We start from the raw sequence: 72,089 nt of genomic DNA on the forward strand, positions 1-72,089 counted from the left end.
GGGATTCTCCTCAGGGAGATTTTATTTTGAGGTTCAGGTGAAGGACAAAACTAACTGGGATTTAGGAGTGGCCAGAGAATCTATTAACAGAAAGGGACCGATCACACTGAAGCCTCATAATGGATTCTGGACTGTGATGCTGAGGAATGAGAATGAATATTGGGCCCGTGCTGGTCCTTCTGTCTCTCTGTGTCTGAAAGTGAAAGCACAGAAGGTCGGGGTGTTTGTGGATTATGATAAGGGTTTGGTTTGTTTTTATGATGTAGAGTCCAGGTCTCATATCTACTCTTATACTGCTCAAACTTTCACTGAGAAACTCTTTCCATTTTTCAGCCCAGGTCTTAATGATAAAGGTCAAAATTCAGCTCCTCTGATCATCTAACCTGTTCATTACAACAAATTAATTTGCATCCAGAATATAAAACATTAAGTAAAAGTTTTTCTGCAAGCCTTGTCATGTTAGTTTGAGAATAAATCTCAATTTAAATGTTAATTTTAACAACTGACTCATTGATATTGCTTCAGCTTAAAATCATGACATCATTCTTATATAGGTTTCACTCTTTATATCATAAACACACAAACCAACGGATACATTGACGGATCATCATTTATTCTTCAGTGTTGACATCAGTTTATAGTAGACTAATGACAAATAATCAATGTTTAAAATCAGGTGTAAATTTATAATCCATGTATCTGATCCTTTATAAATAAACATGCAGACTCATAACATACAGTAGTTTGTGTAAAATGGAGGTGAACGTAATTCAGTATAATGTAATAACTCACGCTAACCTATCAGACATTTTCTTTCTATTTTGATAATTTTTTAACTTGTACAAAGCACAGATTTGTGGAAAATGTGTAGAAGAGATCACTAAGCTGAAGTGAAAAGACAATGAGCGGGATCAGATCTGAGTTATGTGTTGTGAGGAAGCTGCTCATGCACTTTAATAATTACAAAAAAACCAAAGACTGTAGTTAAATGTAGTTATAGAAGTAGTTAAAATTACTACAACTTATTACATATAAGAAAGCTTTTTAGCTGGGGTATTACAGGTATCTTGATTTCATGTTTGGTATTGTGGTTTTATTTAAACAATGAGGTCCAACAACAACTAAAAGTAAATCAAAAATATTTGTCATGATCTCGGTCTGATCGACCGCTTTGTTTTGGGTTTTTATTGTGTCTGTGTGTTTGTGTTTTGACAGTTTGCACGTGTGCGCCTGTCACCCGGGCGGTCATCCTCCCACTTCGTTTCTTTCACCTGCGTTCCACACCTGATGATCATTTTCTCCCCTTCGCTTTGCTATTTAGTACTCCACCTGCGTCTGTTCTTTGCGAGTTTGTTATGTTATTTGCTACGCCATTTGATTCCATTCCAGTCTTGTTTTGGTTCCTAAGTCTAGTTTTCTTTTTCGTAGTTTTATTTTTGTCATCTGTGCGCTCTGCTGTTTCTCTCTGTGTTGCCTGCACTGTAAAAAAATTCCGTAGAAATTACAATGTTATTGCAGCTGGGTTGCCGGAAATTTACAGTAGATTTACGTTTATGTTACCCACTAGCAAGAGTTTGTTCAAAGTTAAATACATTTTAAACATCAACAAGTCCCTATCTTTACAGAATAAAACCATACAATAACAGCCTCATGCAAAGCATTCTGGGAACCAGAAATCATCATCAACCTTTTTCTGTTTTTTGCTTCAGATTTTGTTTTCCAGAATGTTTTGCTTGATGCTGTTTTTTTAGTTTTACTCTGTAAAGACAAAGACCTGCAAATGTTTAATGTTCATTTAACTTTGAACAAACTCTTGCCGGTAAATAACATAAATGTAAATCTACGGTAAATTACCGTCAACCCAGCTGCAATTTATACGGAATTTTTTTACAGTGTGGAGTACTCTGTTTTCTCTGTCTTCAGGATTACTTCACCGCGGGCTTACTCTGCCTCAGACATTCTCTCCACCTGTTCAGAACTGTCACTGTCCAGCGATGTAAACTGACCCTCCTCCACTCTGTGTTACAGAACTCCACAGCCTTCATTGCTGTCTTTATCGCACCCTGTCATCATACAGTGGAATCTTCACCCTGTCTTCGTACAGCGGAAACTTCACTCTGACTTCGCACAGTGGATTCTTCACCCTGTCTAAGTACAGCGGGCACCTCTTCTAGATTCCATGCAGCAGGCATCTCACCCTGTCTTTACTCGGCAGGACTCTCTCCCTGACACCAAGCAGTGGATCGCTCACCCTGTCACCAAGCAGTGGATATCTCACCCTGTCTTTGCACAGCGGCCCTTTCACCCTGTCACCAAGCAGTGAAACTCTCACCCTGTCACCAAGCAGTGGAACTCTCACCCTGTCACCAAGCAGTTGATCTCTTCCTGTCTTCTATCAGCATTATCCTCTATTTCTCCTTATTAATTTGAATAAATCTTTTCATCTGCAATTGGATCCGTGTTTGTGTTTCTTACCCTGACAGACGAACTCGCCAGCTATGGATCCAGCGGATGTGGAATCGGTTCGCAATGCCATTGCACAACAGGGGTTTGGCTGGGACAGCAGGATACTCAACTCTCATCCACCGCTCATGAGGTTGAACGTCTCTCCGCTCGTCTCACAGAAATAAACACTCAGCTGGAGTGGATGCGCTCGGAATCCTTTGACCCTCGTCGTTTGATCAATCCTGAACCTCACATCACTAATCCTCCCACGTATGACGCGATCCCGGCCCCTGCCGCTCTTTCCTCTCACAGTGCACGTTGGTGTTTTCTCTGCAGCCACTGAGATATATGGCCGAGGATACGAGTGTGGCTTTTGTCATCACCCTACTGACCGGTAGGGCTAGAGAGTGGGCCACTGCAGTTTGGTACGCTCAAGCTTCTTTTTGTCGATCGTTTGAGGATTTCAAGGCTGAGATGATAAAGCTCTTCGATCGTTCTGTGCAGGGGGAGGCGGCTGCTGCCCGACTGGTTTGTCTGGCTCAAGGTAACCGTTCTGTCACTGATTTCTCTGTTGAGTTTCAGACACTAGCTGCAGCATGTGGATGGAACGAAGCGCTCTTTGCACACAGTTTCTGGAGGGATTAAGAGAGAATATCCAGGATGAGATTACCACACACAATCTTCCTCAACCATGGATTCATTGGTTGAGCTTGCACTCAGGATTGAGAGCCGCATGATGTTTCGTCGTCAACCCGCTCCCTACATCATCGGGTCTTTTGAGACGAGACGGTTAGTGCTCATACTCATCCTACTCCCCCCTCTCCTGCTGTTCCCAGTGAGCCCATGCAGTTGGGCAGGATGTGACTCACACCTAAGAAGAGACAGAGGAGACTGTTGATGGCCGTGTTTATACTGTGGCAAGTCTGGACATCTGGCTAAAACCTGTCCGTTAAAAGCCAACGCCCACCAGTAGTTCCGGGAGTTCTGCACCGCTCTGTGTGAAATCTCCCCTGCATCTACCACTCATTTGCCAGTGACATTGACTTTTGCGGCATTGAACACTCCTCTAAGGCTCTTGTGGACTCTGGGGCTGAGGGAAATTTCCTCAATTATAATCTTGCCCGGGAGTGGGGTATTCCTGCAGTTTCTCTTAAAGTTCCTCTGGCTGTTTGGACTCTCAATGGACAGCAGACTGCACAGGTCACCCACTGCACCCCACCCGTAAGTCTTCTTATATCAGGCAATCACCGTGAGGAGATTGTGCTTGTACCTCTTTTGCATGCCTCGTTCTCTCCTATTATTTTGGGGCATGCTTGGTTGGCACAGCACAACCCTCACGTGGATTGGCAGCGTAATGTTATTTTAACTTGGTTTCCGTCGTGTCACGTGTCTTGTCTTGGTGCTGCTGTTTAGGGCTCTTCTTCTGTTATTTTTCAGGTTCCAGCGGCTGATCTTACAGGGGTCCCGGCAGAGTATGCAGATCTCTCTAAGGTGTTCAGTAAAGCCTGGGCCACTTCTCTTCCTCCCCACCGGTCATACGATTGTGCCATCAATCTCCTCCCAGGCACTTCTCCACCTAAAGTTAGACTGTACTTTTTGTCTGCTCCAGAAAGAGAGGCTATTGATACTTATTAGGGATGGGCGAGTACAGCATTATCTGTATCTGTATCTGTATCTGTAAACCATATGAATTATCTGTATCTGTATCTGTACTCGGAGTGGGTGTGGCCTAACCCGGAAGTAGGCGGGGTTTGTCTTGAAATGGGCGGGGCTTTAGCCGGTATGTTATTTTAAGCATGCAATTAATATATGGGTTGATCAGAAATTGTTATATTTCTGTATCACTGATCATAAGAGGGAGAGAGAAAGTGTTTGTTTGTGTGTGTAGCTTAATTTGTAATATTATTTATTATTTATACCACTACTACCTTTATATTTTATGAAATACAGCAAAAAGTGTCAGAGTAAAAAAAACTGGTTAAAGCCAGCTGATGGTTAAAACGAAAAAACTTAGATGACTGGCAGAGAGAGGAAGAGAGAGGGAGAGTGTGTGTAGCTTAATTAATTTGTAATATTTATAACACTAACTTTAACTTACTACCTTTATTTTTTATGAAATACAGCAAATACGTGTCAGAGAGAAAAAACTGACAAGAGAGAGAGAGAGAGAGAGAGAGAGAGTAGCTTAAATTAATTTGTAATATTTATATTATAGCTTAATACCTTTATTTTTGTATGAAATACAGCAAATACGTGTCAGACACTCAGTGTCTGGTTACTGGTTAGAGACAGCTGAAGGTTTAAAAAAGAAAAAAATTCTCCGACAGGCAGAGACGCAATGCGAGTTGCATTCACGTCTGAACGAACCCACGTTTACCAGAACTCTGCTGGTTAGTATGTATTAACGTTACAACCCGAAGTAAAAAGCTGAAGAAACCCTAAACATTAATGGAAAAGAACCGTGATCCCGAGAGACTGAGGGAGAGAGAGACAGAAAGCTGTTCTGTGTATGAGTGTGCAGAGCGGGACACAGACAGCTCCCAGCTGAAGGTTTAAAAAAAGAAAAAAAATCTCTGACAGGCAGAGACGCGATGCTCGTCCCATTCACGTCTGAACGAACCCACGTTTACCAGAACTCTGCTGGTTAGTACGTATTTGAACGTTACAACCCGAAGTAAAAAGCTAAAGAAACCCTAAACTTTAACAGAAAAGAACCGCGAACCCGAGTGACTGAGGGAGAGAGACAGAGAGCTTTTCTGTGTGTGAATGAGCAGAGCGGAGCTGTGGGACTCACAGCAACACAATACATCTGTATTTGTGTAGGGGAGGGGCGGCGCTGTTACTACTAGCCTATCACAGAACGCTGACACAATCAGCTACCCAATGATGATTTTCATTTAATACGAGCACAGATATTGACTCGTATTACTCGTATAATACTGGTACTCGGCAGAAGTGCTTTATCCGTACCGGATACTCGTTTCAGCCGAGTATCCGGCTCATCTCTAATACTTATATTAATGATGCTCTTCGCGCCGGTCTCATCCATCCCTCTACCTCTCCTGCAGGAGTGGGATTATTTTTTTGTCAAAAAGAAGGATGTCTCCTTGCGACCTTGCATTGATTACAGAGGTTTAAATGACATTACTGTTAAAAATAGATTCCCCCTACCTTTAATGTCAACAGCCTTTGAGTTGCTGCAGGGAGTGCGTATCTTCACCAAATTAGACCTACGCAATGCTTATCACACCCCTTCTGTCTTCCAGGCTCTGGTTAATGGCGTGCTGAGAGATATGATAAATAAGTTTGTCTTTGTGTATCTAGTAAATGGACTGCATTTATATTTATATAGCGCTTTTACCAGACCTATGGCCATCCAAAGCGCTGTACATGTTGCCTCTCATTCACCCATTCACTCACCCATTGATACACCGACGGCGGTGTCAGCCATGCAAGGCGCCATCCAGCTCGTCGGGAGCAGCTGGGGTTAGGTGTCTTGCTCAAGGACACCTCGACACTTGGTCCAGTGGAGCCGGGGATCGAACCACCAACCTTCCGGTTTGTAGACAACCTACATGAACCACTGCCGCCCCCTGGATGAATCTGGATGATATTCTCATCTTTTCTCCTCTTTAGAGATACACACTCAGCACGTTTGTAGGGTATTGCGGCACCTCCTTGATAACCAGTTATTTGTTAAGGTGGAGAAGTGCGATTTTCATAAGGAGTCAGTTTCATTCTAGGGTTTTGTCATTGCCACCGGAGAGAAACGTCCTGACCCAGCCAAGATCAAAGCGGTCACAGAGTGGCCAGTCCCCGACTCTCATAAGGAATTGCAAAGCTTTCTGGGTTTTGCCAATTTTTACCGGCGTTTCATCAGAAATTTCGGTCAGATTGCTAAGCCGCTACAGCACTCATCTCCACTAAGGAGAGTTTTTTCTGGAACTGTGATGCTCAGGCCTTTGATAAATTAAAGTCCTGGTTTATCTCTGCTCCTGTTCTTTCTTTTCCAGATCCTAAAGCTCAGTTTATTGTTAAGGTGGATGCGTTTGATGTCGGGGTAGGCGCTGTTGTGTCATAGCAGTCTTCTAAGGACGGTAAAGTGCATCCTTGCGCTTTCTTCTCCCATCGGTTAAACCCAACCGAGCGCAACTACGACATAGGTAATCGGGAGTTGCTGGCAGTTAGACTGGCTTTGGGTGAGTGGTGTCACTGGTTGGAGGGTACCTCAGAATCCTTCCTGGTCTGGACGGATCACAAGAACCTTGAGTATGTCCGTTCAGCCAGGAGGTTGAACTCACAACAGGCTCGCTGGGTGATCTTCTTTGACCGTTTTAACTTTACCCTCTCCTACCGGCCTGGTGCTAAGAACATCAAACCAGATGCCCTCTCCCATTTGTCTGAGGGTCCCTGTGCTGTGAGGGCCGAAACCATCCTTCCTGCTGGGGAATTGAGAAGCGGGTGAGGAGGCCGGACGAGGGGTGAAAGTGCCAGAGGAGTGCCCGGCGGGTCTGTTGTGGGTTCCAGTTGCGCTCCATTCTGAGGTCATCCGGTGGTATCATGAGTGCAAGTTTGTCTGCCATCCCGGAGTTTCCAGTTTACATGTTTCCAGGGTCAAACCTGTTATTTTTTCCCACATTAATCCTGTTCCCTCTGTCCCCGCTCCCCCCATGCCTCAACTAGTGGATGGATCTCCAGATACACTGTGAGTAGATTACTAGATATGCGCTGTCAGGGCAGAGGTTTCCAATATCTAGTTGACTGGGAGGGTTGTGGTCCGGAGGAGAGGTGTTGGGTACCGGCCCGGGACATTCTGGACCCTGGCCTGATCGAGGATCTCCGTCGACGACAAGGTAAGTCCCCTCCTTGACCGTGAGGGGTACTGTCATGATCTCGGTCTGATCGACCGCTTTGCTTTGGGTTTTGTCATGTGTCTGTGTGTTTTGACAGCTTTCACGTGCGCGTATATCACTTGGGCGCTCCTCCTCACGCTTCATTCCATTCACCTGCGTTCCACACCTGATGCTAATTTGCTCTCCCACGTTTGCTATTTAGTTCCGTTCCTCCCTCTGTTTCCCTGCGAGTTCGTTATGTTATGTGCTTCATCGTTCAAGTCTTGTCCAGTTTTGTTTTTGTTCCTTTATCCAGTTTTATTTTTCGTAGTTTAATTTGTCACACTGTGTGCTCTGCTGTTTCGCTCTGTGATGCCTGGTGTGCTCTGAATGTTTTCTCTGCCCTCAGGATTACTTCACCACGGGCTCCCGCTGCTTCGGACATTCTCTCCGCCTCTTCAGTACTGTCGCTGTCCAGCGGTGTAAGCTGACCATCCACGGCGTGTTACAGAACTCTACAGCCTGCATAGCTGTCATCATCGCACCCTATCATCGTACAGCGGAAACATCACCTTGTCATTGTACAGTGGATTCATCACCCTGTCATCGTACAGTGGAATCATCATCCTGTCTACGTACAGTGGAGCGTCTCTCAGTCTACATTCAGCGGAGGTCACATCTTGTCATCGCATCACGGAATCTTCACTCTGTCATTGTGCAGTGGAAACTTCACCCTGTATATGTACAGTGGACATCTTGTCTAGAATCTAAGCAGCAGGTATTGCCCGGCTGTTTTCTCACCCTGTCACCTAGCAGCGGAATGCACGTTCTGTGCATTTTTAATGTGTAACGAGAACTTTTAAAATATAAAAAAAATTATGGAAATGATAATGAATTAATTCTTTTTTTTTATTTTCTTGCTATGTTTATTTTCTTTTGTCTACTTTCTTATGTTATTGTACAGCACTTTGGTCCACTCCGGTGGTTCTAAAATGTGCTATATAAATACAATTTGATTGATTGGTAAATATAAATGTAGAAAGTATTGTAATATATAATATTTTAAAAAGTATTACACAAATCTACTCTTGCAATGCATATTGTACTTTGTTAGCATAAATGTAATTTCCACCACATGATGTCTTTTCAACCTCAGAGGACAGTGTTTTAATTACTGTAATTCCTTTCATCCTCTGAAGGACGCAGCCTTCGAAATGTGACGCAGCAGCAGTCTTTGGTAACACTTTATTTTACGACCCGCAAAGTACCGTGTAATTAAACCGAATTTACAGCGTATCTATTTGTAACAACAGGGTACCTCTACAGTACGTACTTGTGGGTATAGGGGAATAGTGTTTTGGGTTTGGGGTAATGGGGGGGTAAGAATGTATGGAAAATTATAAATTATTTATACTCTGGGTGTTTTATGGCTGCAGGGTGCCTGTTGTGGTATTACGTGGTATGTATGACTTAGTCAAGTCTATGGGGAAATTATGTTTTATTTTTTATGATTTTATTGTGAATTTTTCATATTGACTACTGAATGTTGTATACAGTCGATGTCTACGAGCCAAATCGTCAAATAAATATAAGAGCACATCACTTTTGTTTTAGTAGCCTATTTTACTTGCTTTTAATAACAAAAGTCCAGCTGATTTAATGTGGTTATCTTTTTTTTAAGGTAAGTACAATAAAAATAGCAACTTATTCCCTATTTACCAGGAAACTTTTACATTTGCGGACGCTTTGCAATTTATTTACTTTTATTTCAAATGACACAATAATGGCCACAAAGCAGGACGCTATTTGTTTATTTTTAATAGGTGTGTAGCATCTGGCTGGATTGCCAGAACTGGATCATAGCTGACACTTGGATTGCAGAAAAGTTAGTAAATATGATATTATGTGCTATTCCCCATAGCCTATTTAGTTTCCCTTTATTTCTACATCAAAGAGGCTCCAACATCTCCGTGGGACATTTTATGGCACCTTTTGAAGCTCAACAGAAAACTGATAAGGAAAGTGTGAATTGCCCCAAAGAATGTCTTTAAGACCATATGACAAACTCTTAAGAGATTGTGTGTGTATTGTGTAAATACATTTACGCATGTTTGATGTATGTTGGTTCCCTCTTTTATAAACTGCTTGTTAAATAACTTGTATTCTCATGTACAATTGTGTTTCTATGACTGAGTCTAGACTACCTCTGACAAATAGAGATTGTTTGTTTGTTATTCATACATTGGGATGAATCACAACGTAATGCTTGTTTAAAACCATTCATGTAGGGTATCAAACTGATCACCTTTCAGTTTCCTCTTCATTGATAAATATTGTATGATGGTAGAACAATTCATTCTATTTGTTCAATGATCTGGACTAATATTTTTGCCAAGGAATCTGCAGGCAATAAAAGATGCAAGATTAACAGTTGAGGTGACAAACAACTCTCCCCTGCTCATCTCTGATTGGTCGATTTAAACTTGAATGGGCGTGTCCTACTTAAAGGATAAATACTGGCAAAACTTTGTAGAGTTATGCCTAGCGTACACCAAATGATTTTCACAGTCCCAGACTAAAGACCGGCAGTCTTTAGGAATCTAACTGGAGTCTCTGCGCGCTCCCGTCGTCTCGATCGTTAACTGTGAGGTGATAATCTGCAGTCGGCGACCCGATTTATGCCAGTCTTTCTTTAGTCTTTCATATCAAACATGTTTAATATTATCGCAAGTCCCAGCGTAGTCTTGTGACGTAAAACAATCAACAACCAATATATTCGTTCTCCGGAAACAGGAAGCCATCAGTCACAACAAAGAAACATGTCGACGGACGCGGAAACACAACGAGCGCGACGTAGGCGATAATGGACCGTGGATAAAGAGGAGCGCTTTGTCGAGCGGTGGGCAGAGAAACCGTGTGTTATTGATGTAAACTGCCATTCATACCACGACAGTGGAAAAAGAAAAGAAGTGGAGCGATATTGCCTGTATGTGTTAACATGCTAACTCTACCACTCTATTGAATGGCATAACGTGCTAATGTTTTCTGGTATGTGCTTACATTCTTCACACCGCAAGCGTTAACAACGCGTAAGCGGCGCGTGTTTTTTTCGGCGCCCATGTTAACAAGTTAAAGCACAAGCACGTACACCGCACGCGTGCGGTCATACATGTGACGCCATAAATGTCATAAATGTGTGTTTCAAACAGTCATGACTTTGAGCAATGTAAAAGAAAGCAATTAAATATTTAAAACACCAGAAGACTGCGCTGTCATTCACTCTCTGCCCAGCAAATGAGTCCTCATATATAGCTTAATACTGTTCAGAGAAACAGATAACGTACATCTACAAATCTAAATCTTTTGCTTAAACTGTTGACGGGAAACACGATCGACTGCTTCATGCTGTCAATCACTGAGTGATTGTTTTTATTTTATCTTAAAACTTAGAAGAAACAGATTTAAAAATGTGCCAAGGGCTTTTTATGTCTATAATTGTGTATTGTGTCTATATCTGTCATTACACGAACCAGAACAGCACGAAAACAATGTGGGTTAAACAAATCACAGTTATATAAATTACACTGACCGTCTTGAAGAGGTTTTGCTCATTAATGCATATAAAATAAAGTAATGTGAACTTGAGATTTTTATACTGTTATTACAGTTTTTCTCAGTCGCTTTGGTACATTTCTCGAAATATACTCACAATTTGCAAAACAGTAAGTGCATTTCTCAAAACAATTCGGACAAATAGCAAAACACCATGGATAACCTGCAAAAGCCACTCTCTTACTCAAAATTCATCTCTCAAATATCTGTGTCAATGAACATGTCATTGCCATCAGAATGACAAGTCAATGTGTCATATGGATAAGACAAATTGTTTAGTCACGTTGTCAATATAACAGTTTAAGTGATTTCCTGATGTAAACTATGGCTAAAGTTTTGACGACAAGTATTGTAAATTGTAATTTACACCTTAGTGTAAGTTATGTGGGAGTTTGATTGAAAGAGACTAAACAAAATTTACATTTACGCTTTTTGTCATGGTTCTGCCATCTTGTCCTTTGTTTAATCTAGTCTTGTGGCAGAATCATGAAAGACCCATGTTTTGTGTGGGTTCACGTGGTCTCAGTATTGGTTTACTAGACCACGTGTTCCCTGTGTCTTGTCTCTTTTACCCCGCTCCCTTGTTATCCTCATCTTCATTGTTTAACTCTGTCACCTGTTGCCCTCATTAGTTGTCCTCTATTTAAGATCCTTGTGTTTGTTGTCCTGTGCTGGCGCATTTGTTCCAAATACCTGTGAGTACGCTGTCATCGAAGTCTTGTCTAGTAGTGTTATATATATTAAGTGTTTTGTCAAGTTTATTGTTAAGTGTACCCTGTTTAGTGTTAAGTGTAGTTATAGTCTAGTCTTGTTTAGTGTTCACTTCCTGTGTTAGTGTCTTGTTTATATTGTTTTGCCCCCTCGTGGGTTTTGTTTTCTGTTTTTGTTTATTAATAAGGTCTTTAGTGTTCATCCCTCTATCTGCACTTGGATTCCTCATACATCCACATAACACTTTTACTGTTTGTAGGCTACTGTAATTCATTGACAAACCATGTCATTGCCATACAGAAAGGAAAAGACAGCACTGCATAGCCCAAAGAAAAAAAGTAGAAATGTGAACATTGAACAATATCTTTAGGGAAAACTGTACATGCAGTGCTGTCTTACACTGAAGTCTTCCTATACCTCCTGACCCAGCAAGCATGTTTGGCTACCAAGGCTAAATTTTGGCTGCCAGTGAAAGTCTAATAGACATCTAACCATAGCCAAAAAATAGACAATGAATATACTTTTAGATCATGTAAAAGAAATGAAAGCAAACACCTTGAACACCTGTTGGAATATCATACATCTTCAAGTTATTTTGGCAAAAATGGCATGTAACCAAATTCAAGGTTATTTAGGGTAGAAGTGGGTTACTCATAGCTGGACTATATTGGGTCTATAATTAGCCATCATTTCAACATCTCAGTTTTTGCTTGCTGGGGACGTTTCTGTCTGTTAGAGAAAGTCAAGATTCACCTGGGAGCAATTTACCAAGTCAGGACAGATTTAGAAAAAACTTCTAATAGAAATTTATAAAAAAATATGTTTGACCGGCACAATTATGAGAACTGTGAGAACTTGTTCAATAATTTTGCATGTAAAGACTTTTATACTATGAACTGATGCCTACATGTTGTGGGGGGTAAGACTATTCAACAGAGACCCATTATAATACATTTTGATCAACATGACATAAGCAATCGATAATGTAGGAAAAAGCAGAGAATTGTACATAATCATTTGCATGGATGTACCAAAGCATTTGCAACTTGTTCAAAGAACTAAGAAACTGCTTTTTTATGTGCACAAGTGACACAATGATGTGAGAAATGAACAAGTAGTTTTGAGAATTTCAATTCTGATCTGAGAATTGTACCAAGCGACTGAGAAAAACTGTAAACTGCACAGTATGCGCTGCAAACGCAGCTGGTGTGAAAGCACAATGGACACGCGCATACATTTTTGTTAAATCACTGCTGAGCATGATGATAAAAAGCTAAAATAATTTTGTTGTAGTCTTGTAAATAGTGTCACTGCAAGATTCAGTGTTTGTAAAATCTTTAGTCCGAGACTAAAAACTGTGAACCCAAGTCTTAATGCTTTGTGTACACCTAAAGACTTTGAAAAGATTTAGAAAAGACTTTATAAGATTATCAGCTCACATCTAAAGACTTGGGTTCACAGATTTTAGTCTCAGACTAAAGATTTTACAAACACTGAATCTTGTAGTGACACTATTTACAAGACTACAACAAGATTATTTTAGCTTTTTATCATCATGCTCAGCAGTGATTTAACAAAAATGTATGCGCATTCTCAGATCAGAATTGAAATTCTCAAAACTACTTGTTCATTTCTCACATCATTGTGTCAGTTGTGCACATCAAAAAAGCAGTTTCTTATTTCTTTGAACAAGTTGCAAATGCTTTGGTACATCCATGCAAATGATTATGTACAATTCTCTGCTTTTTCCTACATTATCGATTATGTCATGTTGATCAAAATGTATTATAATGGGGCTCTGTTGAATAGTCTTACCCCCCACAACATTTAGGCATCAGTTCATAGTATAAGTCTTTACATGCAAAATTATTGAACAAGTTCTCATAATACAGTTCTCATAATTGTGCCGGTCAAACATATTTTTTTAATAAATTTCTATTAGAAGTTTTTTCTAAATCTGTCCTGACTTGGTAAATTGCTCCCAGGTGAATCTTGACTTTCTCTAACAGACAGAAACGTCCCCAGCAAGCAAAAACTGAGATGTTGAAATGACGGCTAATTATAGACCCAATATAGTCCAGCTATGAGTAACCCACTTCTACCCTAAATAACCTTGAATTTGGTTACATGCCATTTTTGCCAAAATAACTTGAAGATGTATGATATTCCAACAGGTGGTCAAGGTGTTTGCTTTCATTTCTTTTACATGATCTAAAAGTATTTGCATTGTCTATTTTTTCTATTTATGGTTAGATGTCTATTAGACTTTCACTGGCAGCCCAAATTTAGCCTTGTTAGCCAAACATGCTTGCTAGGTCAGGAGGTATAGGAAGACTTCAGTGTAAGACAGCACTGCATGTACAGTTTTTCCTAAAGATATTGTTCAATGTTCACATTTCTACTTTTTTTCTTTGGGCTATGCAATGCTGTCTTTTCCTTTCTGTATGGCAATGACATGGTTTGTCAATGAATTACAGTACAAACAGTAACAGCGTAAATGTAAATTTTGTTTAGTCTCTTGAAATCAAACTCCCACATAACTTACACTAAGGTGTAAATTACAATTTACAATACTTGTCGTCAAAACTTTAGCGATAGTTTACATCAGGAAATCACTTTAGAGTAAACTGTTATATTGACAACGTGACTAAACAATTTGACTGTCTTATCCATACACAATGACACATTGACTTGTCATTCTGATGGCAATGACATGTTCATTGACACAGATATTTGAGAGATGAATTTTGAGTAAGAGACTGGCTTTTGCAGGTAATCCATGGTGTTTTGCTACTTGTCCGAATTGTTTTGAGAAATGCACTTACTGTTTTGCAAATTGTGAGTATGATTCGAGTAATGTACCAAAGCGACTGAGAAAAATTTTAATAACAGTATAAAAATCTCAAGTTCACATTACTTTATTTTATATGCATTAATGAGCAAAACCTCTTCAAGACAGTTTTTGACGGTCAGTGTAATTTATATAGTTGTGATTTGTTTAACCCACATTGTTTTCGTGCTGTTCTGGTTCGTGTAATGACAGATATAGACACAATACACAATTATAGACATAAAAAGCCCTTGGCACATTATTAAATCTGTTTCTCTTAAGTTTTAAGATAAAATAAAAAAAAATCACTCAGTGATTGACAGCATGAAGCAGTCGATCGTGTTTCCCGTCAACAGTTTAAGGATAAGATTTAAATGTACGTTATCTGTTTCTCTGAACAGTATATGAGGACTCATTTGCTGGGCAGAGAGTGAATGACAGCGCAGTCTTCTGGTGTTTTTAAATATTTCATTGCTTTCTTTTACATTGCTCAAAGTCATGACTGTTTGAAACACACATTTATGACATTTATGGCGTCACATGTATGGCCGCACGCGTGCGGTGTACGTGCTTGTGCTTTAACTTGTTAACATGGGCGCCGAAAAAAACACGCGCCGTTTACGCATTGCTCGCGGGTTGAAGAATGTAAGCACATACCAGAAAACATTAGCACGTTATGCCATTCAATAGAGTGGTAGAGTTAGCATGTTAACACACACAGGCAATATCGCTCCACTTCTTTTCTTTTTCCGCTCTGTCGTGGTGTGGGTGGCGGTTTGCATCGGGGGGACGCGGCTGCTCTGCCCGCCGCTCATCGGTGCGCTCCTCTTTGTCCGCGGTCCACTTTCGCCTGCTTCGCGCTCGTTGTGTTTCCACGTCCGTCGACATGTTTCTTTGTTGTGACTGATGGCTTCCTGTTTCCGGAGAACGAGTTTATTGGTTATTGATTGTTTTACGTCATGAGACTACGCTGGGACTTGCGATAATATCAAACATGTTTGATATGAAAAACTAAAGAAAGACTGGCATAAATCGGGTCGCCGACTCCAGATTTTCACCTCACAGTTAATGATCGAGACGACGGGAGCGCGCCGAGACTCCAGTTAGATTCCTAAAGACTGCCGGTCTTTAGTCTGGGACTGTGAAAATCCTTTGGTGTACGCTAGGCATAAGATGTGAGCTGATAATCTTATAAAGTCTTTATTAAATCTTTTCAAAGTCTTTAGGTGTACAGAAAGCATTAGTTAAGTTCAGTTGAGTCTTTTCATCATCTCTTCTACAAGTGACTCTTCCAGCCACCCCTCCCCCTTTGGGGAGAAGGGCAATTAGGCCCAGAGGTCTTTCTTTGTTCTGTGAGTTTAGGCCAAACTCATCTGAGTTTGTGACTAATGCTTTGTGTACACCTAAAGACTTTGAAAAGATTTAGAAAAGACTTTATAAGATTATCAGCTCACATCTAAAGACTTGGGTTCACAGTTTTTAGTCTCAGACTAAAGATTTTACAAACACTGAATCTTGTAGTGACACTATTTACAAGACTACAACAAGATTATTAGGGGTCAAGCCCAGAATGGGCGAGACCCCTATTGGGATGGTTAGTTTTCTTATTATTATTAGGGGTCAAGCCCCGAAGGGGCGAAGACCCCTATTGTATTTGTTAGTTTTCTTATTATTATTATAATTATTATTCTGCTTCTTCTTCTTCTTCCGCCATTGCGGTCTATGGCAGCCCATAGAACCGTACGTAGGAAAGTTATGAAATTTGGCACACTGATAAAGGACAGTCCAATGTGTCCCCATAGCAAATTTGGAGTCTGTATGTCTAACCCGCTAGCGCCACCAACAGTCCAAATTTGCACTTACGTTTTTGCTTATAACTTCTGACCCGTACGTCCTAGAAATTAAATTCTTGCTTCCTCTGATTCCTTGGCTCAAGACGATTTGACTGGACCCTATGACGTCATTTTCCGTCATGAAAATTTTTCCGCCATTTTGAATAGTTCGTAAAACCTACTTTTGCGAACTCGTCCTAGAGCTTTTGCCCGATTTCCACGAAAATCGGTATGTAGCATCTACAGACCCTCACGGCAAAAAGTTATGGAATTCATGTCAATTCGTCAATCCGTTTACGTAAACCGCGTCAACGAATTTTACGTAGAGCGCAAAAAAACGGATTTGAGGCTGTAAATTCGGCAAACTTAAGCCTATTGACACGATACTTGGTACTTGTGATGCCAGTTAGGAACTACGGGAGCATGCAGAGTTTCGTCACAGCGCCACCTAGTGGTCAGACTTATGCTTTACACGCCTATAACTTTGGCTCTGATTGACGTATTTTCACGGGACTTGTTTCTTTGGAGTTCTGAAAAGTTGCCGAGTGCAACGATACCAAACATGCCAGATTTCGCCTTACGGTTAACCCTGCGCAGCAAAATAGCGCTTAAAAAACACGCGTGAATATCTCCGCGAGCGTTATTCCGATCGTCTCGAAAACACCATAGGAAGAAACTAACCTTACCTTCTGAACAAAAAGTTCTATTGGCGTTATATTAAAATTTTCATCAGAAATGGCCGAAAATTGCAAAAAATGAAAAATTACATTCAAATTTTGTGTTTTTTACACATAAATGGTTGTAACTTCGTAACGAAAATATATTTTTCACCAGATTTGCTACGCTGATGCATGAGCACATTCTGAGGCAACACAAAAAAAATTGTGTGCTTGCACCACTAGATGGCCTTATAATTGAGCAAAACCTTTGATAACAAGCCAGCCTTATGGTCTTACAACTGTTTCTTAACTAAACTAAAGTGTATTGTCATAAAACTAGCTAGATGTAACACAATCATGACCTGATGTTGCATGCACAATTTTTTCATTGCGCCACCTACTGGTTTTGAGATAGAATATAGTATTTTTGCCTAAAACTAATGCAACAACACATCTAAAACCATGAGTCATCATGGATTATTCCTTTCATGGCTTTGACTATAATCACTGGTGGTTGCCAATTTACTCCCTAGCAACCATTGAGAATACCTTATCGACCGTTTTTGCAAAAGCTATATCTCAGCATCAAAACATCGTAGAGACACGGGGATGGTCTCTTTTGAGTTATTAAACTTGTTGTAACATGATGTGACCCATGTTTTGCCACTGCAAACACCACTCACATGTCCTTCAGTGCTCTAATGTTTCATGACTGTCAATAACAGAAGGACGATTGTAGTAGACAAGAACTTAGATTATTTTTGTTGATAACTTTTTTGTGTTTTCATCTAAAATTATTAGGTTTACTTAGGTTCTTCAATCTGCTTATCCAATCTCAATTTTACATCCTTTTGTGCCCTTTTCGGCTTGACCCCGGCATTGCTGCTTGCAGCTATATTTATTATTATTATTATCTATTATTCTTCTTCTTCCGCCATTGCGTCTATGGCAGCCCATAGAACCGTACGTAGGAAAGTTATGAAATTTGGCACACTCATAGAGGACATTCCAAATAGTCCCCACACCAAATTTGGAGTGTCTATGTCAAACCCAATAGCGCCACCAACAGTCCAAATTTTCACTTACATTTTTGGTTATAACTGCTGACCCGTACGTCATAGAAACGCAATTCTTGTTTCTTCTGATTCCTTGGCTCATCCCGATTCGATTGCACCATATGACGTCATTTCCGTTATGCTAATTATTTCGATATTTTGAATTGTTTGTAAAACCTACTTTTTCGAACTCGTCCTAGAGCTTTTGTCCAATTTGCTTAAAGAATGTGTGTGTAGGATCTATAGACACTTGTGGCAAAAAGTTATGGAATTCGTGTTGATTCACTAATCCGTTACCGTATAACGCCTCAATGAATTTTACGTAGAGCGCGAAAAAACGGATTTGAGGCTGTATCTTCACCAAAGTTAAGCGTATTCATACGAAACTTGGTAGTTTTGATGGCAGTCACGACCTGAGGGTCCATGCCCAGTTTCGTCACAGCGCCACCTAGTGTTCACGAGATTTGAAAAATGGCTATTTTTGCTTATAACTACTGCAAAGTTAGGTCTAAAATTATAAAAGTGCTGTTGTTAGATTCCTTGAGGCATGCCGAGTCAAATGATACCAATTGGTTTTCAGTCAGCCATTTTGGGTGTCGGCCATTTTGAATTTTAACTTTTTTTGTAGGAAAGTTATGAAATTTGGCACACTCAAAGAGGACATTCCAAATAGTCCCCACACCAAATTTGGAGTGTCTATGTCAAACCCGATAGCGCCACCAACAGTCCAAATTTTCACTTACATTTTTGGTTATAACTGCTGACCCACACGTCATAGAAACGCAATTCTTGTTTCTTCTGATTCCTTGGCTCATGCCAATTCGATTGCACCATATGACATCATTTCCGTCATGCTAATTATTTCGATATTTTGAATTGTTTGTAAAACCTACTTTTTCGAACTCGTCCTAGAGCTTTTGTCCAATTTGCGTAAAGAATGGGTGTGTAGCATCTAGAGACACTCATGGCAAAAAGTTATGGAATTCGTGTCGATTCGCCAATCCGTTTCCGTACACCGCGTCAACAAATTTTACGCAGAGTGGGAACAAACGGATTTGAGGCAGTATCTTCGCCAAAGTTAAACATATTCACATGGGATTTGGTAGTTTTGATGGCAGTCATGACCTGAGGGTGCGTGCACAGTTTCGGTACAGCGCCACCTAGTTTGAGCATGTTGATGAGCATGCCGCAATGGATTTGCGGCTATATCTTCGTAAAAGTTTTGCACATTGGCAGTGGTTCAGTGGTTCAGGGGTTAGTGGTGGTTGTCTACAAATCGGAAGGTTTGTGGTTCAAACCCCAGCTCCACCTGACCAAGTGTCAAGATGTCCATGAGTTATATGTCATAACAGTCATTGAAAAGTGTTTTTTTTTTGCTTATAACTACAGCAAAATTGAGTCTAAGTTCATGAAAGTGCTATTGTGAGATTCCTTGAGGCATGCCGAGTCAAATGATATCAAAACGTTTTCTGTCTGCCATTTTCAATAACAAAGCATACCAACTTTTTCAAAACTCCTCCTACAGCGTTTGTTTGATTGGCTTGGATTTGGTACACACAATCTAGACTCTAGAGAAAAAGTTTTTGTCAGTTATTGTATAGCACATCAACAAATATAATGGCGAGCACGAAAATGGATTTGAGGCTATATCTTCGCAAAGGTTTTGCACATTGATGTGTGTATTGGCAGTGGTTCAGTGGTTAGTGTAGGTTGTCCACAAATCGGAAGGTTGGTGGTTCAAACCCCAGCTCCACCTGACCAAGTGATGAGGTGTCCATGAGTGAGACATCTAAGCCCAAATGCTCCCAATGAGCTGGATGGCTCTTGTGTGGTTGACACTGTATGAATAGGTGAATGTTTCACAACTTGTAAATGTCATGAACTGAGGGTGTATGGAATGTTTTGTTACAGCACCACCTAGTTCATCAGTGACATTTTTTGAAAGCCCTTGTAAACTTTTCAGTGCCCCTACTGGTTAAGAGTTTTGAGGCTTTATCTCCAGATCACTTTATCATATGTACACCAAATTTGGATTTGTCATCACAATCATGACCTGAGGCACCATATTGTTTCGGTGCAGTGCCCCCAGTGGTCAAGTCATTTGAGGCTATATTTCAACATTGCATAATCATATGTATATCAAATTTTGTGGGTGTCATCACAATCATGATCCAAGGCATCATCTATTGTTTCGGTGCAGTGCCACCTAGTGGTCAAGTCATTTGAGGCCATATCTCCACATTGCTTAATCATATGTACACCAAATTTGGTGGATGTCATCACAATCATGACCTGAGGAACCATCTATTGTTTCCATGCAGTGCCCCCTAGTGGTCAAGTCATTTGAGGCTATATCTCCACATTGCTTAATCGTATGTACACCAAATTTGGTGGGTGTCTTCACAATCGTGACCTGAGGCACCATCTATTGTTTTAGTGCAGTGCCCCCTAGTGGTCAAGTCATTTGAGGCTATATCTCAACATTGCTTAATCATATGTATATTAAATTTGGTGGGTGTCATCACAAACATGACCTGAGGCAAAACCCATTGTTTCTACACAGCACTCAAGATTTGAAAAATGGCTATATTTGCCTTAATCTACTGAAAACTTCTTAAATCTTAAATCATGACGGTCATTAACCAATACTTCATTCTGTGCCCTTTTCGGCTTGACCCCGGCATCGCTGCTTGCAGCTATATTTTTAGCTTTTTATCATCATGCTCAGCAGTGATTTAACAAAAATGTATGCGTGTGTCCATTGTGCTTTCACACCAGCTGCGTTTGCAGCGCATACTGTGCAGTTTACAGTTTTTCTCAGTCGCTTGGTACATTTCTCAGATCAGAATTGAAATTCTCAAAACTGCTTGTTCATTTCTCACATCATTGTGTCACTTGTGCACATCAAAAAAGCAGTTTCTTATTTCTTTGAACAAGTTACACTGAAGTCTTCCTATACCTCCTGACCCAGCAAGCGTGTTTGGCTAACAAGGCTAAATTTGGGCTGCCAGCGAAAGTCTAATATTATTAGATATTAGTTATATTGACAACGTGACTAAACAATTTGACTGTCTTATCCATACACAATGACACATTGAATTGTCATTCTGATGGCAATGACATGTTCATTGACACAGATATTTGAGAGATGAATTTTGAGTAAGAGAGTGGCTTTTGCAGGCATGGCATGGTGTTTTGCTGTTTGTCCGAATTGTTTTGAGAAATGCACTTACTGTTTTGCAAATTGTGAGTATGATTCGAGAAATGTACCAAGCGACTGAGAAAAACTGTAATAACAGTATAAAAATCTCAAGTTCACATTACTTTATTTTATATGCATTAATGAGCAAAACCTCTTCAAGACGGTTTTTGACGGTCAGTGTAATTTATATAACTGTGATTTGTTTAACCCACATTGTTTTCGTGCTGTTCTGGTTCGTGTAATGACAGATATAGACACAATACACAACTATAGACATAAAAAGCCCTTGGCACATTATTAAATCTGTTTCTCTTAAGTTTTAAGATAAAATAAAAAATCACTCAGTGATTGACAGCATGAAGCAGTCGATCGTGTTTCCCGTCAACAGTTTAAGCATAAGATTTAGATTTATAGATGTACGTTATCTGTTTCTCAGAACAGTATTAAGCTATATGAGGACTCATTTGCTGGGCAAAGAGTGAATGACAGCGCAGACTTCTGGTGTTTTTAAATATTTAATTGCTTTCTTTTACATTGCTCAAAGTCATGACTGTTTGAAACACACACTTATGACATTTATGGCGTCACATGTATGACCGCACGCGTGCGGTGTACGTGCTTGTGCTTTAACTTGTTAACATGGGCGCCTAAAAAAACACGCGCCGTTTACGCGTTGCTCACACTTGCGGTGTGAAGAATGTAAGCACATACCAGAAAACATTAGCACGTTATACCATTCAATAGAGTGGTAGAGTTAGCATGTTAACACATACAGGCAATATCGCTCCACTTCTTTTCTTTTTTCACTCTGTCGTGGTATGAATGGCAGTTTACATCAAAAAGACACGGCTGCTCTGCCCACCGCTCATCAATGCGCTCCTCTTTATCCACGGTCCATTTTCGCCTACTTCGCGCTCGTTGTGTTTCCACGTCCGTCAACATGTTTCTTTGTTGTGACTGATGGCTTCCTGTTTCCGGAGAACGAATTTATTGGTTGTTGATTGTTTTACGTCATGAGACTACGCTGGGACTTGCGATAATATCAAGCATGTTTGATATGAAAGACTAAAGAAAGACTGGCATAAATCGGGTCGCCGACTGCAGATTATCACCTCACAGTTAACGATCGAGACGACGGGAGCGCGCCGAGACTCCAGTTAGATTCCTAAAGACTGCCGGTCTTTAGTCTGGGACTGTAAAAATCCTTTGGTGTACGCTAGGCATAAGAATGGATTTTCAACAATAAAAAAAAAACAACAACTCACTTCTAAACCTTTGGGAACAACTCTTCAAATGGATTGGACACTCGGTTCGCACACCGACAACCTGGTGTGTTCTTCCAGCATAAAAATGCTGCAACTGGACCTGCAAGCCATCTTCATCCACCTGAACCTAAGACTTTTAAATGCCTTCAACTGCACAGACATGCAAGTACCCTATATCTTAGAATATAGCTGCGTTTAAGTCGGTGAAGTAAGATGAATGTGGTTTATGCAGACTCTCTCTCTCTCTCTCTCTCTCTCTCTCTCTCTCTCTCTCTCTATTTCATGTTAAATGTTCCTGTTTGTCCATCGTCTATGTCTCATGTAATCCCAGTAGAGTAGTCAAATAAATGTGCATTGTTTATCCATGGATGCCTTCTGAGTTCTGATTAAATTCAAAGGCACTTAAACTTTCGATCAATGCTACCTCACGCTCAAGGTTCTCAGAATTGATGTAGAATTTTAGATATATATTCGCTGGCGAAATAATCGATTATTGTTACGATTCATTCTGCTAAAACCTACAAAATATATATAGTTAATGACGATTAATTGTATGTATTTGCATTTGAGCTAAATCAACAATTCCCCGAATTGGAATAGTGATAAACAATAATTTCCCTTAACAGGGTGGTGGAGAAAATATCAACATTAATAATTGTAATTATTAATGAATAACTTATCATTATCAAAATGATGATTGGTTGTTTTAAACAACACTATTCCGTAACCCATCCATTTGCTACAGGTGTTATCATTGGTAGAATAAAACTTTGCAACATGTGTAAACACAAGTATTTTAGCCAAATATAATTTATGCAATGGCAAACCAGAATGAAACAACAGCAGATATCAGCTCCCGCTAAAGCATTTAACAATATTCTGTATGTTTATGGTATTTACCCTATAACATTTATAACAAGAGGTGAACAAAGCACCACTTTAGTTTACAGCCCGCAAATATGAGGGTTACCTGGTAAATACACAGAACAAGGCTACAACAAGTGCCACTTTAATTTACAGCCCGCAAAGGTAAGAGTTACCTGGCACATACACAGAACAAGCGGGAAATACGCCCCACTTTAATTTACAGCCCGCAAATATAAGAGTTACCTGGTAACTCCTGTTACATATACAGATCAAAGAGGTACAAGTTGCTATTATTTTTATTGTGCTGTTATATTTTATTTGCCGATGTGGCTTGTAGACATCAACTGTAGGCTATACAATAAACTTCATCAGGTAAGTAGCAAATATGAAAAAAAACATATTACACATAGACCATATTAACCATAGACGTAAGTCATACATACCACGTAATATTACAATAGGTACCCTGTAGTTATGAAATACTTAGAGAATCATTTTCCATATATTCTTACCCCCTTATTACCCCAAACTTAAAATATTGTTCCCTTATAACTACAAGTACGTACTGTAGAGGTACTCTGTTGTTACAAATAGGTACGCTGTAAATTCGGGTTAATTACGCGGTACTTTGCGGGTCGTAAAATAAAGTGTTACCCAGTCTTTTTATAAACGTGTTTGCCTATTTTATGATGTCATTCATTTTCATGCATACTTATAATATTGTGTTCTATCAAAGTCAAATTGTTCATGAAGCACATTTGGTGCTAATACCCCAAAAAATTACACGTAATAAAATGTACATTTCATCAATAAAGTAGGGCATATAGAGAAAGATCTCCATGAATCCAAATCATTTATTCCCAAAGATTGGGTAAAATTTTTGTAAAGAATAAAACAATCTCAGAAAGGCAATAGAGCATCAGCAACAACGGTAACTCCAGGAATCCAATCTTAAACTTTAAAGCCCCATCTATGTTTAAATCAGGTTTTAATTGTTGTTTATGTCCATGTGATGTTTTTAATATGCTTTTAGACAGGGGTGGGCAATTCCTACTGGAGGGTCACTGTACTTGAATTTGGATTTATGTATACACTGTTAGACATTTCTGTAATTTTTACAGTTATTTACTGTATATCACCCAGTATAATACTGTAAACTATTTATACAGTACATAACTGTAATTCGTGTTTCATTTTGGGAATTTTCTGTGACATCATACATCATATACAGTAATTTACTGTATTTTTGATAATTGCTGTATGCTACTGTATATTTTCTAACAGTCTTTTGGCGGCATTTTCCTTATTCACACAAATCCTTATTTTATTTTTCTCAAAATCATCATTTTTGACAATTGTATACACACAGGCGTTGACTTATTTTAGCTAAGGAACCATGTAACAGCACAGGTGTTCAGAGGACCGATTTCAGGTGTGCACATAAACTGAAGAGTTTTCAAACAAGACTTTCCCTGGGACAGCACAGCGGCGCTTTTCAGTTGAAGATACACGAGAGGAGAGAATGAAAAAAGACCAGCAAAATAAAATAATCTATATAAGTTATTTATTATCAGACCCGCGGTTGTTGTTTACCCGAACCGGACATTTTAAAACCGTTAACAGGACGCGCTGCTTAACGTATAACGGTAATATTAGTTTACCAAAGTCAGTATAAACCTAATTAATAAATCATACTATGTGTATGCAAGCCTACGAGCACGCGCGGTGCGTTAAATTACACGCTAGTGTTTTCCTTTTATAAAACTATTATGAAGAAATGCTTAACGTAGCTTAATGTATACGTCAATGATATGAAAAGACCAGATTTAGTATATAACGTTACCTGAGAGAATAATTTATTAATAAAAAGCATATTTAACAAAGTACCCTAAATTACATGAAGCTGGGAGAAAAAAACTCTTAATGTGTAAGTTGCGTTGTGTTTATATTTTCATCCGCTTGGCTTTACCTGTTACATAAATTATGCGTTATTAATAAAGTGTATAACTAAATTTTATCTTTCAAATTCGTTAAACTACGTTACGCATTTTAGAAAGTCCCATGTGAACATAATAAGAGTTTGTTAAACAGTTTTACAAACGACTTCAACGTATGAGCGTATGTTGTGTGTGTGTTGTGGCCAATCGGAAAAACATTATATTTTAAATGTGAATATGTTTAAACATAAAGGCTGAAAACTAATTTGCATAAAATAAAGTTTTAAAATGTGTTTTTGTTTTGTATTAAATTGCTTTTGAGGCCAATGTAGCTGTACAGTATTCAGCCTCGATCAGAAAGCCATGTCCCAGTGTCCTAACACACAGACCTGTGGCCATGGTGCAGTGATTCGAGTACAGTACATCTACTCTGGTTATCATTTCAAAACAGTATTTACTCAAAAATATTAGTGTTTAGCATCATGTATTAAATGTGTTAAATATGTCCTTTTTTCCCTGCATTTATTCTGCTGTCTAATTCTTTGTGAGGATAAATTAAGGAGGATGTAACAAAATACACTGCAAGAACTGGAATGAGAGACAAGTTAGGATGAAGAGGACAACAGAATATCCATCCTTTCTTCACCACCTCACAGAGTTTGAGTGAAACAACTTGTATTAGTTGAGATACTTCTCAATAAGATACAGTATGTGCTGCATATATGGGTTAGTTAGGTCTCCCGAATTAACTAACAGCTGTAACAAACAGTACTGTAAAAAACTGTGGTTCAAAATAATTATGACCATCTTTCTTTTGCTTACAGGACTCACAGGATTATTTTATAACAAGACTGATTATTTTATACCAGAAGTTTGGTATTTTTTGAAGCTACTGTATTATTTCTTATGACAATTCATTTTGATGTGCATTCAGAACTGTAAGTTGGTAAGTACATTTACTGTATTTACTGTAAGTAAAGGCTAAAGAGTATATCTCCTCTAATTCTAAGTTCTAACAACGTTCCCAAAGGTCCCAATAATGTTAAGCCAACATAAAAGTGTCCAGTTTTTAAATTGTTTAGGAATGTTTCTTGATTGTCTGAATGTTAGAGGAATATTACATTTTATTTTCAGACAATGTCATGTTTAAATGTACTCACAATGTTTAAAACACATGTTTAGTATATTTTATGAATGTTTATATGCAATATTTTAAAATAACATTAAGAAATAATGTTTTACAACAGTTTGTAAATAATAGAATGTAATGTTTTTTTATCATTATAAGCAAAAACATTCATAATGTTATTGGGAACTTTGGGAACTTTCAAGGAACGTTCTTAGGACCTTTCTCTGTGGTTGAGCATTGTGTTTGCATCATAAAACGCCATGGGTTCCAACAAGGGAATGCACATGCTGATAAAAAATTTATACTTTGCATTGCACTGTATGTTATTTGCCTTTTTCCTGTAAATGTAAAGACAAATATAAAAACAGACAATCATTGTTTCATGTTAAACCAGTTCTATTTTAAGAGAACTTAACTAGACTAAATAAAAGGGTCACAAATTTTTTTTTGTTGCTATTATGATGCTGATTTTGTGTTGTTATGGGTTTTTACAGTGGTAGTGGATCATGATCACCTCTCTAGCTTCAAAAGTACGATGCAAAATGTATAACACCAAATCATTATAGCATAACTCCATGTAACTTGACATATATTTAAAGTCGTCTAAAGTCAGACATGATTGCGTGTGAAGTCCTATGCCAAAGACTCCAAATACTGCATCTACACATTCTTCCTGATGTGTATATTTTGTTGGTATATTCTGGTTGTTGCAGACGTGACAGTAAACTTGACTTTGAGCATCCTATCCATCAGGTATAGCTGTTTACTTGCATTACTTATTTAGAGAAATGACGGGTCAAAATTGATTATATGGATTATATTTTCATCAGCCCTTTTTGTATGTCTTTGGGACACTTGAAATATATAGCACGTATAATGTGGAGCCATTTTATAATGCGGTCACAGACTACTCCCATTGTAACTGGAAAACCAAAGAAAATTATTGTTTAAATTATAAAATTATAATTTTTGGATTAACTAAACCTGTAATCAGTGTTATACGTATGTATGTTTATAATTTGTGTTATTTTAAATGTATTACTGCAAATGATTTGAATTGTGTATGTTTTAAATGTAATTTCACACAACTTCTTAAAGTATTTGTATTGTTTTAAATAAAGGTTTCAATATTTAAAATTGTCTCTTTGAATTAAATATTAGCAGTATCTGTAGGTTAAAATGTAAAAAATTTATTTTATCTAAAAATTATAGCTAATTTAAATATAATAAAAATGAATGTATAAAAAAAGAATAGCAGTATAGTATACAGTAGTATACTGTAAACCTGGGTTTTTTACGGTAGCACACTGTATTACATATTTACAGTAGCATTTAAATACTGTAAAATGGAAATACAGTTTAGAACTGTAAATCTTATTTACAGTAGCCTACTGGCAACAGTGTTGCCAGTAGGTTACTGTAAAAATCCTTGAAAATGTCTAACAGTGTAGTGCCTACATATATATCCTATGTTAGTTTAGAGCTTAACCTAAACCTACACTAGACACTTCATTTCTAGAGAGCTACAACAAAGTCTCTACACTCATTCAAAGCTAAAACGGTTGAATGATTTGTTTTCAACCAGGTGTCATCTCTCCTTTCACAGAATAGAGTCAGGAGGTTTTTGTTCACTGTTCTTTGCTGGTGAGATGATCTTCCCAATTCTATCTGGACGACCGAATCAATCACACTATTAAAAAAACTGCTGAAATCTCACCACTTCTGAGTACACTTATCTTGCAAATAACAAAATCTTTGGCTATTATTTCTTTTCTTAATCTCTAAATCATCTGTTACATTTTTACATGCCATTTAGAAACACTGAATTTAACTGATCAGGGCTGGGTTTCCCGATAACGATTGAACTTAGCACTTAAGAGCGGTTTCTACGAGCTACTTAACGAACATTCGTTGGTCCTTTACGTGCGTTTCCCAAAGATGCACGTAAAACGATCATTCGCAGCTGGGTTTTAAGTGCTACTTACGAGTCGCTATCCATTTGTCAAGTGCTGAAATGTCACCAATAGAATGACTCGAATTTGTAGCAGAAGCTTGTTTAGGCTAATGATCTTCAGCCGATGTGCACTAATATTTTTTATAATATATTTTCATAATTGTTCAATGACTTTTTAAATGTTTTAATAATTTATTAAATATTCTTTTCTGTATTTAGTTAGGACTCGTCCCACTGCGAAATGCCTTCTGCGTTTCTATTATAGTTTAGATTATTATTATTATTTGTTGTTTATTATCTATGTTTATTTATTATTATGGATTATTGCATTGTACCGTAAATATTTATTTGGTTTCTTTAATTAGATGCCATTTCCCGTCAAAACAATGTTTAGATGAATTATAGCAGCAATCGGTATGAACCATTTATCAATTTGCTACACCAACTTTTACCAAAATACAAAAAACTTTTACCAACTTGTACAAAATACGTTTTCCTTCTTTATTAATTTATGTTTAGTCATTAGAATTTTAAATATATTATATTATATATTTAATATAAAATAAACAAAGAAGAACCCAATAAATAAATAAACATTTAAAACATTACATTATCGTTATTGCAGGAGTGCAATTTGCTGGTTGTCCTGCAGGTGACCTTGTAACACTGTTGTCTTACGATGCACTTATGAATGAACGATTACTCCAGACCACTCGTAGATCTACGATGATTTTCAAGTGCAACTTAAGTTACGAAGCTTTTGGGAAACGGCCCGTAATTTTAAGATGATTCGTACGATCGTTTTTACGATCAACTTAGCCTTACGATGCTTTTGGGAAACCTGGCCCAGATCAGCTCCGTATGTAAGAGGAAATATGGGAGGAGCTTTGACATCATCACAGAGTGACAGCTTTCAGTGAAAACGAAACTAAACTGACGATCAACAATTTGGAAGCCTTTAAACTCTTTTCTCTTCAAAAAAAGAAGATTTTTGAGAGTTTTAAAGCCGGACATGAACACATCTGATACTCATTCACAGGTAACATGATGGAAATATATGAGAAATTTCTCTGAACAAGTTTCTAATGTTAGTGTTCTGATTCAGTCTTAACTATAACACATTAGACTTATACATGAGTTAAACTAGTTGAACTGTTTTAATCTAGAGTAAAATGATAATATTATTATCAAAGTGAAGTAAATCAAAGTTTAGTGCTTGCTTTTATTGAGTCACACTTTTTAAAGTGAACCAGGAAGTACTGGAGAACTGAAGAATATCATGTGTCAATGCGGATATGAACTGAAGACAGAATGAAACGTTTTCAAATGTGACTGTGATTGTTTTCTAAAAAAAGTTTTAAAGAGAAGACAAAAAATGGCAGAATCTTCACCAACCTCACCAAACCCAAGACGGACCAGAAGACAGAGTATGACTCCACCTCCATGTAAGCAAACAACCCAAAGCACATTGTCACGGCCGGGGCGGACCCGAGATAGCTAACAGGCCACGCCCCTCTCTACTTTCCACCTCGAGGAGGTTCCCAAGACCACCCCAATGACCAGACAGACGAGTATACTACAATTAAAAGGTATCTTTATTAAATATTTAAAAGGAAAGGGAAAAAGGGGAAGGGCAGCTTAAAAACAATCGTCTTTTCGCCTCCAGGGCGAGTTGGACCGGGGGACGGGGGCCAGGAGTCTCCTTCTGTGTTGTTCTTGAACTTGTGGCGCCCTCCGCTTCCTCCTGGAGGCAAAACAGGGAAAACACAATTAATATTGGTCCAGCACCGAGTCACAACTTATCTGACCGTTGTTTCTGTCTCTCTCGCCCTCAGGTCACTTCGTCTCGACTTCCCTGAGCGCGGAGGATCCACCACGAAGCGTGGCTGCAAACACAGGTAGGTTACTCACAACACTCTGAGCTTTTAGTTCACTCCAGTGCATACGTGGGGGCAGAGGTAAGGAGCTTTCACTAATAACACTGTTTGGTCCTCTTCGGGGCGCTGCTGCAAACACAGGTAAGTTACACACTGTAGAGGTAGGTTACTCACAACACTTGGGCCTTTGGTTCGCTCCAAAGCATTCGTGGAGACAGAGGTAAAGGGCTCTCACTAATGACACTGTTTGGTCCCCTTCGAGGCGTTGCTGCAAACACAGGTAAGTTACACACTACACAGGTAGGTTACTCACAATACTTGGGCCTTTAGTTCACTCTAAGGCAGACGTGGAGACAGAGGTCCAAGGTTCTCACTACTGACACTGTTTGGTCCTCTTCGAGGCGTTGCTGCAAACACAGGTAGGTTACACACTGCACAGGTAGGTTACTCACAACACTTGGGCCTTTGGTTCACTCCAGAGCATTCGTGGAGACAGAGGTAAAGGGTTCTCACTACTGACACTGTTTGGTCCTCTTCGAGGCGTTGCTGCAAACACAGGTAAGTTACACACTGCACAGATAGGTTACTCACAACACTTGGGCCTTTGGTTCACTCCAAAGCATTCGTGGAGACAGAGGTAATGGGTTCTCACGACTGACACTGTTTGGTCCTCTTCGAGGCGTTGCTACAAACACAGGTAAGTTGCTCACTGCACAGGTAGGTTACTCACAACACTTGGGCCTTTGGCTCACTCCAAAGCATTCGTGGAGACAGAGGTAATGGGTTCTCACTACTGACACTGATTGGTCCTCTGCGAGGCGTTGCTGCAAACACAGGTAGGTTACACACTGCACGGGTAGGTTACTCACAACACTTGGGCCCTTGGTTCACTCCAGAGCATTCGTGGAGACAGAGGTAAAGGATTCTCACTACTGACACTGTTTGGTCCTCTTGGAGGCGTTGCTACAAACACAGGTAAGTTACACACTGCACAGGTAGTGGTTGGTTTCTCTCCTCTGGCTCAGGCCTCAACGTGCTATTTCTTCGCACAATCTGCACGGGGCCCGGGCGGCTTCGGTTACTGTAAATACAGCACACACACAGCAAGCTTAGTGAAACACACGATAAAAGTCACAACTCACCACAGCACTCTGCACACGCACTCCACGTGAAGTTAAGACTTGGCCGCCTAGGTCTCGGCTGCTCGAGAGGCGGGTTGGGCGTTGTACACGCCAGAAAGAGAGAAAAGATTTCACAGGTGAATATGTTCACAACACCCCTTTATGTCTCCTGGTTACCTCATCGGCTCACCTACGCGTTCAGTCTCCGCAGGGCCAGTAACCTTCAACACCCTCACAAAGACACCAGTAACTCTTCTTCTAAATAGCGCATAGCATTTGCTTTGACTGTTACTCACACTTTGTTGTCCAAACGATTCCCCAATCATACATCCAACAGCGTCGTGTTCTCTTCTCCACATCCAAATCACACGATAACTTCCTTACTCCAACGTCTCCAACGTCTCCAACCTCTCGTCTTCCCTAAGGGATCAATGTGAGTCAACCCAGCCGATCTCCACCGTAGCAACGAGTGCAAGCAACGTATTCACAAAGTGCCACCAACAACCACATCTGACGTCTTCAAAGGTCTTTATATGCTCAACCTTCTCTCCTTATCGGCCTATCAGCGATCGCTGTGTTGATCGCTCTCACCTGAATGATATCGGGCTTGATTTCATGTTTGGGGAAACCCCGGGAATTCCGGTGTTTTGCATCAGTCGTCCGGGCGGAACCATTGCCGGGCGGAACCGATCTTGCACACTTTTGGTTCCGCCCCCCACAGATCGTCACTTGGTGACAACATTATTTATTATATGAAATCTTATCATTAATTTAAGACATACAGTAAATAGTGTGTAAGTGATAATGTTGATGTCTGTGTATTTCAGCTTTGTCTGAAGAGCTTCAGTGTTGTGTGTGTCTGGATGTGTTCAGTGATCCAGTCAGCACTCCATGTGGACACAACTTCTGCAGGATCTGTCTGAAACAGTGCTGGGACAACAGTCAGATCTACAGCTGTCCATACTGTAAAGAAACATTCAGTAAAAGACCAGAGCTCAACATCAACACAACACTTAGAGAGGTCACGCTGATGTTTAAAGAAATGTTCAGTCTGAGAAGATCTGAAGTCCTCTGTGACATCTGTGTTGAAAGAAAACTGAAAGCCCTGAAGTCCTGCCTAACATGTCAGACATCTTACTGTGAAACTCATCTGGACCTTCATGAGAAAATTAATTTAAAGAAACACAAATTGATGGATCCTGTGGAGAATATAAAGGACTATATATGTGAGAAACATGAGAGACCTCTGGAGCTCTTCTGTAGAGATGATCAGACACGTGTTTGTGTGTTTTGTACTGATGGAGATCACAAGAATCACAACACTGTTCCTCTAGAGGAGGAGAGTAAAGAGAAGAAGGTACGAGTTCATAACAACATTAATACATGCTTTATTCATCTGTTATACATATTCAAACAACATGATCTTTTGTCAGAAGATGATCAAATGTGTCTGTCTATAGACTCAACTGATGAAGACACAGACAGACATTCAGCAGATGATCCAGAAGAGAATCAAGAAGATTCAAGACGTCAAACACTCAGCAGAACTCAGAAAAGTGAGTTGAAGATGTGAAATATTTGATGGATGATAATGTTTTGATTTGTCTTATAAATAAAGGTAATGAATTGTAATGAAAAACTGATTTCTCAGAGAAGCAGAGAGCAGGAGAAAGCAGCGAGTGTTGAGCTCTTCAGTGATCTGATCAGATCCATTGAGAGATGTCAGACTGAGCTGCTGGAGATGATGGAGGAGGAACAGAAAGCAGAAGAGAAACAGGATGAAGATCTCATTAAAGATCTGGAGCAGGAGATCACTGACCTGAAGTGGAGAGACAGTGAGCTGGAGAAGATCACACACAGTGAAGATCATCTTCATCTCATACAGGTCAATCTCTATCGCTCTCTCTCTCTCTCTCTCTCTTTCTCTGAGTGGATGCTGGGAGTGAATGAGAGACACGTGTAGGAGAGCTCCGTTTGGTTATTTCTCGACTTGGTTTTTTCAAGGGTTCTTTTAACGTCTGTTTTTTTCTTTTTATTATTTCTTTTGTAACACTTTTTGTTATTAGGGAAAGTTTCACTCTTATATTGCGTGGTGTGAGATAATATGACGCCTACCCCTGCAGGGGAACGTCGCCTCTGGAATGGTTTCAGGTGTATACCAGAGGCAAATACGTCTATTGAGGATGTTGTCCTTGCTGTAGGAGCTAAAGTTGGCATGAGAATATTAGTTCGGCTTCAAGAATGAACAAGGCAGTAGTCTTTTTCTTGAAAATTGAAAATCAGGTGAAAAACTTGATTGAAAGCGAAATATGGATAAATAAAACGGTTGTGCCTATTACACTGCTGTTGGCACCAAGACGGAAAATACCCCACAATGACCTGATAAGACTGACACTATTAATGAGATAAGGCAAAACTCTTCTGAAAGTATTGTGGCTGATGCTGAGACACCAAGTTGTAGTGATGGTGTTAATAAGGAAGATGTTTGTGGTGATGCAGTACAGGAAAATTAGATGCATGATGGGCAAAGTGAAGATATGGATGATTTGTCAGAAATAACTGTAGATACCGGTAGTTGTAAAGATGATGATTCATTCATGTGTTGACTTTGATATGCCTAATTGTGGAAGTGATTTGTATTCGGTCGATCAGATTTATGCTTTCTTGGATGAGATAAAGGGTAAAAAATTGGCATGTTTTTTCCAGATTTTGATAAATTTGTGCTATCTGTAATAAAAGCAAGACTAGAATGCAATCTAGAAGTTTGTCTCAGCAGAAAAGGTTTCGATTGAAAAACTACTTAACAACAATGAGGCACGGAGTCAAACCAGCTAGGGCAAAACGCCAGGCAGGGAAATGTAAATTAAAATCGATGCACAATGGGTATCAGTCTTCATTTTTGTTATCTTTTCACACTACTGTTTCTTTCTATTTTTCCTTTCTATCTTGCTATGGATGTCCTAAGAGTGGGGTCTTTTAATGTAAATGGATTAGGGATGGAGATAAACGGTTTAAATTTAGGGTTAGGGTTTTAAACGGAGATAAATTGCTAAAAGAAAGTTGAGAGCTTAAACAGATCTATGTGATGTTCAAAAAACTCTTGTAAAATGTTTCTGGTCAGGACAACACTGGCTAAAGGCTGCTGTCCCCTATCTTTCTATTCATGAGGTAGGAGAAGGACTGAATTACATTTTTTTTAGGATTGCAGTTTTCCGTTTGTAAGTTGCACAGCGTCTGTTATACTATCATAAGACTGGATAAGCAATTATTTTAATGAAGGAATTTTATGAAGTTTACTCTTGTGGAAGAATGTAATGCTGGAGTTAAAGCTAATTTTTCTGAATTGCATGTATCCATAGTAAAGAAAGACTGGCAGAAATATGATAGAAAATTATTGTCTTTGGACACATCTTTTAAGTATTTTGAACAGACAAGCACTTTACAGAGTTTGTGTATAAACCATCAATTATCAACATTTAAAAACAGTAAGAGACATTAAATGGACAACAGTGTTTGAATCCCCTGGCAGTCCCTGTACAAAAGACCCATTGAAAAGAGGGTGGGTGACCTTCAGTGGAGAATTGTGGGATTTTAGCTACAAACATACACAAAGCACTCCTTAATGGTTCAGATGATAAGGGTTGTCCTTTTTGTGGCGTGTCTGAAACAGTTTTTCATATTTTTATTGAATGTCCACGTTTGCATGAAATTTTTGGTGTAATGGAAAGCTGGAGTATAAAGTGTATAGGAAATTTAAACCAAGAATTCTCTCTCTGTCCTGCTGTAGATTGACCCATCATCCCTGTACAGAGCTCCAGACATGAAGAACTGGTCTGAGATCAGTATGAAGACTCATGTGAGTGTGGAGACTCTGAGGAGAGCTCTGACTCAACTACAGGAGACTCTCAATGAGAAACTCACTCAGACTGGTAGGTGAATCAAAACTCAATCATTATTTTTATTATTTAAAAAGTTTGCTCACTCCAAAACAATAAACTGTTGATTCTTTAAGAGAACACAAAATATTAATTTATTTTTTCTTCTTTATTTTCCTCTTTTTTATATTTTCCTCATTCTACTATGCCTTCCAGAAATGTGTATGAAGTTTTAAAGAAATTACAAAAACCACAAATCTGCATGTAGGGGAGAGTGTGGGCAAAAGTAAAGTAATGTTTTAGACAGGTTTTTTGTAGAAATGTAAAACAACATAATTTCACTTTGAACATAAGTTGCACGTTTTGCACACAAAATATGTTTGCAGTTACATACACTCCTGTACAAAATCTTAAGAACAGGGAAAACATTACAAGTATTCACGTTTTACGCTGGCGGATCAATACTAGGTAGTAACAACTGCTTTAAAATCCCAAAAGAAGAAACAGGGGCAAGAGAAAAAAGTAAAGAGTAAGCAATTTAGTGACAACTGCATTTAAACTCAAACAGGCTGTTTATCAGCTGATCAAATGTTTAAGACCATAACCCAAAAATGCCCTTTAACAAAAAAAATATGTCAAAAGGGACTCAGTAGTGAGTAACCCCACCATTATTGTTGATCAATTCAAAAACTCTTTTCGGCATGCTTGATACAACTGTTTCCAGGAGGCTTGTGGGAACATTGCTCCATGAAGGGCACGTACAGTCGGGAACTGACGTCCGTTTTTGTAAACTTCACTTACCATCCATCCCCAAATGTTCTCAATGGGATTTAGATCAGGGGAACATGCAGGGGAACATGCAGGATTGTCTAAAAGAGTGAAGCTCCATCTTCCCATTGAAGGAAAAAGCACCCCAGATCATGATGGAGCCTCCTCCACTGTGCGGTGTAGAAAACATCTCCAGTGGGATCTCCTTGTCATGCCAGCTACGTTGGAAACCATCAGGACCATCCTGGTAAAAAAAATTTTCATCAGAGAATAAAACTTTCTTCCACCTTTCAATGTCCCATGTTTGGTGCTCCCTTGCAAATTCCAAACGAGTAAGTTTGTGATGTGGGAGGAGACGTGATCTTTGAAGACGCTTTTTTTTAAGCCCTTCTCTTGCAGATGCCGTCTTATCATTATTGGGCTGCAGTCAGCATCAGTAGGGGCCTTAATTTGGGTTGAGGATTGGCCTGTGTCTTCACGAACAGCCCATCGGATCCTCCGGCTCAGTGCAGGAGAATTTTTTTTGGGTCTACCAATTGACTTTTTTGTCCCGTAACTCTCAGGATCTTTTAAGAAGTTTAAATTACTGTCTTACTGCATCCATCCTCTGCAGTGATGGCACGCTGTGAGTGCCCTTGCCTGTGCAGGTCAACAATCCTGCCACGCTCAAAGTCAGACAACCTTTTTGCCTTTGCCATTGCAGTTTGACTATCTGAAGGACAATAACATTAAAGCCCCTTCAGCTCTCCAGAAAACAGCAGCGATTGGTGGAGGGAATGCAAAAAAATTACAAAAATCACAAGTTGTCTACTATCAGGAGCAATTTGAATATTTTTTGATAGCGCAAATGGTTGAAGAGTCCAATGAATAAAGCTTGGTAGAATGTGTTGGCGACAGCACTTCCAGTCTAATGGGTTAACGTGTGCATATTTAAACCTTTTAAAGCTATGGTCTTAAACTTTTGATCAGCTGATAAACAGCCTATTTGAGTTTAAATGCAGTTTTCAATAAATGGCATACTCTATACTTTTTGTCTTTTGCTCCTGTTTCTTCTTTTGAGATTTTAAAGAAAGTACTTACAACCTGATTATGATCCACTAGTGAAAAATCGAATACTTGTAATGTTTTTCTTGGTCTTAAGATTTTGTTCAGGAGTGTATTAACAAGGTCATGGTCAGGTATATTTGATTAAAAAAATAAAAATTAATTGTACTGTTGTGTAACTTTTGTTCCAGCTGATGGTGTCGAAAGTAACACAACAGTACAAGAAATTATTTTTGTGTTACACTTGTTTTTAGTAAATATACATGACTATGACCTCATTAATATGCAGTGTTGGGGAAAGTTACATTTAAAAGTAATGCATTACAATATTAAGTTACACCACCAAAAAAGTAACTAATTGCGTTACTTAGTTACTTTTCATGGAAAGTAATGCTTACGTTACTTTTAAGAAACTTTTGCGTTACTTTTTCTTACTTGGCTGAGGCTTGATCTCTTTCAGGTCTTGCAGGTGTTTTTTATGATTGCAAAAATGTCAAGCTCTGGCCTGTCATCTCCGTTTCTGACTCAAACTGTTCCCGCTCAGGCGCACAGAGTGCGTAAACCTACGTTAATATGTGCAGTTTAATTCAGTACATTATTTTATTTTTAATTGAATTAATTAAACTGAAAAGTAACTCGCATTACTTTTAAAAAAAGTAACTCAAATATTAATGTGTACATTTATAAAGTAATGCGTCACTTTTCTCGTTACTTCAGAAAAGTAATATTATTACGTAATGCGCGTTACTTGTAATGCGTTACCCCCAACACTGTTAATAAGTAACTGCAAATATATTTTGTCACTTATCTTTGCAAAAAATAATGAAATTACATTTTCATTGTAAATTTTAGTTTCTTCAAATGCAGTGAAGAAACTAAAACGATTGACAGGGAGGGGAAAGAATAAAGAGAAAATATGCCCATTTAGCTACGCTTTGCTGTCTTTAGCAAAATGACAGTCAAATAATAAAAATCAAATCTTTGGATATTATGTGACAAACCAAAGATGAGAAAGCAAACTGGGAAAATGAAGAGACAAAACAAGTCGAGAGAGCAATGAGGTACAACAGGCGGTCCAGTAAAAGGTGACATAGGGTGTATGATTGATATGGGTGACGTCACGCTGAACAGATCACGCTGAACAGGTCGTGCATCGGAGCTCCGTCGAGTTCTTCATCTAAAAACCTTTTTTTTTACTATCTTATTCCTATTTATATAATATAACTTATTAGTTTTACCTAGGAATACTTTACTGTGACGATTATTGAGCAGTACTACCACGTGAAACTATTTATCACTAATAAACACCCAGTGTTAGCATATAGCCCGCTAGCGTCAACAAACGCTGCCGACTGAAGCTAGCTTTTTCCGATCTAATGGCGGATTCATCTGATATATGCTTTTCTGACCTGTCCTCGCCTGAGCGGGAAGCTGTGGAGGAGTTGATCAGTTTGAGCAGATCCAACGCGAGCTACCGCGCCCACCTCACCCTGTCTCCGGACGTCCACACGCGACCCAGGCGTGCAGCAAACAAGCACTCCACGCGATGCAGCTTCACGGACCATGAACGAGTGAACGGAGACGCCATTGCCCAACATGAAAGCGATTGGGAAGCTGTGGAGGAGCCGCTGCCCGGGTTTCGCAGATTCAGCATGCCCCACATCACCTTGGACCCAGATGTTCGCAGGCGACTAAGGAGGCGTGTCACAACCGAACACCCCACGCGACGCAGCTCCGCGGAGCGCGCTCGGGTAAACGAAGACGCCATCGCCCAGCATGAAAGCGGTAAGACTCCGCTTGTTATTGTAACATGTACTACTTGCCACATGTATAGTTTAGCTTCTGCTGTTAGCATAGAGGGGTTTACATGCACTAAGTGTATTGAAGTATTAAGATTAACTGAGAAGGTTGCTGAACTAGAATCGCGCATCCGAACGCTAGTTGAGGATAGCAAAACCGCTAATGTTACTGTTGTAAATACTGTATCGAGCGAAAAGACTAATGGCTCGGTTCCGACATCAGATGCTAATGTAAACACTACAAATACTGTATCGAGCGCGCATATTGTTTATCAAAATACACATGGCTCGGTTCCGACATCAGAGTCAAATCGGCGGTCTAACTGGGTGACTGTCAGGCGGCATAGTCATATACGGGGTCCATCTAAGACCCATAACGTTACGGTACTTTCTAACAGATTCGATCCCCTAAGGAGTACATCAGCTGAAACACCTGTTAAAAGTGCCCTGGTCATTGGAGATTCTATACTCAGGAACACTAACATTGAGGCACCAAACACCCTAGTCGACTGTATACCGGGAGCCAGAACGTCTGACATTAGATCCAAACTTAAAGTGCTGGCTAATGCTAAGCGGAAGTTTTCTAAGATTGTTATTCACGCCGGCACAAATGACACCAGACTCCGACAGTCGGAAATCACCAAAGATACTATTAAGGAGATGTGTGAAATTGCAAAAACAATGTCAGACAATGTAATATGCTCTGGTCCCCTCCCCGCCAACCGGGGAGATGAAACACATAGTAGATTAGTGTCTCTAAATGGCTGGATGTCAAAGTGGTGCCCTCAGCATAATGTAGGGTTTATAGACAATTGGAAACATTTCTGGGGGAGACCATTCCTCCTAACCCGAGATGGCCTTCATCCGACATCAGAAGGAAGTGCTATTCTTACCAAAAATCTGATTAATAGTCTTAATTCTGATATAGTCTGACTATCCAGGGCCCAGGTCAGAAAAAAGACGGATCAGCTTAACCGTCCGTCTGTCAGCTGGCATGATATGTCAAGATCACATATATCCCAGCACTTCGAGTCGATCTCACCAGAAACTCAACACATTTCAACTGTATCTGTTCCCCGAACAAGCAAATACAGAGCACCGCTTGCCACATCACGTACAAATTTGATTAACATAAAATTAGAAAACAATACATTACCAGATGAACCTCAAATGTTAAAATTCGGCCTTCTTAACATTAGATCGCTTACCAATAAAGAACCTATTGTTAATGAAATAATTAATGACCAAAACTTAGATGCACTCTGTTTAACAGAAACCTGGCTTAAAGCAGACGACTACATTAGTTTAAACGAATCCACCCCACAAGACTATTATTATAAACACGAACCTCGATTAAAGGGGAGAGGGGGCGGTGTAGCTACAATATACAACAACATTTTTAAAGTTAACCAAAAATCTGAACTAAAATTTAATTCATTTGAACTAATGTTATTAAATATGGAAATAACTGATCGTAACAACAAACAGCTTTCTTTTGTCTTAGCTACAATCTATAGACCTCCGGGCCACCATGCAGATTTCCTTAAAGAAATAGCAAATTTCCTGTCTGAGCTTGTAGTCACTGTAGATAAAGCTCTTATCGTTGGTGATTTTAATATTCATGTGGATAACTCAAAAGATGCATTAGGACGTGCGTTTATGGATGTTCTAAATTCTCTCGGTATTAAACAAAACGTGTCAGGGCCCACGCATACTCGTAAGCACACATTAGACTTAATTCTGTCACTCGGACTCAATATTAATGACATCGAAATATCACCTCAGAGTGATGCAGTTTCTGACCATTACCTTGTGTCATACACTGTACTTCTAGATAGGATCACTCAATCCACAACATCCTACCGACTAGCCAGAACAATAATTTCCACCACTAAAGATAGCTTTATTAGCACTATTCCAGACCTGTCCCAAATGAAACATGTAGCAGATAACTGTGACGATCTAGATACTGTAATAGAAAACCTGAACAATGTCTGTTCTAACACATTGGATGCCGTTGCTCCCATTCGAAAAAAGAAAATCAAAGAAAAACCGCCAGCTCCATGGTATGACCATCACACCGCTGCTCTTAAAAAGGCAGCTAGAAAAATGGAAAGAAATTATAGAAGCACAAAGTTAGAGGTATGGCGTGCAGCATGGACAGATAGTGTTAAACACTACAGACAGGCTATAAAAACGGCCAGATCAACCTATCTCAGTACGCTTATTAAAGAAAATCATAACAACCCTCTCTTGCTCTTTAGCACAATAGCAAAACTGACAAGAAACAAAGAACAAACAGAAACCAATAGTAAACTTCAACACAATAGTAACGATTTCATGAACTTCTTTTCTAACAAAATTACGGCTATTAGGGAAAACATCGTAACTACCCAAGCAGCCATCACTCTACCCATTAGTTCACTACACACTAGATTACCATATGAACATCTTGATTCATTTAAACCTACTACAATAGATGAGCTCTCTAAACTAGTCACATCATCCAAATCATCGTCCTGTATATTAGACCCCGTTCCCACAAAACTACTTAAAGAGGTATTCCCTGTAGTGTCAACCCCGGTACTACAAATCTTTAACTCATCGCTAGAAATAGGATACGTTCCAACAGCTTTCAAGCTAGCAGTTATTAAACCGCTGATTAAAAAACCACAGCTTGATCAGGGAGAGCTTAATAACTTTAGACCAATCTCAAATCTCCCTTTTCTTTCGAAAATATTAGAAAAGGTAGTGGCAAGCCAGTTACGCACATTCTTGACAAATAATAGTACGTATGAAAAGTTCCAATCAGGATTCAGGCCCCACCATAGCACAGAGACAGCGCTGCTTAGAGTTACAAATGACCTCATGTTAACATCCGATCGTGGTGAAATCTCAATCCTTATATTACTAGACCTTAGCGCAGCCTTTGACACAATAGATCACACAATCTTACTCAATAGACTAGAAAACTATGTTGGTATCAGTGGTCAGGCGTTAGCCTGGTTTAGGTCGTATCTAACCAATCGCTATCACTTTGTTTATGTAAATGAGGAAGAGTCATATCACTCCCTGGTCAAATATGGTGTACCGCAGGGATCAGTTTTAGGTCCTATCCTGTTCTCGTTATATATGTTACCCCTAGGAGACATTATCAGGAAACATAACATAAGTTTTCACTGCTATGCGGATGATACCCAGCTTTACATCTCCTCACATCCCAGCGAAACCCACACGTTTTCTAAGCTAGCAGACTGCATTAGCGATGTTAGTGACTGGATGGCACATAACTTTCTTAAGCTCAACTCCAATAAGACAGAGATGCTTATTATTGAACCGAATCGCTACAAACATAATATGTCAGATTACAAGTTGCACATAGATGGCTGCACTGTGGTGCCATCTTCCTCGGTTAGGAACTTAGGTGTGATGTTCGACAGCAACTTATCCTTCGATAGTCATATCAGCAACGTCTGCCGCACAGCGTTCTTCCATCTTAGAAATATCTCAAAAATTCGCCACATGCTGTCTACATCTGACGCAGAGAAGCTTATCCATGCTTTTATGACCTCTAGAATAGACTATTGTAACTCGCTACTCGGGGGATGCCATGCAAATCAGGTAAACAAGCTGCAGCTAGTTCAAAACGCTTCTGCAAGACTGCTTACTCGATCTAAGAAGTATGACCACATAAGTCCAATTCTGGCATCTTTACACTGGCTACCAGTTAATTATCGCATACAATTTAAAATATCACTTATCACCTACAAAGCCTTAAATGGCCTAGCACCCTCATATCTTAGAGAATTACTATCAGAATACAATCCATCACGTGCACTGCGTTCGCAAAATTCTGGTCTCTTAGTTATCCCTAAAATATCAAAAGTGTCTAAAGGTGGAAGATCCTTTTCCTACTTAGCCCCTAAGCTCTGGAATGATTTACCAACCGTTGTCCGAGAATCAGACACAATAGATACCCTTAAATCTAGACTTAAAACTTTTCTCTTTAACAAGGCATTCACATAATTGTTTTATTAATGGTACTCATCTCACAATAGATAGCTTGAACAACCTAATAAATAAATAAACTAAATCCTCATTTTCGTCAACACTTCAAAGCATGGTAAATGCTATTAATATTCTTAAGAAAAATGTTTAATCTCTCCTTACTCGTTTACATATGTGCAGCAAACCATGAGCCGGGCATAAACTTTTAAAAACAAATGTCACGTATAAAATAGAAAAGGCTACATACAAGGAAAAGAAACGCTACTCTGTGCACATACAAACCACAATACAAGGCCAAAACTTCAAACCTACACCAATAAATCCCCGAATCGGGCCATTAATTGCCAAGCGCAGAGGAGTGATTGAAAGTTATGTATGGCATTATGTTATCACTTGCTCGGCCCTTCTCCTGAGGTTTCTGAGTCGAGTAGGGGAGTACTGTGAAGCCCAGACAGGCATCAGGGAGATGGCTGGCGCAGTCACGTCCCCGTCTCCCCTTTACTCCCTTGCTCGTCCGGATTTCAATAAAGCACGATGGGTATAGATTTGTGGTGTTAAGCCCACTAGTCGGGGGCGGGACTTCAGTCCTTAAAAGGGTGTCACTGCACCCATTTCCAAAACATTCGCCGTCCCGTGCATTTTTCTCTTTCTCCCTAAACCAAACTGTGCAGAGTCTTTCACTAGGATGACGTTGTATCTTCAATACGTATGTGTACATGTGTGTGTATGTATGTGTATGTATATATATGTATGTATGTGTATATGTATGTATATGTATATGTATGTGTATATATGTATATATGTATATGTATATGTGTATGTGTGTGTATGTATATATGTATGTATATATGTATGTATAGATATGTGTGGATATATATAGATATATATGGATATGTGTTTGTGTATATGTACATGTGTATACATATGAATGGCCCCTACGCTAATTGGGTTTTGTTTTTCTTTCTTTATGTCTCGTCCTTCTCTCCGAGGACAATGAGACAAACAGACCCAGTTCCGGTAAATGTGAAAATCGGCACACCTCTGACCCACCGGCAGACCTTCAACGTGATGCCCAGCTGATGCATGACCAACGACCACCGGCAGAACCCGCTTAACCTCCGCCTAATCTCCTTAATCGTTTCAATTATATATAAATATATCCTTAATCGTTTCAATGTATATATAAATATATCTCCCAAGGGTTTTTCCCTCCTATGACTTTTTTTTACTTCCCTGGCTGAGCCTGGGGTTTTTTTTTCTCCTAGGGGGTTTTTCAACCCGGGGAGGCAGCCCTCTTGGGCTTAACTTAGCACCCTCTTCTTTACGTTACATTAGCAATACGCACGCTTATAATGTTGATTCATAGCCGCATCAAATTTAGCTGCTTGTGCTATCGTGTATTATGTTGTGCTATCTGTCGTTTTTCTGTGCTTTCCACTGCTTCTATTAATGTAAAGCTGCTTTGAAACAATCACCAATTGTGAAAAGCGCTATATAAATAAAATTGAATTGAATTGAAAAAAAAATTGTTGGGGGTAACGAGTTACAAAGTAACGGATTACAGTAACTACATTACTTTTTTGGGTAACGAAGTAAAGTAACGCATTACACTAATAATATTGGTAACTACACTACTTTACTAGACTATAGGAACGCGCTTTCCTGCGTTACCCAAGCAGTGTTTGCCTGGGTGTAAAGTTCTGTCTATTTAAGTGATGCGTGCATGCGTGTCCCTGTACGTGTGCCGTTGCCATAGAGATTGATTTGACGGAGCTGCTGGTGCAAAGGGGAGCGGGATATGAAGACGGAGGGTTTCAGCCACTGGGGCGATATTCAAATTACTTTCAGCGTATTGCTCGAAAGGACAAAATATTCGTGTGAAATGCACACTATGCCCACACGACAAGTGTCTTTCAACGGCTGACAACGCGATGATGTTACCGCCCTGCCAGACTGTCTTAAATAGAGAAATAAGTTAATTCCTTGATTTGCGTTGTTGATTCATTTATAAATAATTCCCCCAAGGGTTTAGTTTATGCGCAAAAAGCATTAAAATGAATAGAACGTGATGATTACGTCTTTCTTCGGTGAAAAAATAATAAAATAAATAAGCCTATATGAAATGTGTTTCCCTTAAATAATTAGCAAATTAACAAAACGAATTCAAAAGTAGCCTATAGCCTATATGAGTTTATTTTTTGTGTGACGTGCTCCCAAACCGATGCAGCACAAAACACTTTTTACCTATTTAAAAAAGCACAATGTTTTGTTATTATTGCGAGTGTTACTTTACATAAATAAATTTACACATTACAGTTTTGAATGTTGTTTTACTTTTATTTGTATGACCATAATTTAAGGTAATTTAAGGTAATGCAAAATGCAAGCTCCTCACGCGTTTCATGCCATCACCCGCGTGGGTTTACACAGGGCAGCGAGAAAGAGACATTAAACTTTAAACATTTAACATTCTACTTGAGTTTTTTTGGACATCCCTTTGGAATCACTGCAATCATATCATCAATTTATAAGGTAATAATAAATATAAGCGCAGCGCTTATGAGTGTTCAAACACTGCTGACCGCTCAGCTGTCAATCAGCCGACCCTCACAAAGTTTCACATTAAATGATAATATATTTGAACAGTCATGGTCCTGTGCTTATTTCTGTCAATGTTCTGCATGAAGATCTTTAAAGGTTTCTACTTACATCACGATTTGCGGTGCGGCCGGTCGCAGTCTTTATGTAAAACGGGTATGAAATAAATTGATGCTGATGTCGGATAACGGGTCAACTGTTATTTTAATCGCGCGGATGCGGGTTATCAAACAGGACTGTGCATGACTCGTATAAGGAAAATGGAATGACAACATGAAAATTATAAAATAGCCTACATGTTTATATTCTGTATGAAACCACAATGGGCGCTAAACTTGCGGTGTTAAAGGGACAGTTCACCCAAAAAGAAAAAATTCTGTCATCATTAACTCTCCCTCATTTTGTTACAAACCTGTATAAATATCTTTGTTCTGATAAACATGAAGCAACATATTTTGAGAAATGTTAATAACCAAACCAAGCATGAGCCCCATTCACCTCCACAGTAGGAAAAAATAATACTATGGAAGTGAATGAGGCCCATGAATGGCCTGGCCACAAACATCACCCAAAATACCTTCATTCATGTTCACCAGAACAAAGACACCTATACAGGTCTGCAACAACATGAGAGTTACAAACCTGATTTACAAATAAATTATACAGAATTTTAATTTTTGGGCGAACTATAAATCCGATGGGGTCAAAAATTAGGGTGCACCTAACTTTTGTGCTGGTGCACCTAAGAAAAAATGTTAGGCGCACCAGTGCAACCAGTGCAAAAAGTTAGTCTAGAGCCCAGGCCGGTCATTTAAAGTAGTCACTCATCATCAGCCGACCCCGCCTAAACCATGTCCATGTATCTATGTGGTAAATTAAGAAAAAGGAAAGTAAAGTAATAAGTAGTGAAGTTACTTTTCAAATGCAGTAACTAGTAAAGTAATCTCATTACAATTTTAAGAAGTAACTAGTAACTAGTAACTAATTACATTTTTTGAGTAACTACCCCAACACTGTTCAAATGTTTCAAAAGCAACCCAACAGTACAAACTTAAATAGTTGAAAATAATTTTTTTTTAAACAGTATAAACACTACGAAAATGAAATTAAATTTGCACAATATACATTTTCAACATAATGCACAACATTAGCAGCTGGACAAAAGTAACAAGTGTTACTTTCATCCCGACAGAGAACCCCTGACATTTACTTTAATTCTGATGAGAAGTCAAACTTCAGGATGTGTTAGAGCACTAAATAACCTGTAGATTGATCAGTACTGTAACACATGAAACCAGAAACACAATTTAAAAAAATGACAGCTTCAGTATAATTTACTTTTCATTATCAAAAAAAGCTTTCAAAACCTTACTGTGGTTGTCATAGTCCTGCCTTCATGTCATAGTTTTTGCTCCTTGTGGCAGGATCATGACAGTCCCACGTTTTGTGTGGTAGCACATGGTTTTTGTTTGTGCTGTGTGCTTCCCTGTCTCGTCTCCTGACCCGCTCCCTTGTCTGCTTGTTTATTATTCTGTTTTGTTCATTTATGTCACCTGCACCCTCATCATTTACTGTTTTGTCAGTGGTTTTGCCCCCTCGTGGTCCTTTATGTTACTGTGAATAAAGTTTTGTGTGAAAACATCTGCATCTGTGATCTCCTTATCATAATCATTAAAGCAGTAAAAGATGACAAAATCACGAGATATTTAGCAGCCCTATCAAGGGTTACATGCTGAACGTGCTGTCATAGCTTGAAATGCAAAGGTAGTCAGAGCACTGAGAAAATCACTTTTTTCCTTTCGACCCCGCTCTCCTCCACAGTATGACCGCTTTTAAAGAATTTAAATAAACAAACTAGCCAAAAAAGTGTGTTTTAAACACCATCTTCTACAAGACTATACATGCTGATAATAACTCACATATCATCTGCTATAGAGAAATAGTTACTGATTCTTGTTATCTGTCAATGTTTTTAAGTTTCTTCTTTAAACTCTTGCTGATGTTTTATTGTGATTTGTGTTGACAGTGTTGATGAAGATGCAGCAGTATGCAGGTACAATGTGTGATCTACACGCTTCTCTCACATTCACTAACAATAATACTTTACATACACAAACTCATCTCTACTATTATAAACACATCAACATCTTTATATTGTCATTCATATTCTCTCATCTCTCTCTCAGTGGATGTGACTCTGGATCCTGATACAGCTTATCGTAATCTCATCCTGTCTGAAGATAGAAAACAAGTGAAACATGGAGACATTCAACATAAACTCCCAGATAATCCACAGAGATTTGATAAATCTGTCTGTGTCCTGGGAAAAGAGGGATTCTCCTCAGGGAGATTTTATTTTGAGGTTCAGGTGAAGGACAAAACTAACTGGGATTTAGGAGTGGCCAGAGAATCTATTAACAGAAAGGGAAAGATCACAACATCTCCTCAGGATGGATTCTGGGCTGTGGCTCTGAGGAATGAGAATGAATATTGGGCCCGTGCTGGTCCTTCTGTCTCTCTGTGTCTGAAAGTGAAACCACAGAAGGTCGGGGTGTTTGTGGATTATGAGGAGGGTTTGGTTTGTTTTTATGATGTAGAGTCCAGGTCTCATATCTACTGTAGGAGCCATTTTTTAATCATTTCATTTCACATAATGATTTATTCTAATAATGTTTTCCTTATTGTTCTATTTTTTGAGAACTTGTGCCCTCTACAGGTCAAAAGGACATTAAATAGGAAGGTGACAAGGTGGAGGTGTGGCTGACTGGGAGCACATAGCTTTTTGACCTTGCCACAGGAATGTTTTAATGAACTGCTGCCCCTTTAAGCCATTCTCTTTATAATTTATTTAACAGATAAAGGATCTGTATTATTTGTTTTGTTATAATAAAACCCACCAACTCTTTCACATTTACTCTTTTGGATTTTTCTTGGTTTATTGGAACAAGCAAGCGTCAAAGATTTCCCCAGTCAACATCAATGTGACAAAGAACAAACTCAAGACAAAATAGTCACTACATTAGTCAAAAAGCTAGCTTATGGATCTTGAAACCCGTGTGGATCATTTGGAATGAGTTCCGAAGCTACGCAAGGAATAAAGGAAAGGAACAAAGGAAAGCCAAAGCCGCGTGTGAAAGACGCCGAAGTTGCGGTAAGCCGCTGCTACTTTAAGTTGTTAAATCACAAGGAACAGACGATTAAGTAACCAAATATTGGAAAAATTCGTTATATCTAAATATCATTTGAATTTAGGACTGTGTTTGAATCAAGTTTATACGGATAAAGTGGCTAAACAGGAAGTTTGAAAGCATTGCTTTATTATTATTATGCATGCGCTCCTTTGGATTTAAAACAACAATATAAAGGAAATAATCTAATTTATGAAGATGTGAAGATAATACTAAGTGGATATTATTTGTGTTGGATTTGTGAAAACAATGGCTGACCAAACAGAAAAACCAGAGGAAACAGGGTTGCAAACAGAGGTAGAGGAGAATCTTACCGATATGGAAAATGTTTGCGGCGAAACCGCGAGTGCTTTACGTAAAGTAAGAAAGATGAAGCTTGCGCTGCTTACACGCAAAATGAACTTTGTCAAAGACATGTTAAGGAATGAGGAATCAAATGTTAAAGAAGTTAACGAACATATGGATAAATATGGAGATTTATTGAATGATTTTGAAGCTAGACATGAGGAGTATCAGAACGCTTTGAGTGAGAAAGATCGCGGAGAAGATAATCACTTCTGGTATAAACCTAAAAAAGAAATAATTAGTAAATTCCTTCAAGAAGTAGACAATTGGATATGCGCACACGGAAATGAAGATGAAGAATGTGAAATAAGTCCAGATGACAGTGTTTCTGCAATGCTCTCCAAGAAAGCAGAAGATAGGGGATCAAAAACTTCCGTAGCCTCCTCTGCTTTAGGACATGCGGCAGCTGAAAAGGCTGCGTTAGAAATTAAATTAACGGCTCTCAAAAAGAAACACGACATAGAGAATGAAGAGGCAGAATTGGCTAAAAGACAGGAAAATTTGAGGAAGCAAAAGGAAATGCTAGCCCTCAGAACTGAATTGGATGCTGCTAGTGCCAAACTCAATATATTGAGTAAGAGTAAGAGTAGTAGCAATGTCTCAGTGGGAGATGAAGCGAATGAACATTTTAAAAAATCATTCAAATTACAAAAAACAAAGGAACTTATAGGAAAGGAGAGTGAAGAGAGTGAACCAAAGGAAGAAAAAGGTTATGCCCAAGGAATTCAAGATGCAAGTGTCAGAAGGGAGTGAAGTGAAACTTATGCTCTTCCGCCGCAGCCCTATTTTCTTCCATCGGTGCGGCCGACCTGGCCAGATCAGTCTCACCAAATGTACTCTGTCCAAGCAACGCAGCCGCGCACATATCATACACAACCACCACAAGCAGGTATGATCTCTCATCAGTCACTGCCCTCTCAAATCAGTCAGCAAACTCAGCCTTCATCACGGCATCAGTCAAGACAACGGCCGGCAGGAAAAACACCTATTGTTACACTTGAACCTCTTGGAGGAGCACCACAAGATACTTCTCAGCTCTACAATATTCTGCAGAGGCAAAATGACATCACGGCGTCATTGATAAAGCAACAGGACAAATCATTTTTGCCACGAAAGGAGATGAAGGTATTTAACAATGACCCAATTGAATACAGATCATTTATCACGTCATTTGAGCACAACATTGAAAGCAAAGTTGAGCTTGCGAATGATAAATTGTATTATTTGGAGCAATATACATCCGGTCAGTCTAGGGAGTTAGTTAAAACTTGTCTCTTCTTAAATCCCGAAAGAGGCTTTGCAAAGGCCAAAGAACTGCTCCAGGAGCATTTTGGAAATGAATACCAAATATCCAGTGCAAATATTAATAAGGCTTTGTCATGGAACCCAATTAGGGCAGAAGATTCCCGAAGTCTGAAATCCTATGCCTTGTATCTCAGGGGTTGTTTAAACGCCATGAAGGACATTGCATATATGGATGAGTTAAATCTGGCATCCAATCTGAAATTATTGGTCAGCAAATTGCCTTACAAATTAAAAGAGAGATGGCGAGTGCAAGTTTGCCAATTTCAAGAATCAACCAAGCGCAGGGCCACTTTCAAAACCTTAGTTGAATTCATTGAAAGGCAGGTTAAAATCTTGACGGATCCTGTCTTTGGTGATATAAAAGATCATGCTCAAAGAGCACATATTGTAAGGCCCAAACAGTCAATATCCGTGAAACCCAAATTCACTAACAAAAGCTTTACAGCCAACGCAACAACCGTTGATGTCAATACTTCTCTCAAACAGAGGAATAGTGCTTCAATAGTCCAACATAAGCCCTACTGTCTGTTTTGCTCAGGAGTACATCTATTAGGAAGCTGCTCTTGGTTCAAAAGGAAACGTCATACTGACAAAATATCATTTTTGAAAGAAAGAGGCATTTGCTTTGCATGTCTTGTTACAGGCCATATAAGCAAGGACTGCACCCAGCAACACTCATGCACTATTTGTGATAGGCCACATCCTACGATACTGCACATAGGAAAAGTAGAGCAGAACAAAGGAGCTGAAACATCTATAGAAGTGGATGTGGAACCAAAAAAGGTGAACACAGGACAAGTATCTCTGGAAGCATGCAGTCGTACTGGGGCCGGTGAAGAACAGTGTCTAATGTCCATTGTGCCTGTGAAGGTAAAATTAAACAAAGGTAACACAGTAATACATACCTACGCATTTCTTGACCCTGGCAGTTCTGCCACATTTTGTACAGATAAGTTAATGCACCAACTAAATGTACAAGGAACAAGAACCAACATTCTTCTGTGCACAATGGGCCAGGAACGAACTGTGTCTACCAATGTAATCACTGGACTTGAAGTAAGTGGACTTCACAACAATGTATTCCTAACTCTGCCTGAGACATGCACACAAGCAAAGATTCCTGTGTCAAAAAGTAACATACCCAACCAGAGCGCTCTGTCAAAGTGGCCTTACCTTAGAGACATTCAAATTTATACCATTGATGCAGACATTGATTTGCTGATAGGAACAAATGCACCCAAAGCCATGGAACCATGGCAGATTGTAAATAGTGAAGGAGACGGCCCATATGCTATGAGAACATTGCTTGGATGGATAGTGAATGGTCCGTTAGGAACAAAGGCTAACGACGTCATGCCCTCTCATTCAGTCAACCGCATATCTGTACACAATCTGCATGAGATGCTGATTGCCCAGTATAACATGGATTTCAGTGAAAGGTTGTCGGAGGAGGTGAAGGAAATGTCCATTGAGGACAGGCGTTTTTTGAAAATAGCAGATGAGTCAGCCACAATTGTGAATGGACATTACAGTATCAAGTTACCTTTTAGAAAGGACAATACTATGCTTCCCAATAACCGTTGTATTGCCGAGCAACGCTTGCAGAGCCTAAAAAGGAAATTCAATAGGAACCCGTCATTCAAATTAGGATATGTCACATTCATGACTGACATGATCAGTAATGGATATGCAGAAAAAGTGCCAGAGGCACAGCCGGCGAGGGAGGGAAAGGTGTGGTATTTACTAGAGTTCTCAACGGGTCGGGCCAGCCCGACAAACCCGACGGGACCCGCGAATTCGGGCCGGGTTCGGGTCAAAAATATAAGCAACTGAGTCGGGTCGGGTCGGACCTCGGGCTTAATCTTTTACGCTTCGCGAAAAAAATTATTAATCATCACTGCTGTTCACCGTAAAGAAAGTCTGGTCTGGCTGCTGCAACATGCATCACAGAGAGGGGCGGGGGATAGCAATAAGCTCCGGGGTGGATCAGCAACGGATCCAGACCGGAGCTGCCGGCTTCAGAACGGATCCGTTGCGGATCCGCTTCAGAGCAGATCCGTTGCGGATCCGCCCCAGAGCTTATTGCTATCACTGCATGCACGCCTGTTGCCTGGAGAAGAAGAGATGGAAAAAAGTAAACTTGCCGCAGGTGAATTCATTTTTAGGCATATTTATATAGCCTATATTTAAAGTTTATTGTTTCAGTTGTTTGTATTGTTATAAGGCGTGAACATTAAAGCTTGGTTTGAATTTCTGTCTGCTGGTCATGATGATAGCCTAAGGTTATGTGTATGAGGAAAAAAAGGCAGGGGGGGGTCGGCGGCGTCGGGCCGCGGGTCGGGTTCGGACAGATAATTCACGTTGATGTGTCGGGTTACATCGGGTCCGGGCTTTAAAAGCCACGGGCCGGGTCGGGTCGGGTTGTAATTTTCAGGCCCGTTGAGAACTCTAGTATTTACCCCACCATGGAGTTTATCACCCAAAGAAAGGAAAGCTAAGAATAGTTTTTGATTGTGGTGTATCTCTCTGTGGAAAATCATTGAATGCAGAACTACTCAAAGGACCTGATTTAACCAATAGCCTTATAGGTGTACTCAACAGATTTCGCCAGGAGCCAATAGGACTGATGGCGGACATCACAGCCATGTTCCATCAAGTGAAGGTCCCAGCCAGTGATTCTGACTTCCTGAGGTTTCTGTGGTGGCCAGAAGGAGATGTGTCCCAACCCCCTGTGGAATACAGGATGACTGTCCATTTGTTTGGAGCGACATCATCGCCGAGCTGTGCGAGTTATGCGCTAAGGAGAACAGCAGAGGACAACAGAAAGCACTTCAGGCTCAAGGTAATTGATACAGTTCTGCATAACTTTTATGTAGATGACCTGTTGAAGTCTGTTCCCACTGTACAGGAGGCAGTGCAACTAATTGCTGATGTCAAATCCATCTGCCAAAGAGGAGGCTTTAATCTATCAAAGTGGGCCACGAATAGTAGAGAAGTATTGTCTCTCATTCCTGTGGAGGATAGAGCCAAAGAAATTATGGATCTCAATCTTGACAAGGACAAACTTCCAACAAAAAGGACTTGTACGCTCTATGAAACTCAAGACACAGAACAGTATCTTAGAAAGGCCAATCACAAAGTTATGCTTGATGTTAGAAGGAGATGAAGACAAGATCTAAAGAAACCTGATGACAATGGTCTAGTATTCTCTTTTTGTTTTATATCTCACATAAAAGTCTAGTATTCTCTTTTTGTTTTATATCTCACATAAAAGTAAAATAATTTATTTAAGGCTCCTAGTTTGATTTAATTTAATAATTGTTTTGCTTACCAAAACAATTAGGGGCCGGTTGTGTAGGAGCCATTTTTTAATCATTTCATTTCACATAATGATTTATTCTAATAATGTTTTCCTTATTGTTCTATTTTTTGAGAACTTGTGCCCTCTACAGGTCAAAAGGACATTAAATAGGAAGGTGACAAGGTGGAGGTGTGGCTGACTGGGAGCACATAGCTTTTTGACCTTGCCACAGGAATGTTTGAATGAACTGCTGCCCCTTTAAGCCATTCTCTTTATAATTTATTTAACAGATAAAGGATCTGTATTATTTGTTTTGTTATAATAAAACCCACCTACTCTTTCACATTTACTCTTTTGGATTTTTCTTGGTTTATTGGAACAAGCAAGCGTCAAAGATTTCCCCAGTCAACATCAATGTGACAAAGAACAAACTCAAGACAAAATAGTCACTACATCTACTCTTTCACTGCTCAAACTTTCTCTGAGAAACTCTTTCCATTCTTCAGTCCATCTCTTAATTATGAAGGTAAAAATTCAGCTCCTCTGATCATCTCACCTGTTCATTACAACAAATAAATTCACATCCAGAATATAAAAATGAAAAATGAGGACTATTTGAAAATAATAAATACAATTTTTCTGTTTTTTTGTTTGATGATTTACAGTAAAAAACAACAAAATCAAAAACTGTATTTACAGTATAATAGTGCAATTAGTTTTAAAGTAATCTGCAAACTAAATGATGTTTATTTGAAAGTGTAAAATGTTTTTCTGTGAGGGTTAAGTTTAGAGTTTGGGTTAGGGGAAGGGCATAAAATATACAGTTTGTACAGTATTAAAGTCATTACATTTATAAAACATCACCATAAAACATGGCAACACAACATCACTGTAAAAACATATTTCTCTTGACATTTTATCAATTAGTTTCTTGATCTCTTATAATGAGTTTTGAGAGAGTTCCCGTCTGTTCCGGACTAATACTTGCTGCTTATATTTGATTACTTTATCCAAGTCACACATTTCAAAATATCGGTTCTTTAATGAAAAAAAATGTATATGTTGGCAGAATTATATTTTTCTTTTTTTTGTATATTTCAAACATTCAGACTTCAGATTAAAAGGTTTGAGTAACACAACATCTGAAAAAGATATTTATTTTAACAAGAACAGAGTTTAAACAATGTAATTTCAGATATTAAGCTCTTAGACTATAATGTTGTTACATATTAGTTGGTAAGATATATAACTTAACTTGATACTGAAGCTGAAAGCACTCAGCTGGCTGACATTAATGTACCAAACAATGCCAAGCAAATGTTTGTTTTGTGTTAGTCATTTGTCTTGCATTTGGCAATTCAGTAAACTTTAATAATGCACAAAATGAGAAGGTCAGATGTAAAAGCTGCTAATTGTTCAAAAAACTTTTCAGAAAAATGCACGGAAGATTAATTGAATGAATGACGGCAAGCAGAATGACCATGGATCACATTAAAACTTTGGTCCATTGTAAATACTTTGAGCTGAATACGACCCGTATGTGGCAGTGACATGAATCACAGCGCCCCCTAATGCTTCAGTTTCTTCATGTTCACATTCTGACTTTCATCATTTGCAATGTTTAGTCGCATCTTTAGTGATTTTAGGATTGTTTACTATGTCTTTTGCAAAGAAGTGGATATTTTGATCATTCAGGTGTGCTTAATAAGGGTTGAATCTAAACTCTGTGAGTTCACCCCTGCTTATGCAATGTGTAACCATGTGCAAATTCAACACTCAACACCATTGCTAAGTATTTTCTCAAAACTGAAGTTTACCAAAGACAGTCTCAAAAATACAATTTGAAACGATCCGTTCTTGTAGCTCAGCTGATAAAGCCTTGCGTTAGCAGTGCCAAAACTTTTGGGTTTAATCCCAGAGAACACAAATATTTATAAAAATGTAAATCTTGAATACATTGTCAATAGATAAAAGCATCTGTCAAATGCATAAATGTAAATCTAAACCTGTAATTGTGTTGATGTTTACTACAGTTGAGTCCAGCGGTTGAAATTAATTGTAGTTCTAAACGTAGGTTCTAGAGGAGCCTAAACATTCAGGTCTGTCAATCATCATTAGGGGTGTATATAAGGCAGCCTTCCAGCCTCCGGGTCCAGCTGCCCGACATTTTTTCCGGCATCCCTTCTCCTCTCCATCTCCTCCGTCACTGCTGTCTTTCTTCCTCTGTGCAGATCTGTTGCAAGGGGGGGGTTGAATTTGGGGCGCGAGCCCCGGTCTCAGGTACACTCTCTCTGAAGATTCAGAGCTTAGCTGCAGAGCTCCCTTCGAGGACAGCAAGCCAAGTTTTTTTTTTACCTTTAATCATTAAGAACTGAATGCACAGGTGAACTATTGAAATGTAATTAGCATATTCAGTGTTTATTTTGATAGAAAGTGTGGTTAATTTATCTTTATTTTAACACTGAACAGAGATTATTACAGTGTGAAAGCATCTTACACAATAACTCAACGTAACCATATCTCTTAATAAATACTTCCATCAGCGGCCAATTATCAGCATCACAGATCACACACGCACGCACACAAACACACATTCTGGTTTCCATGTTTTGTGGAGACATTCATAAACGTAATGCAGTGGCGGCGCCAGGGAGGAGCTAGGTGGTGCTGTAGCTCCGGCTATAATATCAATAGCACCCGCCCAGCACCCCCAAGAAATGTCTGTAATTTTTATATTTATATTTTAATGTCATGTTTGAATAGTGTTTTCGTGTTGTTAAAAAAAGGGAGTTAAATAATAATTAAAAAATATATATTTAGCTAAAATATCATGACGCCAAAACATGTGATCTTCTTTGGCCAATGGGTGCAGCGCCCGGTAAACTTTTGACCTTAACGCGCGGCAGTTTGTTTTTGATAGCGAGTTTAGAAATTTAGCCAAGTAAAATACACCAAAATGGATACACCAAAAACTACCCGAGGAACAGCAGTGGACACACTAGGACCAGTGATCTGGCACTTTTGGCTATAAATACGGAGAGATCGAGGACCCTTGACTGCGTCAACATCATTGATGATGCTGTTTTGATGTGAAGACGTCTATGATAAGTGCTTGATTTTCCTCTCTGTTGGCTATTACAAATTGAATTAATTTGGTGTTTAAAGAACAAATCTTGGCTCTGCATTGTTACATCAATAGGTTGCATTTACGTGTCATTCTTCCCGGACGCTTCCTATCCAGGATTTCGGTGCGTCTTCCGGAAGTCGTATTTGTTGACTGCATACGCCATTCAGTTAAAAACATAAGATATACAATCGTAGTTTCATTCTTACCTTAAAATGTAACGGTTGCTTTTCTTTAATAATAATAATAATCCTCTATGACGTATGCTGTCGATAAATACGAATGCACCCGAAATCCTGCACAGGACGCGTCCGGGTCACCCTATGATGCTCCAACAATAGAAACAATATTGCTGATTCATCACTAGTGTTGGTAACTGGCTGTGTGATTTCGTGATCTGAGCATTTTAAGCCGAAGCGTGCAGTGTGTCTGTTGCTGCGTTTGCTGCTCCGTTGTATTCAGGGCTAGACTGTGACAGATCTGTGAAATATTATTTTCAGAGGTTTACATTGGCAGGCTTATGTATGTTGTAACTATTGCCCTTGTGTTGAATACTTTTACATAGTCGTGGAACGAGTATAGGCTAGTTAATGCAGGCGTGTACACGTGTATAAAGGGTGGTCCGATGCGGATGTCACAAGGTGACGATCTTTTGGGCGGAACCGAAAGTCGGGAAACTTTGGTTCCGCCCGGATGTTTCCGCCCAGACCGGGAAGAGGAAACACCGGACATCCGGTAGCATCGCGAGGGCTGTAATCAGCGAAATAGAGCGCAGCTGTGGGCGTTTAAGAAAAACGCCGATTGATTGGAGGATTACAGCACACAGAGGAGTATTTTAGAGCAGAGTAAATCACAGTTTGGGCGCGTTAGTTGTGAGTTGAAGTACGGAGCTGTGCTCATCCGTTACACGTTGGCAGTTGGCTGCACTTTCTCTCTTTCCCTCTCGTAGTTCTCAGTGGATGTTACCGTAAGAAGAAACCCTGTGGGTAGAAGAAAACAACGGTAAATGTGACACGCTTGGAGTAACCAAGGAGTAGAGAAACGAAGCTGGTTGTAAACTGTTACCAAGAAGACCGTCGTGAGTATTGGCTCTGGATTTGATCCGAAAACATAACTACTAACCTGTGTATTATTGAACGCCTCCAGGAAGAGGAAAGCGGCCCTACCTCCGACCGAGCGTGGTAGGTGAGCCGCAGGAGTAAGTGGATTAAATCGTCATAGCAGCAGACCTAAAAGCCCGGCCGTAGTGTCATCGCCCCCATCTGCCCTTAGCGAAGTGGAAGACGTTGGGCGTCTCGTGTGTGCACCTGTAGTGTGGTGGGTGAGTCCATGTCATTTGAAAACCTTTTCACGTTGAAGTGGTGCTGTGTATTTGCTGTGGGTTGCTGTGCAAGTGCTGTGTGTCATTGTCAGACGTACCCCGCATCATCCCCTCCACTGAGGAAGAGACGGAGAGGCTGACGGCTGTGTGTAACATTAACTATTGTATGCTGTGTGCGATTTAAGTGAACAGTGACGGTGTGGGCCTTGGAAGTTGCCCCGTCTGTGTGTTGACAGTTTCAGAGTGCGGCGGTGAAGACCTGGAAGCTGGCAGTGTGTGTGTGTGAGTACAAACACGAACCTGTATATTGCTACTTTACCTGTGTGTTCTATATGTGGCAGAGTGAGGGGTGAAGGAGTTCCGCCGCCCCGTGGTCTCTACAAAGGGGCGCCCCTGTCTGGTATTCGATCGGCCTACGGGCATTGAGGACAGGGCAGCGCTCGGCCCGGTGAGACGGTGTGACGGTTCGCCCCCCCTGCCGACCAGCGAATTCGCCGAGAGGGTTTTGGCCCCCGGCGCCCCCTGGGGAAATCGTCGCCGTTTGCCCTTCTGTGCGGGCCAGCTGTCGTAAGCCCGCCCCCGTGCATTGTCGACCAAAACACCGTATAGCGAGCTGAGGAAAAGCTGCACTTACCCAGAGTTGCAAACAGCAGAGAGGTGAGAAGTATCTAAGTTGCACTAACTGTGTTGTTGTGCCCAAGCTGCCTGGGAAGGAAGAGAGAACGAGAGTGAACGTCAGTAGAACGAACTGTGGACAGTCACACACGCCGAGCTGTAAACAGCAGAGAGGTGAGAAGTATCCAAGTTGCACTAACTGTGTTATTGTGTCCAAGCTGCCTGTAAAGGAAGAGAGAACGAGAGTGAACGTCAGTAGAACGAACTGTGGACAGTCACACACGCCCGAGCTGTAAACAGCAGAGAGGTGAGAAGTATCCAAGTTGCACTAACTGTGTCGTTGTGTCCAAGCTGCCTGTAAAGGAAGAGAGAACGAGAGTGAACGTCAGTAGAACGAACTGTGGACGGTCACACACGCCCGAGCTGTAAACAGCAGAGAGGTGAGAAGTATCCAAGTTGCACTAACTGTGTCGTTGTGTCCAAGCTGCCTGTAAAGGAAGAGAGAACGAGAGTGAACGTCAGTAGAACGAACTGTGGACAGTCACACACGCCGAGCTGTAAACAGCAGAGAGGTGAGAAGTATCCAAGTTGCACTAACTGTGTGTTGTGTCCAAGCTGCCTGTAAAGGAAGAGAGAACGAGAGGAACGCCAGTAGAACGAACTGTGGACAGTCACACATGCCCGAGCTGTAAACAGCAGAGAGGTGAGAAGTATTTAAGCTGCACTAACTGTGTCGTTGTGTCCAAGCGGCCTGCAAAGAGAGAGATAAGACGGGAGTGAATGTCAGGAGAGTGACCTGTGGAAGAAAGACCATACTTACCACGAGTTATCAGCAAGCCGACAGGCGAAGGCGATTTCAGTCCAGGCTAAACGAGTCCTCGCGTCCCAGTCGAACCCTGTAGAGAGAAACACACAGTGGAGTGAGCAGTGAAGTATCGGCCCGACGTTACACAGGTATCACAGTAGAGAGAGAGAGATAAATCCCAAATTCACACTATTTTGTCTTTTGCCTCCAGGAGAGAAGAGGAGGGCGCCACGGATAGCGGGATTGGCAGGAGCCTGTGTTCCCCGTCCCCTCCCCCTTACACTGGGGTCACCAGCCCCTGAAGCCCCCGTTGCCCTCTTCCCCTTTCTGCCACTGTCCCGTGCTGTGGTCTGTCTGGAAGGCAGAGAGGAAGCTAGTTTTAATTGGCCCTTTCCCCATTTCCCCAGTTATTTTAATTATTTAAATAAAGTTTGTTTTAATACTTACCTGCTCTCGTGTTGTTTGGTCATTGGGTTGGCTTTGGGGACCTCCTCGAGGTGGAAGTTGAGAAGGGGCGTGGCTTTAGGTTTAGCAGCCAGCCCCTAGCCGTGACACGACCTCCTTAATGAAATGCCCCAAAATTTAAAGCACCTTCTCTTAAGTGTTGAGCATCCCCATAGCACCTGCATCAGAAAATCTCTGGAGCCGCCACTGACGTAATGGTTTTTATACTGTACAAACGTTGTATTCTATTCCCTTCCCCTAACCCAAACCATCACAGAAAACGTTCTGCTACTTCACATTTTCAAGAAACATCATTCTGTTTGATTTATAAGCTTGTTTTGAATCCTACCTTACATCGGACATCTCTGTATGGATAAAAGAACATCACCTGCAACTTAACCTGGCAAACACTGAACTTCTCATCTTCACAGAGAGGCACAAAATCAATCTGAGGTCGACACAAACTCTTTATTTTTCAATCACTCCTCTAAGAGACTTAAATTACTCTGCTGATTTTGGACATACAGATATGATTTATACATCATTTAAAACTTTAAAAGTTCATTTGTGTCCACTCCCAATAAAAACAGAATGTTGTGCTTTTCGCAAAATTAAGAAAATAAACAACTATGGTTTATCCATAAACCACAAACCGTTTGTGGACCCCATTTACTTCCATAGTAGGAATAAAAAATACTATGGAAGTGAATTGGGTCCACGAACAGTTTGGTTACAAACATTTCTCAAAATATCTTCCTTTGTGTTCATCAGAACAAATACATTTATACAGGTTTGTAACAACATGAGAGTAAATGATGACAGAATTTCCATTTTCGGTTGAACTATCCCTTTAATAGTTTTTCACATTAAACTTTATTTGGTTATGTTGTAAGCTTACGTTTGCTTCTCATATGTTGCAGTATGTGCACTACTAGGCCACCGTAGCTGTCTTTGTTTTAAAAGTGCTTTAAAACAACTTAGCAAGCAAACAACAACACGACATCCACATTCTTAGAATTACAATGCTCGTCTAATTGAATTAATGTTCCCGATCTAATATATAATAAATTTGCTGTTTATACAAAAATACAAAAAACTCCAATGTCTTCACAAAATAAAGACAGAGAGAGGAAAGGGAGGCTGCTAAAGGCAGTTCAACATTGCCAACATAAATTCAAAGCTCCATTTTATTGTTTTTCTCATTATAATCACTTGTCTTAGTTGATGCTAGTAATATAACACATCATCGTTATAATATTTTGTTAAAACCATATGAATTGTAGCACCCCCCTTAGTGCCCTTTTTGGTTGAGCCACTGCCCCTATCTAGGATTTTAATTTTCTAAACGATCATTCTCATTACAAATATATAACAAAGAAAAGTGAACGGTTTCTGAATGATTTTGGCATTATTAAGGTATAATTCTGTTAAGGTTTCATGCAAAGGAAGTTAAATGAAGGCTTTTCAACCTAAAGTTTTTACAAATGTAAATGTTTGTTTATAGTATGTACAGTATAAGTGTGAATTATGAAGTTTAGTTTTCACTGAGCTGTATGTGTCTCTAGTTTTCTTGCTAATTAATTAGTTTGTTTAGTTAATATTAACACATTATCAGCACACTAAGGTTTTAAAAAATATCCGGCCCCCACATAGTGGCGTTATTTACCACCCGGCCCTCAGCCTAAAATGGGGGTTCTTCATTTGAAGCTTTTAACACGGTGCACACTAATGACATCTTGTGGTCAACATGTGATTGTTGTGTCTCTGTGGATCCATTTATTTTCAACAATTTTAATTATTTGTTGCCTGAAATAAATTACTTTGTAAGTGATTAGTGATGATGTGGTGCTTATAAGCATATATTTTATATTAAGATATTAAGGAACTCATTGAAAATCTCTCATAAATGACCTCCTAAGAACTGACACAGAAAGCATTTAGTGATGTTAAGCCAACCCAGATTTATCTGTGTATTGATGCAAATGGAAATGAGAGATTTTGCCAATATGTGTCAAAAATACATAAAAGACATTACTAAATAACACTTCAGTGCTAGACTAGACCAATATTTGCATGCAAGATCTAACACAGTAGCAAACACAGATGTGCTGGCAGACCTGAGAGATGGAAAAGCATTCAAAAACAAATTGTTACAGGACTCACTATCATCATTATTCATAAACTTATATCAAGACTCATCTGAGGTTGCTAACCCTCTTGGATCTGAGAAGAAGAAACATAAGATTTAAGTTGTGTATATGACACTGACAGAGACTGCACCACACAACAGATCTTCAATTAATCCAATGCAGCTACAGTAGTCAGTGTTGTGTAGTGAGGAGGACTTCACATGGTTTGGTCAGAAGAAGGTGTTTTTTGCTGCAGTGAGAGACTTGAAAGAAATGAAGGAAACAGGAATTGATGGTCCCTATGGAAACATTGTGAAGGATACTTTGATCACTATAACTGGGGACAATCTAGGGTCACACAGCATTGGAGGCTTTACTGAAAAATGTAAAAGCAAATATTTCTGCGTAATAGACAGGAATTCTTTTAAGCAAACACCCACAAAATCAGATCCTATTATATAAACGTATTAAAAGTGTACATGAGAAAATTACAGATGGGATAAAGTTTGAATCACTTTTCAATCAGCTGAAGTACTATAATGTTTACCAGTCAGGTCGTGTTTGGGAATAATATCAAACTTTCAATACAAAGGCTGTGATGCAAGCAACAAAGAACAAACCATGTGAGGAAAGACCAGCTGGAGAAAAGCTTGGAGGTCATGCTGCTCAAAACTGATGTCTCTTACGTCACCTACCTGTAATGATTGGAGACAGGATGAAAACTTTAGTTGAAGATGAAGGCATTGTGTCTTAAACTGAGGGAGGTTGATCTGATATGTGCACTCAATCACCAAATTTCATATCTTAAGATTCTCATTGAGGATTTCCTTCAACTAAGAAGCACTTTATTTCCAGGAGAACCACTGCCATTACCTTGTCCACTTCCCTGAGCTCATCCTTTAGTTTGGTCCTCTTATTCGTTTATGCACATTGCGCTTTGAAAGCAAGCACAGATATTTCAAGCCGTGTGTGAGAAAACTGCATAACTTTAAAAACCTTTGCAGAACTTTGACTAAAAGACATCAGTTACAAGCATATTTACAAACTGGAAGTTTATTTACACCAATGCTTTAAATATGGGAAACAACAAATTTAAATGATAATTTATAAAAGATTGGCATTCAGAGTGCTTTCAGTTTCAGAGGCTTTTGTCATGAGGACACTCTTGAAACAGTATCTGTCCCATATAAAGGCACACTGTATAAAAGAAACATGACTGTTTTGGTTTACCAAAATAACATGTGAACGTGGAAAGTCTTGCAGATTACTATCCATTGACTATAATGGACTTTATTGATAGTTTGATACGGAGTTTGCTTCCACAGCTATACAGAGAGAAACTGGAAGTGGTTGTTTATGAATTGTTTATGATTAACATAGGTGTGGATGGGCCAGATGATCTACGGTTTATAAAATAAGATGATATTAAACATCTGCTCACACCTGTCCAGTGCAGAAAACTTCTCCATTCCTTCAAATGTGTTAAGAAATTTAGTATAGCTGCATTTTTTTCTCAGTCAGCTGCTTTAGATGAAAATGTAACGTGTGTGTTTGTGTCTCTACAAGTATTAATTTCTATGCAGATTCAAGACATTCACAATCAGCTTACTCTGCACTTGACTCCAAACTGCTGGCTGCTCCAGTATTTTGCCTGACCCCATTCAAAGATAATTTCCTACTGATAACAGCAGGTGGTGGACACGTTTCAGGTGCCATGGAGGAAAATGAAGCCCACTCTTAAAAGAGCTCTTGATGGTGAGAGACCGTGAGAGACATGATAAAAGTTATTGATTCTGTGAGAGAACACTGTTTAAAACCAACACGCAAAGACTGCACACTCTCAGCCATAGCTATAATTGAGGAATATTCTGAAAGTTTTTTAGACAAAACTGAGGATGGAGATATTATTGGGTCTGGCTACTTCAGTTTACTAAATCAACTCAAGACAAGAGTTTAGTATATCAATAGAGGCAATACACTCTCATGTCTGATAAAGCCCAGATGCTCGGAGGGATGTACTGATGATCAGCCTTCAACTTCCAGATGTTGACAGTTATGGATGTATTAGTTGGCACCCACAGGAATACCCACAGCAGCATTTCTTGAAGATAAAGGGAATGAAATGTTGGATATATTGAGCAAAATAATCAATGACAATAACATATGTAAAGCAGTGAGAGGACATAAATGCAGATCCACCCCCAGCATTATGGATATAAGTAAAACGTGGCCTTTTCTCCTGTCTTGGCAGTTTTTATCAATCCAATCCTCATTGTGGTTGGTAAAGCTTTAATTAAATAAAAGTAGTCTTGGCATAGTGGGCAAAGCGAATAAAAGCAGGCCTCCTGTTGAAGTGCTGTTTTCCATATAAAGTGCCATTTAAAAGATGACATTAGCACACTTTTCAGTTTCCCACAGGACAATAAATGAAAGTTTTAACAGAAATGACTGAATGTTATATGTTATATGTTATATGAATATGTTTGATTATTGCAGGAGACACTGTTTTGTCAGCAAATAAGTTGATGCTGTCTATAGAGGGCCATGTTGTAATACCACATTCACCTCCTATGCCAGATTTTATGCATTTAATATTGAATTTAAAGTTGAAGCAGCCACAAAATTAGAGTTTGTTTAAAGGTATTGCTCACAACACATGTACACACTTTTTGCTGCAAACTAATATAGGAAAAATGCACTGACCCAGTGAAATCACAGAACTTTTTATTATCATGGAGGCTTCAACTTAAGCATTAAAAACAATTAAGTTTACTATTCTTAAATGAGTTGGGCCATATAAAACTTTAATTGCAAAATGTATCTTAAATGAAAAAAAGTTAATGTTTTAAGTGCCAAAAGAATATAAATTTTTATCCTAAGAATAAAGCAAATAGATAGCAACAGATGAGCATATAAAGCCTGGTGTCATCAAGTAGAGGATTAACTTTAACTAAAGTACTATTCGGACGGGATTATTTTTACATAGGAAGGTGGGCTAAAGCAAGTTTTATCAGAGCTTCTCAGTGATTTTAGTCCTGTCCGAATGCTCCATGTCAGTAATCATTACGGACAATGTCAGTAAAGATTACGGCGACTTTTACCTTCTGTAAAAAGGTCTGGAGAAATTACCTCAGGTAATACTAATCCAGTGCGAATAGACCAGCTGTAAATATATACGCAAATCGCGTCATTTCCTTTAAATTTGCGGGTGTCTTTTAGATATAAAAGCGCTTAAAGAAGCATTTACTTGCGTTCTACACGGAAAAACAAGTCAGTGGCAAGTCAGTTTCTGAATAACACGACACAAACTTTAAAAAAAAAGTCAAATTTACTTCTCAGAGGCACGGAACTGTTTCTGAAACTGATGTTCTCCCCAAACTGAAATTAAACACAGTGTTATGCGTTTCCTCGTCTGTTTCATGTTGTTTGCACATCTGATATCAAGAAGCAAGGTAATGTGCACTTGACGACGAGAGGTGACGCGCTGCGCAATCGAGTTACCCCTCCCATTTCTGAATGTTTTACTGAGATTTTTAATCCAGTCCGAATTGACCATCAATATTACAGACGTCCTGTGGTAAAAATACATTAAGCCATCTACCCCTGTAAAACTAATCCCGTCCGAATAGGGCTTAAAAAGTCTGGCAAATGCCAGCGTCACTTTTATCATAAACCCTTTAGACGTGTGTGCAGCGGGCACTTGATTTGACATGACGCATGATGCACATTGTTCACATGATGCGTCGATTTTGAAATGAGGAACAACACACACAATGCCTAAATGTTGTGACGAGCTTTGCATCTAAAAAGAAGTCACCGATTGCCACTGCAAGTAACTTCCTGTTATTAAAAAAAAGGCTTTTAAATCCACTCTGTTGTTGTTTTCTAGTTTTCTTTTTCAAACGTGTGCCATCGAACTGTTGTATAAAAGCAATATCGCTCTCAGAGTCGTGTGAAATACTGTAGCGCTATATCATCACGGCTGTGATTTACTCCTCTATCGGCCTGCGGTCTCGTGCCTTTCGTCTAATCACAGACAGAGCTTCTTCCAGAAGCGACTGCTATATGTTTTATTAACTCTTTCCCCGCCATTGACGAGATATCTCGTCAATCAAGAGAAAACGCTTCCCCGCCAATGATGAGTATTTCCATCTTTCCGCAATACCGCTATTATCCACGCAACTTTTTAAAACTGGAAGTATTGCCCTATGACAAGCTGCTGCATGTCTGTGTCTGTTTTAAAGATCGCTCTGAATGGGATCTCTATGAAAAGTCCGTCACAAAAATGGAATTATCTCAGCTTTTTGCTCAAAATGTGGTGTTTTTGCAGAAACCTACCCATATTCAAAAGCTGATTACAAAAGAACTGCTGAAGGTAGGATGAAACGGTTTTTTTTGTTTGAAAGCAGAGGGGCTGTTCTTTCATTTGGTATATTGTATGTTTATATATTTGAAAAAGAACATTTTCTGGAAGGCATTAAACTTTTGTGAAAATCATGAAAACCGCTGGCGCTGGCTGGCAACTTTTTAAAAAAAAAAAGGCGGTGAAAGAGTTAACCAAAAGATGGCGCTGTTTTCGACACCCTCTTTGAGGCTTCAGATCATGGTTTGAAACAGTAAGGGAAGTATCGGTGCTTCATTCGAGGCTTCATTTCCCCATCACTAAATTCGCCCACACCATTAAATACCTTTGTTGGGCCGATGGGTGGCTCTTTACAGCTTCATGCACTTATCTTATTTCAAGTCTAGATATCATTTTTAATCTGCTTTGTGTGCACCCATATAACAGACATAAACAAACATAAATCCAAACCATAGAATCCACAAACAATGACTGACAAAAGACAACTGAAACAAAAGGACAATATATACACATGGGTGAACAAGATAACAAGACACACCTGAGAAACATTCAACATGAGGACCAATGAACAAAAGAACTACAAAAAACTACAGGATGTCAAAGACATAACTTCAAAATAAGAGCACAGGACAGAGAAACACAAGAAATGACTTTGAAACATATGAATCTGAAGCCTCTTTAACCTGGGGAATAAATGAATCAATTTATAAATATAAAAAATGTATCTAACCTACAATGAAGCTGTATATAAACACACATCATAGATCAGCTCCATGTGTAAGAGGAAATGTGGGAGGAGCTATGACATCAGCACAGGTGTGACAGCTTTCAGTGAAAGTGAAACTAAACTGACGATCAACAATCTGCAAGCTTTTAAACTCTTCATCTCTTCAAGAAAGAAGATATTTGATAGTTTTAAAGCTGACATAAACACATCTTATACTCATTCACAGGTAACATGATGGAAATATAAGAAATTTCTCTGAACAAATTTCTAATGTTAGTGTTCTGGTTCAGTAGGGTTTAAGTCTAACTAGAACACATTTGACTTAGTCAGGTTAATACATGAGTTAAACTAGTTGAACTGTTTTAATCTACAGTAAAATTATTATATGATATTACTAAATCAAAGTGAAGTAACTCAAAGTTTAGTGTTTGTTGTCATTGAGTCACACGACTTAAAGTGAACCAGGAAGTACAATATGTGAATTGATGACTGAATGAAAAACTGAAACGCTGTAAAATGTGATTGTGATTGTTTTCTAAAACAAAGTTTTAAAGTAAAGACGAACAATGGCAGAATCTTCACCAACATCACCAAAACCAAGACGGACCAGAAGACAGAGTATGACTGAACATCCATGTAAGCAAACAACCCAAAGCACATTATTTATTATATGAAATTTTAACATTAATTTAAGACATACAATAGTGTGTAAGTGATAAATGTTGCTGATTTTTCTCTGTGTTTTTCAGCGTTGTCTGAAGAGCTTAGGTGTTCTATGTGTCTGGATGTGTTCAGTGATCCAGTCAGCACTCCATGTGGACACAACTTCTGCAGGATCTGTCTGAAACAGTGCTGGGACAACAGTCAGATCTACAGCTGTCCATACTGTAAAAAAACATTCAGTAAAAGACCAGAGCTCAACATCAACACAACACTTAGAGAGATCACGCTGATCTTTAAAGAAAAGTTCAGTTTGAGAAGATCTGAAGTCTTCTGTGACATCTGTGATGAAAGAAAACTGAAGGCCCTGAAGTCCTGCCTGATGTGTCAGATGTCTTACTGTGAAACTCATCTAAACACACATGAAAAATTTCATTTAAAGAAACACAAACTGATAGATCCTGTGGAGAATATAAAGGACTATATATGTGAGAAACATGAGAGACCTCTGGAGCTCTTCTGTAGAGATGATCAGACATGTGTTTGTGTGTTTTGTACTGATGGAGATCACAAGAATCACAACACTGTTCCTCTAGAGGAGGAGAGTAAAGAGAAGAAGGTACGAGTTCATAACAACATTAATACATGCTTTATTCATTTGTTATACATACTCAAACAACATGATCTTTTGTCAGAAGATGATCAAATGTGTCTGTCTATAGACTCAACTGATGAAGACACAGACAGACATTCAGCAGATGATCCAGAAGAGAATCAAGAAGATTCAAGACATCAAACACTCAGCAGAACTCAGAAAAGTGAGTTGAAGATGTGAAATATTTGATGGATGATAATGTTTTGATTTGTCTTATAAATAAAGGTGATGAATTGTAATGAAAAACTGATTTCTCAGAGAAACAGAGAGCAGGAGAAAGCAGCGAGTGTTGAGCTCTTCAGTGATCTGATCAGATCCATTGAGAGATGTCAGACTGAGCTGCTGGAGATGATGGAGGAGGAACAGAAAGCAGAAGAGAAACAGGATGAAGATCTCATTAAAGATCTGGAGCAGGAGATCACTGAGCTGAAGTGGAGAGACAGTGAGCTGGAGAAGATCACACACAGTGAAGATCATCTTCATCTCATACAGGTTAATCTCTCTCTCTCTCTCTCTCTCTCTCTCTCTCTCTCTCTCTCTTTCTCTTTCTCTTTCTCTGAGTGGATGCTGGGAGTGAATAAGAGACACATGTGGGAGAGCTCCGTTTGGTTATTTCTCTGCTTGTTTTTACAAGGGTTCTTTTAACATCTGTTTTTATTTTTATTATTTCTTTTTTAACAATTTTTGTTATTAGGGAAAGTTTCACTCTTATATTGCGTGGTGTGAGGCAATATGACGTCCAAAGTACCCCCGCAGGGGAACGTCGCCTCTTATCCTCTGGAATGGTTTCAGGTGTATACCAGAGGCAAATAAGTCTATTGAAGATGTTCTCCTTGCTGTAGAAGCTAAAGTTGGCCATGAGAATATTAGTTCGGCTTCAAGAATGAACAAGGCAGTAGTCGTTTTTTTTGGAAAATTGAAAATCAGGTAAAAAACTTGATTGAAAGCGGAATATGGATTAATGAAACGTTTGTACCTATTACACCGCTGTCGGCACAGAGACAGAAATTACCCTGTTGATTGTGACGAAAAATACACCGCAACGATCTGATAAGACAGACACTATTAATGAGCTAAGGCAAATCTCTTCTGAAAATATTGTGATGCAGAACAGGAAAATTAGATGCATGATGGGCAAAGTGAAGATATGGATGATTTGTCAGAAATAACTGTAGACAGTTGTAAAGATGATGGCTGAATCCAAAATCGCATATTTACTAAGTAAGTACTAAATTTCACTGAGTACCTACTTAACGAGCACTAAGTCAGTACGTACGTTTGCGTTAGTATGGACAGCATCCGCCATGTTGACGTTATCATGTCACCTATGACATAGTAGCCTTGTTAGGGTTCATGCGGAACCACAAGAACCGACAGGAGGACGACATCACCAATACCGCAAGAGTATATTATTACACATCATTTTGTAGTGGACAAAAATAAGTAAAACAAGCAGACTGTAATTTAATGTGTATTGTCAGATGACAAGTGATTACACTTTAGTGAAGCAATGATGCTCTTTTATTTATTTAAAACAACAGGAAACATGAATAAAAAAAATGAAAGAATAAAACTATCACAATAAATGAAAACGTATAGAAGTGAATACCATATGAAACAAAACTTAATTCAAATGTATTTTCTAACAAACTATCACATTTACTGTCATCTCAATACAGCTGTGACAATTCTGCAGCTTTATTTTCATGAATCAGCTGAGCACTTTGTGGTATATCCTGGCCGGTCTGTGCGTGAAGTTAGGGTGCTGAGGAACAGCCCTGTGTAACGTATCAAAATCACCCGATCGGCTGGTCTCAGGTTGATTGCTTTGCTTTCCCGTGGCATCATGGGAAAGCTGGGATAGAAGTGTCCATCCGATGCTTCCAAATCTGGGCGAACTCAGTAGGGCATCCGGGGATTTCTCGCCTACTTATTTTATGAATACTAAGGATTCGGACATACTACTCTGTTCATATACTGTTTCCCCTTCTACATTTCTAGCAAGTAGGCGGTTTCGTACGATACTTAAGAACACGTGCCTCTGAATCTCGCGAGAAATAGTCCAAAATCCCAGTAATTCTTGCCTACCCTTTCACGTATACTGAGGTTTCGGACATACTATTCGTTCGCCTACTGCTTTTTGTCTACTATATAGTATAACAGTATGCGGTTTCGGATTCAGTCGATGATTTTTTGGTCCTAAATACTCAGTAAAATATAAATCTAAAGTGGTTTTATTAAATTACTTGTATGGTACAGCTGAGTTGGACATCTGGTGTTCAAGAAAAACAAAGTGGATGCTGTCATGATGTTAAGAAGTTTCATTAAAGTGACACCATGTAATTTTTCAACCTTCATAATAAATTTTCAAGACCCTTGTGATAGTACATCGACTTTAAATAGGTTGAATGACATGTCTACCATAGCCTGACGGGGTCTGTATCACTTTTACTCGTATTTTAAAACGTAGGGTTTCTGGTAGTAACCAGAGCACAAAAAAAACTACAAAATTCGACTGCTTTACGGCATACGTCACTTCCTCCACACAATTTGTTTTTAACGTGAATTTTGCTGGAGGCTACTTAAGGAGTGTAGAGAGCAGTTTCTATTATGTGACTCTGTGGCACAGTCTTTAGTGTCACGGACCTATGACACGGGCGACCCGGGTTCGATTCCCCTTTAAGGCAATTTTTTATATAAACTGTTGATTCATACATAAATGCGATGTTCTTTATAAATTACGGCGATTATATTGCATATAGTTCCCTGTATTCAGATGCTGTGTTCACGTATTTACCTTTCTTTTACTGTGTCTATGATATTTACATTACAATCCAGGATGCTATAGCACTCAAACTTGCTCACAGTGTAAAACCAAACCCTATTCATTCACCAATCAGATCCGAGCGTTTCTCTCTTCTCTCTTCCTCATTTGCTGCGTTCCGCTGTCACTCGCGTGACGTATTACAAAGCGGCAGACCTAAACGCATCGGTTTACTTGGATTTGGAGCGATTTTCACACAAAAAAGAGGAATAACGAGCGCCATTGCGGAAAATCCTGGTGGCGAGGGAGAGAGAGAGACGATGCAACAATATTTGTTTGGAAAAAGGCAAGGAAATACGTCTGGTCGTTTCTGAATTGGAAGGCTGCAGCCTCCGGAGGTCAAATATGCAGGCTGCACACGTCATCAAGCATGGTTTATTAAGGTAAACTGAGCATTACATTCGCAAGTCATAAGCATACTGCAACAATTTACGATTAACTAAGTATAAAAGTCAACTTTGTAATTGTTAATATTGTGAAATAGGACAGTCTTGATGACGTATGCAGCTTAGAAATACGACATCCGGAGGCTGCAACCTTCAGATTGAGAAATGGCTTCTGCCACAACGAGTTCCTCATCAGAAAGTTGTAACATGACTGCGTTTCTCCCTGTTGTCTCAAAATGTTGATCGTTTAGCATTTTAAATGTTTAGTTTTTAGTTTAGTTTTAAGGTTGGCCAGTTCCTTTCCTTTGCGACAGTGCTGTGGCGCTTGTGGGCTCTAGGGGCGCTAGAAGTGAAAAATACGTGTCTAGCACCCCCTAGTGGCCAAAAAGTTTCATGGTGTCCCTTTAAGAAAAGATTAATGATGAAATATGCTTATTATAGCCCCATTAATGATGTCAATTCTTTTATCATGTGTGG

General features: G+C 39.4%; 2 protein-coding genes and 1 pseudogene across 2 annotated transcripts in view; all 3 read left to right on the forward strand.

Annotated features, from left to right (window-relative positions):
* The window catches only part of LOC141353345 (E3 ubiquitin-protein ligase TRIM39-like), a 23,291-nt pseudogene extending 22,570 nt beyond the window's left edge, over window positions 1-721 (forward strand).
* Window positions 722-7,168: 6,447 nt separating this feature from the next.
* LOC141353293 (E3 ubiquitin-protein ligase TRIM39-like) lies at window positions 7,169-48,156 on the forward strand. Its single transcript, XM_073859766.1, has 11 exons — window positions 7,169-7,298; window positions 7,396-7,487; window positions 7,687-7,831; window positions 30,166-30,228; window positions 32,150-32,685; window positions 32,789-32,884; window positions 32,980-33,213; window positions 35,116-35,257; window positions 47,447-47,473; window positions 47,607-47,993; window positions 48,137-48,156. Exons 1-11 carry the CDS (start codon window positions 7,169-7,171, stop codon window positions 48,154-48,156), a joined length of 1,872 nt encoding a protein of 623 aa, XP_073715867.1.
* A 19,206-nt stretch (window positions 48,157-67,362) lies between these two features.
* LOC129454108 (E3 ubiquitin-protein ligase TRIM39-like) overlaps window positions 67,363-72,089 on the forward strand; it is a 7,678-nt gene continuing 2,951 nt past the window's right edge. The window contains exons 1-4 of the mRNA XM_073859751.1: window positions 67,363-67,723; window positions 67,837-68,366; window positions 68,470-68,565; window positions 68,661-68,894. Of these exons, the coding sequence (XP_073715852.1) occupies window positions 67,654-67,723; window positions 67,837-68,366; window positions 68,470-68,565; window positions 68,661-68,894 (930 nt within the window). The 5' untranslated portion in view covers window positions 67,363-67,653. The remainder of the gene's footprint in view (window positions 67,724-67,836; window positions 68,367-68,469; window positions 68,566-68,660; window positions 68,895-72,089) is intronic.

Source organism: Misgurnus anguillicaudatus, chromosome 21, assembly GCF_027580225.2.
Source record: "Misgurnus anguillicaudatus chromosome 21, ASM2758022v2, whole genome shotgun sequence".
In the NCBI taxonomy this organism is placed as follows: Eukaryota; Metazoa; Chordata; class Actinopteri; order Cypriniformes; family Cobitidae; genus Misgurnus; species Misgurnus anguillicaudatus.

What these genes read in the sequence shown, in the direction of transcription:
- LOC141353293 (XM_073859766.1), top strand. Translation starts at nt 7,169, where the DNA reads ATGCGCTGTCAGGGCAGAGGTTTCCAATATCTAGTTGACTGGGAGGGT. An exon ending in AAGCGTGGCTGCAAACACAG is followed by an intron (nt 30,229 to 32,149) that starts GTAGGTTACTCA and finishes GATGTCTGTGTA; the next exon opens with TTTCAGCTTTGTCTGAAGAG. An exon ending in TGAGAAACTCACTCAGACTG is followed by an intron (nt 35,258 to 47,446) that starts GTAGGTGAATCA and finishes TTGTGTTGACAG; the next exon opens with TGTTGATGAAGATGCAGCAG.